Genomic DNA, 71,845 nt, shown 5'->3' on the forward strand with positions numbered 1-71,845 from the left:
AACAAGGCAGGTGTGTGTATTTGTGCTTCTTCCACATGCTGAAAGTGCTTCTAACAGTCACCCTCCCTCCCCAATAATCTTTACAACAACCCTCTAAAATATGCCCGATGAAGATAATGGTTGCCTAAGGCAGGGAACCTGGTTTTGTTGTTTTTGAGGGTTTCATTCCATCAGCCGTAATCTGTTGGGAGGCCACATGGCCAGGCAAAGCTCTTGTACACCGCAGGGCTGTCCAGCTCCAACGACCCAAGATCCTCCCATTCCTCCTCTGGATCTGTCCGTCCCTCCCATGACATCTCCACAGGACTCATGGCAGCTAGGAGACATGTTCTATGGAAGACAGGACATTGGGCAAGAATAGCACACTCGCCTTTAACAATTGTTTATGACAAAGCGTGTTCTCCTTCATGGAGAGCACGTGTTGCAGTGGGGGCTAACAAGACACCCCACTGAAAAGAGGGGGGAAAGAGGTTGGCCACCATTATAATTGCATTCTTCTTGTTGCTGGGGAGATTAACATGTTGCCATTTTGTGATTGACATCCATAGCCTTTAAATGCCCTGTGTGCAGCGTTGAGCTTCTTCTTTTTGCTGCGTGCATCAGATCACCCACCCACCCTCCCTAATTTCAGGGCTGTTTGCTTGACATTGCTATGCCTGTCATGGGGTCGTCTGCTTTTGGGGCAGGGGCCCGGTAGGAATTTTGTCCATTTGGCTGATTGGCTGGTGCCATTTGGTTTTTGCCTACTGCATAGCAAATCGTCACAGCTTGTAAGGTTGTGGTTAGGCATTGGTTTTATGAATTGGTTGGTGGAGGGGTATGGACTGGCTATGCCTGCCCCTCCAAAATGTTGCTGCTGCAAGGGTTTTCCATTAAAGGAATCCAGGAGCTCGCCATGCTTTTGTCCGAACCCCTGTCAAGTGGCTAGGGCCACGCAAGTGCCCCTGGGAGCATTTGGGGAGAGGTGAGGGCATGGTACCCAGCTCCATCTCTCTCCCAAAATGTTTTCCCTTCCTGACCTCGCGGGCGTGCAAATGTCAGTCTATCCCCGTGCGGGGTCAGATGGTCGCAACCAATGCCTAAGCAACCACATATTGTATTTTAATAAAATTGTAGCCAAAATTATGCCAAAAAACCTTAAACAAAAACCATGTGTCAATTGTGTTTTATTTGGGGGGTGCTTTGGGAACCTCGACATGCAAGATTGTTTTACAAAATGTGGATTTAGGCAATGATCTATGTCACCCATTCACCATTTCCTAGAACTTTCTTGCTGGGCATTCAAATTGCTGGTAGATGCACAGTTACATAGTTGTTGTTTTTAATTTAACTTCATTTTTAGTTCGATGGGTATACACATCTTTTAAAAAGAAAGAAAGAAAAATCACAACAGATCCCACAGCAGCTCTTGGTATTTGGCCAGGTGTGGGAAAACTTTGGCCCTCAAAATATTTCTGAACCACAGTTCCCATCAGCCCCAGCAACGTATGAAGAGCCAAACATTCCCTAGATGGTGGCAGGTGAATTAACTACTTGTAAATTATGCTTAAAGTTACCAGGGATTGGCAGGAGAACTGTCAGTGCAACCAGTGCTATTTTTCTAGAAAAGGAGGTGCCAGAACTCACCGTGAACACCTCCCTCGTTCTCTTAGAATGGTGCCCGCCTGAGAGATGCCAGAACTGAGTTCTGGTGAGTTCCAGCTGGGGAAAAAACCCTGGGTGCAACTTACATTTATTTCATTAGACATTAATAATGTTTTTATGTGGAATTTTTATTGCATTTCTATATCTGATTTTTATTTGTACTGTTTTCTCTTTTTTAATGTTTAAGAGTACATTTGGTTTTCCTGTTAATTATGCTGCCTTAGACGTGGTTCATTATTGTCTCAGATTCTTATTTGTAAAGTTTTAGTTTAATATTCTGTAATCTTCTCTTTGCTTATTGGAAATGCAAAGGGGTATAGAAATTATTTAAATTGCATTACAATAAATGGATAGTTAGTCCTTTTATAGGGAGAAAAGGAGATTCCAGCAACTACTGGTTAAATAGGCAAGTGGCAGAAGACATTGTTTATACCCATCCATGTCCTAACTGCATTGTGGCATTGGCTGGCATGCAGGTGCCAGTGTGTGTAACCACTTCCCTTACTCATAGGAAGGAAAACAATGTGCCCTTCTGAACTCTGAGCTGCAGCTGTCTAGACAATGACTAAGGGAGGAATACGTTCGCTTTTGCAAAGCTTTGAAGGGTGTAAAGAGCGAAGGGGTAGAGGAATTTTTGGAATGGTACGAAGTGCATTAAAATTAAGGGCAAGATGAAAATGTTGTCCTCTGGGAATGCTAGACTGAGATCTGAGATGAGAAAGAATTTGCCAGCAGTGACATTTTGATTAGACTGAGAAATCCCCATGACTTATTCACAGTGGGTTCCAGGTAATCTTGTGGTTCCTTGCAAATTTATCAGGGGTTCCTAGATTAAATGTTTAGGGACAGGAGACAAATGCCCCTAAAATACAATATGCACATCAGTGACTGGTGTTCCTCTTTGACACACAGTTGATGTGTTTTAGGGCAGACACAGTTTGTGAAGGCTTGTAGTGAAGCTCCTAGCGGCAGTGCTGTTTGAAAAACTATGATTTGCATTAGATTAGGAAGGGTTCCCAACTCCCACTTGTTTAATAATAACAGCAACATGGCTTTCCTCACATATTAGGCTGTTGAAATGAAAAAAACTAACCAGGTGTGGACTTCTGTGAGATAGACCTGTGGGCTCAGTTCACTTCTACAACTGAAAACATATTCCTAGGCTCAGACTAAACTTGATGGTTATGTTCTTTCTACCTCTGCTGTTGAAGGCAGTGTGTTTCTGAATACAGTAACAGTTGCTAGAAATTGTAAGAGAGGAGAGTCCTGTTGCACTCATGATCATAGAATTATAGAGTTGGAGGGGACCATAAGAGTCATCTAGTCCAACCCCCTTCAATACAGGAATCTTTTGCCCAGCGTGGGGCTTGAAGCCACAGCTGAGATGCTTTACCAATTGAGCTTCCCACAGGCATGTTTGGCCACTGTGAGCACTGGATGCTTGGACCATATGGGCTACTGGCCTGATCCAGCAGACTCTTCTTATGCATATGATTGTGCTCAGAGGCATCTTGTTCTTTTCCATTCCATATCTGTAATTTGCCATTTGCATCTGCCTCTGGTTTGTTGGGTCTTGAGGTTCTAATAAAGAAATTGATTTGGACCTGAGAAGTCTGCCCACCTGTGATTTAAGTCTTAATCAGCAGCTTTCGCCTTGTTCCCGGGACTGTGAATTGCAGTTCTGAGGATTTCACCTTCCTCCACCGAAGTTATTTATAGACAAAAGGTTTGCAGAGCCACTGGTCTAGATTGCAGTAAGCCTAGGAATAACCATGGTTTGCTGGCTTTCATCACCTTGTGAGCAGTGGTTGGTACAAAGTGAGGATATTTTACTCTGGTGTAACGAAGACTATACATTCCCTGAGAGGGAGCTGCATTAGTCTGTTACAGCAAAAACTAAAAGACTACAGGACTGTTTGAAAAACTATAAATGTATGATCTCAATTTATGTTAGGGTAAATACCTTGGATAATAAAGCAGTTTGCTGCCTACAGTAAGCACAATCTCAGTGCCACATCCATAAAACAGAACAATGATCCTAGTTCCTAGAGACACTGCAATTTTAACAGTGACTGCAAAGCACATAAAGGTCCAGTTCATGGGTAACTCCAAACCAGTGGCGTAGCGTGGGGGGTGCAGGGGGGGCCAGCCGCACCGGGTGCAACATCTGGGGGTTAGGGTTAGGGGGCGCAAATCCACAGGTTAGGGGGCGCAAATTACTTGCCTTGCCCTGGGTGCTGACAACCCACGCTACACCACTGCTCCAAACCAAACCATGGCTAAGTGTGAATGTGCAAGCTTTAGGGTACTCACAGAAAATATTGTGGCCACTTCACTTCTCCCCAGTCATCCTGCCACTGCGCTATTTGGAACTAAGTAATGGTTTGCCTTAGCATTAGGTTTATCTGCTTCAAACAAACCACAAGCGGTTAGGCAAGAACAAGCCACATGCTGCAGCAATGGTTTGTTCTTAGCTTACTTCTTTTGGTTTGTCTGGGGGAGACCATTCATGAGCCCAGGTATGGATGTAACATGAAACTCAACCATAGTCTAGCTCTGCATAGGGTGGCAATAGGACAAGCACAGGGGAGCGAAGATAAGTGGCTGTGATCTTTATTGTGAGTGCCCACACACTACTCACACTTAGCCATGGTTTGGCTTGTTGTGAACTGAGCTTCTACATGCTTCGAAACCACTATTAACACTATGTAGTCCTTACAAAGTAGGAAGATCATTGTTATTACTTCCGTTTTATGGACGTGGCACTGAGAGTGTGCGTTTAACAACAGAGTTTGAGATTTACCTTTCCTGTCTACTAATAACAAGGCTGAGACGCTGCCCGCTGGGCTGTACCAGTTTTAACAAGATGCCAGGCCCTGAACACTCAAGAGCAAATTGCCATTCCACCCACCACGATAGGATGTTGTTGCCTTTGCTCATGAAACCTTTGGGGCACACAGCAAACAGTGAGTCATCCCAGTTACAAGCGGAGTGACTCATCTTGTCTGAGCAAAGCTTGTCTACATTCAGCTGTGTGATGTACCTGTTTTAAATAGGGCAATGCTTAAGTTCTCATAATGCATCTAGAATTTGAGTTTTATATAACATTACTAGCCATAACCATGTCTTACATGAGATCACTAACCATATCTGTCTGGTACAATATTATCTGGCATTTCTGCTCTCGGAATGTTGTTGGGCAATCCCTGCATTTTGAACATGTGATTACTTTGGGGGAATGGGTGAGAATAAATACAGGCAATTTTATTATGTCTGGATTTATGACCTCTAAAAAGTGTTTCTTTCTTCCAGGTTGTAGAGTCGGCCTTTTGGAAACTCCTCTCCCCACCCCTGTCAAATTCCCGCCACCCTGCTTTTAGCTGCTTTAAAACAAGAGACACAAAACCGCAGAATTTTTGAATTTAAGGTTTTTTTAAAACAACTTTAAATACAGTACTGAGTATAAATTAATTTTTACATAAAATGGGTGTGGAGAGAGAGACCTTGCCCTCCTTACAAATGAAAAAGATGCAGGAAAACAAATGGTCTTTTAAAGACAACGAGAAGTAAGATTGAATAGCAAGAAGTGTTCTTTAATGTCAGAGAGCAAGCTTTGGGTGTAAGGCGGGTAGGCAGGCAGGAAATCTCTGTTGTTTCCATCAGCCTTAAAAAAAAAATCCTGCTACTGGCCTCCTCCATGAAACTAGATTGAGAGACCACAGCCGTTACTGTAACCTTACTTCTTTTATTCGCCAGTAGTGCCTGACCATACTGCCAACTGATCGTTTGCCAGTTTTGCAAGGTTTGATCAGCCCATAGTCTTGGTTTGCAAGGAGAAAAGTTGGCCTACCCAATACAACAGATCAGGGAGGGGAAAACCCATGGCCCTCCAGATGGCTTTGAGCTACAGCTCCTATGTTCCCTAACCATTGGCCATGTTGGCTGAACTGGTGGGAACTGGAGTGCCAAACATCGCCTGGAAGGTGGCATAGTGTTTCCCATTCCAGCATTAGGCAGTACAGGAATGTGCCTCTAGCACCTGAATCCAAGTACTCCATACAAATGCAATTCAAGGGGGAAACAGTCCCCCACCCCCTTGGACCCTTTGGATAACAGGATCTGAGGTATGGGGGCAATTGTGTGAGCCACAAGTTTTCCCTCTCCTCCCTCCCCCCACCTCCTACAACTGAAGAGAGTGGAAGTACCAGACCCCGTTTGTCCCATGAGTTTGCAGTCAGTGTGCCTACCTTCCTACCAGTCTCCCAGTTTGTAGCCTTTTCCTCTTGTTCCATACAAATGAAAGGAGCAAAACAGCTTAAGCCAGCCTTGCAGGAAAAGGAGGAAAACCTGGATTTTCAATCCAACCTGGTCATCAGGCAAATGTTGTGCTTCACATGCTTCCTATAAAAGTGACTCCAGGGGCAGGTTATTCCTTCTCTTTCCTTGTGCCAAACATTTGCACAGATACATCTTTTAGGTAGCGTTGTGTGATGTGTCTGTCTCTTTCGAACAAATGCATGTGACTGCCATGCTTCAACTCTTCATCTGGTCTACCTGAGACATGGCAGGAAATCTTTCCAAGAGTTAAGGTCTATCCAAGGTGCCTTTTGCTGGGCTTAATCCAGCACAAAGACCAGAGAAATGGCAGAGGCAGAGAGCAGGGGAGAAGGAGGGACTTACCTTGCAAAATTTTATTCACACTCTATCCCAGCCCTTGCCAACCTGATACCCTCCAGATGGGGCTGATGGGAGTTGTAGTCCAAAACATCTGGAGAGCCCCAGGTTGGCAAAGGCAGCTCTACCCATTTCCCCACTCATTATGTGTGTTTTTTTGCCCTTCTTTTGCAAGAGAATACAGAGAGGTAGCTGGAAAGTAGAAGTTATGAAGTCTTGTCTGTGCAATCCTTCTTTACTCTTTCCTCCAACACTTTAAAGATAAACAGGTGAGTGATCCTTTCTCTGACTCGGGAAAAGTGAACGTCTTTCCTTCTTATTTTACCTCCCCACAGGCCCCTGCAATCGTTCCTGAAGATAGGCCACTCTCTCTCACACACACAAAACCTTCAGCGGTTATTATTCTTTGGTGATCTGGAATGGCTTGTGAACCTTTAAAGAGATAACCGTTCCCAGCTTTGAAGAGACAAAATATAGGACAGCTGAGAAAAACAGAGAAGATTAAAAATAGCCAGTGGTTAAAGAGGGCCAGTTATCTCTGTTCAGCTTCTTTGCCTCCCCCACATACATCGGATGCTACTGACTGACTCCTTGTCCAGGGACTCTGGTTGGACAGCACTGGAAACCGAGGCTGAGGTGCAAAGCACCACTTGGCACACAGGCGCGACTACGCAATGCATCGTGCGATCTTTTATGGCTGTTGCAAGGCTTGGCACAGCTCCGTTTCCATCCGATCAGATGATGTTCACCTGAGGTTATTAAGACGAGTTAGCATCTGCATATTCATTGCTGTATCATAGGAGGGATGGTAATAACACTGCCTTGGAAATAAGGTCGCCCACAAGGGACCTGTGATATGGGCTGGGCTGGTGGTAATCACAGAGTCATACCAATGATCTGCGCAACCCGTTGCTGTTTGACCCCTGATGAGCAGCAGCTCTCCAAAATACCAAGCAAAGGTCTCTTTCTCGGTCTACACTGCTACTTGAGATCGCTTAAACAGAGGTGGCATTGATTGTCATTCGAAGAACATGCTCTAATACGGTTATTATGATTAACCTGCCCACCCCGTCCCATTAAAATATAAAGCCTCTGAAACGGGGACTGCAGGTTGGGTTGGGGCTCCAGTTTATCCAGTGGTGGTAATCCTCCCTTTACTGAATGCAAAGCCATTAAGAAAACCTCATAGCGAGTCATTCAAAAAAAAGGGAGGGGGATTTCAAATTCCAGCTGCAATAGCAGAGTAGCAAAAGGATAAGTCAAGCCCTCCATAATCATGTGCAAAGAAGGCCTCTTTAACCCAAGCAGCTCCCTGGATGGGTGTGGGGAGGACCAGCAGTCCCTTATAGTACAGCTGCTCCGTTCCTGTTCACTGTCCCCACCCCCAGCTGGCAGCAGAAAGCGCCGTTGGACAAATGAATTTTGCTTTCATTGTTTCCATTCCCAGAGCATGGCATGTTTTAGTGGTTTTAAAAAATAAAACATATATATATATATATACACACACACATACACACACACACACACACACATTAAAGATATCTAGTCAGACATCACGATAGAAGTCCTTAGTGCATTTGCTGTCACTGGGTTGCCACTCTGACTGCCTTGACTTGCATCTGTTGTGCTGTAAGCTGCCTGAGCCCAGCTAACAGTCTGGGTGGGAGCAAGGAGGAAGAAAGAGGGGGGGGTGGCCTCCTCCTTCAAAAGGAGACCGAGGCCACAAAGTCTTTGCCCGTTTCCAGTGCGTTTGCTCCAGTAGGCAGTATATTGTCCATCCAAATGGCTGTGTTTTCTTTCTTCCGTTTATTTCCCACCCCGGTTTCTTCCTTTGGGGACAATGCTGAAATGCAATTAGGTGAGAAGTCGAAGGGCAAACTTTGGTGGGAGAACGTCCAGCAAGCAAGGGATCAGGAAGCACCATTGGCCGTCCAAAAGTAGCATTGAGGCGGATGGACGGAGAGAAACTCTGAGGACCCCATGGGGGCAATAGAGCAAATATATTAAATAATAAACCTGGCAGAAAAGCAAACAGAAAAAGCAGGTTAAGAGTCCACCATGTGCTCAGTTCATCCTAGTTATTCTTTATGATGATGTGCTATTCCCTGCCTACAAGAAGGTTCAGGCTGCTACTCTATACAAACATACTTATCATCCAGTTTGCTTACTTTAGTCTCAATCTAAAGTTTTGGTTTCAATAGAATTTAGGGGTTTTGCTTTTTGGAGGGGAAAACTGTGGTGGTAGGAAGAGTAGCTAGGGGCGGTGGATGGAGTGCCATAGAATCATATAACTGTAGAGCTGGAATGGACCCAAGGGCCATATCTAGTCCAACCCCCTGCAATGCCGGAATCTCAGTTAAAGCATCCATGGCAGATGACCATCCAACCTCTGCTTAAAAACGTACAAGGAAAAAGAGTCCACAACCTCCCTAGGGAGACTGTTCTAGGGCACCAAGGGGCATGCTTTTATTACGCTCTATTTAATCTTAGAAAAGCCATTTTTGCTACACTTAAAGCCATTTTTCTGTTCAGTCTTTCTCAACCTGGTGTCCTCCAGATAATTTGCACAACAACTCTCTCCTCAGTCTCAGTCGGCATGGCCAATGGAAACATCTGGAGGGCAGCCGATTCAGGAAGTGGTCTATCCCATCTCAAGAAGTAAGCTGCCAGCCTGACAGACCAGTCCGTTTGTTCCTTGCCTTTGATTAGGTCTTCCCAATCAGCAGAACTATGCGTCTGCTACACCTATTACGCCTTCCTTCCTGGACAGGTGACAGACCACTAAGCCTAATCAAAGCTGTGCACAGTCACAGTGCTCCTTGATAAGACAAATCCCAGTGGAGGAAATATTTATTCCTTGTCTCTTCCTCTCATTCTTTGGCTTCCTAACATGAATGGCAAATTAAGTTTGATTTCCATGTGACTCACAATGGAACAACGTTTTTAATGATTCTGAGCTACATGGGCTTGATGAGCCCAGCCGTCTCCAACTGTTTGACAACGTTCGTTGTAAGAGGCAGATTTGCAAAGCTACTTGGGCACCTTCCATTGGTAAACATGCTGTCTGCTGGATGGCCTCACACTCGGGACTACCACACCGTGTGCCTGATTGAAACTTACGCAGTAAAGTGGGATGGTGAGTAAGCAGCGACAGGCATGGAAGCTGCAAGGAGGAAACTTCCAATGGGGACAGTAGCTGAAGTAGGCTTCCTCATGAGTAAACATTGTAGAAGGAGCTTTGCTACGGGACACGCAGGAAGTTGCCTTATGCTAAGTCAGACCATTGACTCATCTAGCTCACTGTTGTCAAGACTGCCGATTGGCTCTTCAGGGTCTCAGACAGGAGGACACCTGAGATTGAACATAGGATCTTTGGCCTACAAAGATGTGCTCTGTTGCTGTGCCACGGCCTCCTTGTGACAGAGCACAACTAATTTCTGTGTGAAACTGTCGTTTTAATTCTGCTTCCAGCCGATTGCCTGTGCAGGAGCAAAGGGCATCGGTGCAAAAGCACAAGTGGCGTTTTTGCGATACAGGTTCCACAACGTGGCAGCTGTGTTTGTCGCAGTTACCTGACATTTGCACTTTTGCCCGCCGGCATCTTCTATGCTGGGATGATTTCTTTCAGGGCCTTCTTATCGTGCACATGCTTGAACTTCCGATGCTTCCTCTTTTGTGGCGGCAACCGGTGCGCTCGTGCCCTTGCTGGAAGAGAAGCCCGAGTGCTCAGTGGCGGCCCACCTGTTAGGAAAGGAAGGCGCATGAAATACACACTGGCAGGCAGCAGCTCATGGAGATTGCTAATCAAATCCTTCTCTTCCCAAACGCCTTCCCTGACGTTACTTCTGACTCTTCCCCACCCAACCCTCTGCAATCCTCACCTCTATGCTCGCGTGAGTTTGGCCGGCTGAACACTCTGGGTGATACTGCTTCACATCGACATTCCAGGTGGTCTTCCAAGGGCACAATGGCTTTATTAAAGACTGGTTTCTTTCGGACAATTTCAATCTTATTTACCTATTGGAAGAAATTAAAAACAACACAAATCTGTTGTGTGTATATACATAAAATATTAACTTCAGATCAACCAGCACCATTGATGTTTTATATTAATATACATTCTGAAGCCCTTTGCAGCTTTTAGGTGAAATGCGGATAAAGCAAAGTTCTTAATAAGTACAAAAATCACTTGCTGGGGCCTTCAGGATCATTTTTCTGAAACTAACCCAGTAATCATGAAAGTGTGTTGTGAGATGCACCATGATCTAGGAATTGTCAAGCTTGCCATGTCGGATCCTATAATCGGGATAAGTTGGGTCCATAGGTATGGAAGAGACGGAGAGTGCATTCAGCCCAACCTCTTTGAAACAACGATCACCCATCCATCTGTGCCTGCCCACCTGCCACATTGTGTTTCACAAGTGCAGAGCAGGTGCATTTCAAAATGATATCTGCACAGCGAATAGGTCCATGTCACTCCAGATAGCTGTAGCATTGCTGCTGTTTGCTAGGAGCAGAATGGGGCAGGGCGGCAGCAGTGTGCACAAGTGCAGGGGCATTTATACCTGCAGCCGGCAACATGATACTTCCCTGCCCTCGCTGCCCCTCTGCAGCACTCCATCACAGTCCTGGTGCATGGCAGCACCACTGCAGACAGGAAGGTGGCACAGTGGTGGTACCCGTACTTTTTTTTCTAAAAAATAGGTGCCGGTACTCACCATGAAGTTGTTAAAGTAAGTGCCAAACTTTTTAACAACAACAACAAAAGAGGTGCCGGGACTGTGTGCCCTTGAGTGCCCCCTAAAAAACACCCAAGCACTGGTGGCACTCAATTCATGTGCCACAACTGATTATAGGACCAGGGAGTCCAAGTAATAACTGCTGCTTACATCTGGAAGAGATGGTAACTCTGCTGAAGGCAATTGGAAGTTACCACTGAGCATAGAGCTGTTTCCTGCCCGAAGGCTTCACCACGACCAATTTTTCTCTTAATGCACCACTCTGCACACGTCAGGACACATGCTTCTGGCTAGACAAACATTTCCAACCAAACAATGCAAGCACCTCTATTTTCAGAGGAAGCATTTCCAGGTCACATTTTCTCGGCTGCCCTTTGACCTCTTGTTTGCTTTTTCCCCCACGAAAACAACTCCCTCTGCTGCTCTCTTCTCCCTCCCCGTGGCCCCATTTCATTCTCTCTATTTAGTGTGACTTTCTAGAGAAAGGAATTTCCTGGCAAATGGATGGTGTAATATCTTCCAACCCCCGTGCCTTCTTACTATGGAAGACCGCCCCCCCCCCCCGGAATCCTCCCTCGTGCATAGGTCAAACAAGGGGATTTTCATTGTATTTTTAAATGATTTTTAAAGTCATTTGTCTGGGAGGAAGTGCAGAGATCACTTATTGGCTGGATATTTAGCAGGATCAGAATGAGAGGTCAGCTGGCAGGTATCCGCTTACAACACATCCAGACAAGAGAATGAGGAGGAGCTGCTGGCTTAATGGAGTATTTGCTGGGAGAGCAACTGCACTGGCATGGTAAAGAAGAACAGGTCAGCATCTTCAGATCTCCCAATGCTACCCTTAAAGGGTAAAGGTAAAGGGACCCCTGACCATTAGGTCCAGTCGTGACCGACTCTGGGGTTGCGGCGCTCATCTCGCTTTTTTACTGGCCAAGGGAGCCGGTGTACAGCTTCTGGGTCATGTGGCCAGCATGACTAAGCTGCTTCTGGCAAACCAGAGCAGTGCACGGAAACGCTGTTTATCTTCCCGCCAGAGTGGTACCTATTTATCTACTTGCACTTTGACGTGCTTTTGAACTGCTAGGTTGGCAGGAGCAGGGACAGAGCAACGGGAGCTCACCCCATCGTGGGGATTCGAACCGCCGACCTTCTGATCGGCAAGTCCTAGGCTCTGTGGTTTAACCCACAGCACCACCTGCGTCCCAGTGCTACCCTTAGCTGTGAGTTTTAAGGTTTTTTTCAATAGTCCTATTAAGTCATTCCCCCTCATGTGTATCAAATGATTAAAAACAAAGGCATGCAGTGCAATTCTACATGTGCTGCTTACTCGGGAGGTAAGTTCCACTTACTAACTCACAAAGTAAGTTCCATTGTGTCAAATGGTGCCTTCTCCCTAGTAAGTGTGCTCTAAGGTGGCAGCCTTAAAATCTATACTCCTGCCTTGATATAAAGGCCGTAGGAAGGAGCTTTTTGCATTATTACAAAGATGCATCATGTTACACATTTCCCCGTCTTCGTGGGATGAAAAGTTCGAGGGCCAGTGCTACTGGATTTAATTTCCTTTAGCACTGGAGACTCACTTTAGTAAGAAAGAAATATGCAAGCAGAGCATAATGAAAGTACGAAGACAACACTTTCAGCAGGCTGTTGCTTCCCCATATAAATTTCACTCCCCGCCCCCGCCTCCCAAAGCAGGCCTTTTTCTTTGCCTACCTGGATGTGGCGCTCACGGACCCGCGTGGCGCGGCACTGCATGTTTCGGGTATTGCAGCAGCCTGTGCACCGCTGCACTTCCACGCATGGCGGCCACACCAGGAAGTTGGCGTTGGTGGGATCCACCATGGTCCGGGAGATTTCAAAGACTTCTGTCCTTGTCTTGCACTCTGCAATTACCGCTGGCTCCACAGGTTCTCCTCCAACTGGAAAGATCCAAGAAGAAAAGCTATCGGCTTAATCAACAAGGACTGTATTCTTCCCTATTCCATTCAACTGTCTGTCCAGTTTTAATGGGTATCTCATATTACCCACATCATCATCTGCGGAATCAAGAGCACTGTTGCATTGACATATTGGCCTTGTGTGAGATGGCAGGGCTATAGACAGACGAAACTACAAATTCATGTTTATGGAGAAAAGTGTGGGGAAACGGGGGGTAATTTCTCACACATCCTTAGAAGCTACTAGGAGCCTTGGTAAGTCTCTTGCAATTGTCAAAGAGTGGAGGTTATTTCAGGCAACACAGAGCTGCGTCGTTCTTCAAGCCCCTGATATTTGCCCCTCTGCACTGAACACCTGGATCGCTCAGTTGGTTAGAGCATGGTGCTAATAACACCAAGGTTGCAAGGTCAATCCCCATATGGGACAGCTGCATATTCCTGCACTGCAGGGGGTTAGACTAGATAATCCTTGGGGCCCTTTTCAGCTCTACAATTCTATGAAAACTCCTTAAAAACACAATCACCAATACCCTGTTTCTGTTTCATTCCAGCTGCAGAACTTAAGGTTTTTCCATTGCAGAATCTGAGTGTTGAGCTTTCTTTTATGGAATTAGAATCCAACTCAGTTGCACTCAGAACAGACCCATTGAAATTACTGGACCTAAGTTCATAATGCCCATTATTTATTATATTTCTTTCCTGCACTGCCTCCCAAAGCAGTTCAGAGCAACAAACAGTGTGTCTGCTCTGAGTGTGATGAATGCTGGACACCACCCCATATCTCTCCACTAAATTCCCAAGGTCAGAGAAACAGGGTGGTAGTCAACTAAGTTTTACTCGGAGTAGACACATGGAAATGAATGGGCCTAACCCGGCCATGTCCATCTGTCAGGACTGCCTCTAGGTCCCAGCTCACAGAGGACCAACGCCCGGTTGATGTAATGTACAAAAGTCTTTATTGAAGTTTAGTTTCCATTTCAAACCCCAGAGCGCGCAGCCCTACGTCTTGACTCTAGATCGGCGAAGTCCCCTCTGAGTCACTATCCCTTCCGCACCAGTTCAAGATCCTGGCCCGGCTCCACCTCCTGCGCTGTTCCTTCCTCCTCTGGGTCCTTCTGCCCCCTGGGGTTTCCTCCTTCCTGGACTCTTCTGATGCTGACCCCCCTGAGTCTTGCCCTTCCTTCCGGCGGGCTTTAGGACCTGGCTCCCTATCCGGGCTCCCTGCTGTGCCGCTCGCCTGTACATTTGAACTTGGCGCGCGCGCCCAGCCGGTAACCTTCCTCCTGACCGTTTCCCCGCTCTCCGATGTGGGCGTGGTCAAACCTGACTCATCTCCTCTCGCTGGTGGTGAGAACACTGGTCCCGATTCCTGGGACTCCCCCTCCCTACTGCGCTCTGGTGGGGAAGCTGGTCCTGATTTCCAACTGCTGCTCAGGGAGTCCCCGCTGGCCCCTTCCTCCTGGGGTTTTCCCCCTGGAGCCCCCCTTGCCCTGGCCATCGGCGCTCCCTTCTGTGAATCTTCCGATTCGCTGGAGAGGCTCGTGGAATGACTCTGGCCACTGTCACTGCCTCCACCCCACTCGGATTCCTCCTCCTCGCTCTCCATTTGCTCCCCCTCCTGTGTCTCTGCTCCTGAACCCCTGACACCATCAATTTCAATGGGTCTATTCTGAGTAAAGCTCTGTTGGCCCTCACCCACAACTTTAGGAGTTGGCCTCAAGCATGTAGCCTTACGTCTCTGGAAATGCAACACCAAATGAATACTATCGTGTGTAAAAGGTATCTGTTTTATCTAACCACATTTGTAACCCTGTCCTTCTTCACAACAACCCTGTGAAGTAGGTGAGGCAGAAAGGGACTGAAAAGGGACTGGGACTCAACTTTTCCAGCTCTTAGTGCAACACAATCTACTACACCAAGCTGGCTTTGATGGGATGGCACCTAAAGTTATAAGAAAGCACACAAAGCTGTCATATTACCTGAAGAGAAAGACACAGTGATACACATCTGGTTCATGGTCTCTACAGTGCCAGCCTTGTGCTTAAATTCCCTCACATAGATTAGATATGTCATGCCTGCAACTTACCTAGACTTCGTCTCCCTCGGAGAAAAGAAACAGGATTTTGACCAGGATGTATTCTGGTAGTATTCAGGTATGAAGTGGAGTTATCTTCTTCTGCAAAAGAAAACACACACACATAAACTGTAATTGACAGTAATGCAGTGGAAAGGTTATATTATCAAAGTATGTACATGGAGATAAACATAATTTAAAAGGAGGAGACAGGAGAGACGCTAGTTCAGGTAAATTACTACTGTGTCTCCTTAGGGTAATCATTAGGAAGGTCAATGAGGGTTAATTGCAATGAGTGTAGTTCTGGGAGTGTGTAGGATAGTTCATATGCTTTCCAGTAAAACCTCCATAAACTGCAGCCTCTCTCCCAACCAACCAAATGTATATAAATTGGTTTATTTTCCAGGGACTTGCTCAGTCTCCATGCTTTATTCTGTATATTTGCCAATCACACACAGAGAGAAAGAGCGTGAAAGTGCAAGGAGCAACGATAAATCTTAGAAAGGCAATAGAAATATAAAGGAGCTTGATCAGGGGCCACAAGGAAGATGCACAGTCATGCCAAGCAAGGAATATCTACCTCTTCCATAATGAGATCTTTTTATAAACATAACCCTGCAAATGTACCTCGCAATTGTCAGAAAGACAAGAAACATAGCTTTAAAAATAAAATAAAAGTAAAGGCAAAACTAGCTGTTGGATACCTCAGTTGGTAGAGCACTAGACCCTTAATCTCAGAGTTGTGGGGTTCAGAGTTGTGGGCAAAAGAACGCAGGGGGTTGGGCTGGATCACCATTATAGTGCCTTCCAACTCTGCAATTCTGTGATTCTGTGATTCTATTAGGAATCCACATTCTGTACCAGATGCCAACTTTCACAAAATTGGGATTGTGGCAAATAAACGGCTTTAAGAGTATGCATATCTCAGCAGCATACCCTTGAATGGTTGAAATGGAAAATGCTACACATTTCATGTGAGCATGGCGTAATTCACAGAGCAGCAGTGAGCAAGCCCCAAGCCACTTCCATGGAATTAAGTAACAAGCAGTGTGCCAAAGACGTTAACTTTAAAATATATTTCTCTACATTCCAGGAAACATGTTTTTAAAAATATTTGGAGATGTTATCGGCTAGCAGAATTTTAATGTTACACCATATCAACCTCCCAAATTACTAAGATCTTTTCCTCCAGCATTCCAAAATACCATGCATGCTACTTGTTTTGTAAATTGTTCTACAGCAATTCCCCCAGTCTTTCTCTGCCTGGGAGAAAAGACTTTTGCGCAAAATGGAGAATGGAGAGTAGCTGGAGAGCAACCTGCAGACTGAATCGCAATAAAGACCAGTCAAAGATTGCAGCCTCTAAATAAGGCAGCACCTATTGTGCCATCACAGGTGGCACAGGAGCAACACAGAAACTTCAACAAACCTATACATATAGTGGAAAAACCATATTCCGCACCTACTGTACAGGTGCAGCCGGGACTATGCAAAGTATAGCACAACCCAGAATTGGGTTGACTGGCAGCAACTCTCAAACTCTTAACAAAAAAAATTCCTTCCAGTAGCACCTTAAAGACCAACTAAGTTAGTTCTTGGTATGAGCTTTTGTGTGCATGCACACTTCTTCAGATACCTGGTATCTGAAGAAGTGTGCACGCACACGAAAGCTCATACCAAGAACTAACTTAGTTGGTCTTTAAGGTGCTACTGGAAGGATTTTTTTTGTTTTGACTATGGCAGACCAACACGGCTACCTATCTGTATCTCAAACTCTTAGGCACTGGTGCAGATCTTTTACATCATCTGCTATTTTATTCTTTTGAGTGGAGGGGCTAGGAACTGAACCCGGGATCCTTTGCATGCTAAGCATGTGCTCCACAAATGAGGTATGCAGTTCCTCCCATCTCACTGGCTCACAGGGTAAGAAAACCAAATGTTAGTTTTTTTATCAAAAAAATATTCACAAAATATAGAACTGAAGAATAAAAGAAAAAAGGAAAGAAACAGAAGAATAAAAGGGGGGAGGATAGATACATTACATCCATCCATAATTCTATTCCATCAATTTCCTGTCCATCCTTCCATGACTCCCTAAAGTTTCCCATTCCTGCTGCATATTTTTCCTAACTATTTAAACATTCAAATTCGTCTCATTATAAACTATAACCGCTGAGTTTACTCCAAACTGACTAAAGTTCTAACATTTTCACAATTTTTTTAAGGTAGTCTACAAATGGCTTCCGTTCCTCTTTAAAACTTTTCTACTCCTGTTCGCTAATATTGGTGGGTTAAACTTGCTAATTCTGGATATTCCATTCATTTCATCTGCTGCTCCTTCTTTGTAGGTACTAATCTCTTTGTGCGTATAGGATTCTCGTTGCTGTGTTGGTATACATGAATAAACGTACTAGTTTACTTGGTACCTCGGACCTCATTATTCCTAACACAAGCAAATGTTAAATTTTAGGCACTGAGGGTAGCCTGCAAGAGATGGAAAGGCCTGTCAGCTTTCAATTCAGTTCCCTATGAGCACACCCATGTGTTTTCCCATAGGAAATGCTGGATAGAGCAATTCCCGTCACACCTCCTAGACTTTCCCTGGAGCTACCAGTCCCTCTAGAGTCTAAAACAATGGCAATTTTTGATGATAGATCCTGCTCAGCTGCAGGTCTTTCCTTGTTTGAACTACTCACTTTGTAAGGGGAAGCAGGACAGGTGCCAATATTATGGGATTCATGAGGATTGTGAGGCTCAGGGAACTGATGGCCTGTGTTTGTCTATGGAACACAGAATGAAAACAAGCTTTCCACACACACACACACACACACACACACACACACACTCACACACACCACCAGCAGACATCTTTATGGCCAAACGAATCACAGCCACAAATTTCCTACATGGGATTCAACATCAGTATCCCAGGGGATGGCGTGAAGGGGCGTGAGATTAACCACCTTGCGGAAGCTAAGCAGGTCAGGGTCTGGTGAGTGCTTGAATGAGAAACCTCCTGGGAACAACATGCATACGGCTTTGGGTTATGTGACGTAAGAAAGGCAGGGGATATAAATAAAACAAATATTTCTCTCCCTCTTTCGCAACACTAGAACTTGAGGACAGCCAATGAAATTAAATGTTGGGAGATGCAGGACAGACAAAAGAAAGTACTTTCACACAGCACATCCTTAAACTATGGAACTTGCTCCCTCAAGAAATTTGGATGACTTTAAAAGAGGGTTATAGGGACGTGGGTGGCGCTGTGGGTTAAACCACAGAGCCTAGGGCTTGCCGGTCAGAAGGACGGCAGTTCGAATCCCCGCGACAGGGTGAGCTCCCATTGCTCAGTCCCTGCTCCTGTCAACCTAGCAGTTTGAAAGCTCATCAAAGTGCAAGTAGATAAATAGGTACCGCTCTGGCGGGAAGGTAAACGGCGTTTCCGTGCGCTGCTCTGGTTCACCAGAAGCGGCTTAGTCATGCAGGCCACATGACCCGGAAGCTGTACGCCGGCTCCCTTGGCCAATAAAGCGAGATGAGCGCCACAACCCCAGAGTCGGCCACAAATGGACCTAATGGTCAGGGGTCCCTTTAAAAGAGGGTTGGACAAATGCATGAAGGAGACAAAAGCATAGGTTCTACTGCACTGTCAGAGGCAATGTGAATCACAAGTGGGGCAAGTGCTGATGTGCTTTCGGGCTTCCCACAGGCAACACCCCACTTCCCAAGGGAATGTGAAAGATTAGTCACTGGAACAAAACTGTATCTCTTATTCATGCGTTAGGGCCTGCTAGGCTCTTCCCTGACCCTCTTTCATCCCCCGTTCTCTGGAATTTTATCAGGCTAGGGTGGGGGTTGCATTTGCGCAAAGGTTAAACAGACAAGGAAAAAATAGCCGCGCTGTTGACTTGAAACAAATCTTCTATTGAAAAACAGAGTTCTCCCCTCGACCCCACGCCCCCTTTCCCCCAAGGGTACCCTTCGCCTCAATATATGGGCAGTGCAGCTACTACTGATGGAGAGAGCACGCCCAAGCCTTGGAAAAGCCAGTGCTGCTAATTTTGGAAGCCATGCTATTGTACGGCTTTGTGGAATCCAAAGGGGGGGGGGAGACTAGCCGCTTTTCTCTAAGGGAAACAATAGCAGAGCACAGCTGGTGCCCTCCCTCTGCCTTTCCCTCCTCCACTCTCGGGCATTTTTGAAAGGGAGCGGGAATGCTTTTGAGAGCGCGCCAGTGGTCCGACTGGCATAGGAAACAAAAGCAGGAAATTCTGTTCCCCCGTAGATAGTGTCTCGGCAAAGATTACAAAGCTACAAACAGCCAAACACAAGAGAGAAGGCCGGGGGCTGGGAGGGGGGCAGGTGGTGGGCAGGGAGGACAGGCGGGAGCAAAAAGGCTATAGGAGAATGGAATTCACTCTGAAGAAAACGTTTATAAATACATTCCAGGGCCAACACGGTGGCCATGACGTGTGCTCACATTCCTGCACGTGCCAAAAACCTCCTCGGTCCAGCCGCTGCTGGGTGACCTCAGTCATGTGGGCAGGTATCCCCAGAGCCCCACCACAAGGCCAGGAAAAAAAAATCCATTATCCAGGCACCATGATAAAGCAGCAAATCTGCTACCCTCCAGCTGCCTTATGTTGCTCATTTCTTCCTTTCCACAGGGGAGAAAAGAGCAGGATTCTATAAATGAGACAGGGCAGCTCTAACTGCACTATGAATCATGGAAGGCTATAGGTTTTTCTAGTGCAGAAACTGATGCAGTTCCCAGACTCCTGGAGTCCTTTGCCCTAATCTAAAAGAAACACAGTGTGGGGTTTGTTTGTTTGTGTGTGTGTGTGTGTGTGTGTGTGTGTTGTTGTTGTTTTTAAGTGCTAATAATAATTCTGGAGGGAAAGGAGAAATCTTGTTAAAAATAAAAACAGAGCTATTCCTTAGCTAGCTGAGCCTTGAGGGTATTTCTTAATGTTCCTTTGCACCTCCTGTATCCACTTCACGCCTGCCACACCCTTGCAGTCACATCCCAGCTTGCGTGTGAGTCCAGGTTTAAACTACGGTAGCCCTTAAATGCATTTTGATCTAAGAGCGGTGCCTACTTATGCAGAATTGAAAGTAATCATAATGCATGTGGAGCTATACTAACCACGTCTACTCAGACTTAGCAGAATTCAATGGGACTTGCTCCCAGATAAGTGAGGTTAAGACAACAAACTTATTCAGAAGTGAATGCCTCCGAGTTCAGTAGGGCTCTCCCCTCCACATAAGAGTGCTTAGAACTGCAGCCTTCTCTGCCTGTATGCCAGATAGCACTTCATTAATCCTAGCACTTACCTTTTGTGGAAGCCCAGCTTTATAATTCACAGATTACTGATTAGAAAAGTGAGGCAGGTCACATCCGCACCATGCATATAAAACACATGGCTTCCCCCAAAGAATCACGGGAACTGTAGTTTGTTGGGGTGCTGGGAATTGCAGCTGTGCGAGGGGTACACTACAGTTCCCAGGGTTCTTTGGGGGAAGCCACCTGCTTTAAATGTGTGGTATGGATATGATCGTGATTAGGAGCAGTTGCTGGAAACTGAAGGAGTGGGTGAGGGCTCTTGCACTTGGCTCTTGTTTGTGGGCTTCCCATAGGTTGGCCACTGTGAGAACAGGTTGCTAGACTAGATGGGTCAGTGACCTGATTTCCTAAGGCTCTTCTAGCAAGTCCACAGCTGAGGCTAATTTTAAATTTAAGGTTTCTTGGCTCACAGCTCATTCTCTTGGCTGCTCTCCTACAGCAGCTATGAAGGCATGGAAGAGGAAGAGACAGGCAATGAAAAGAAAGAAAGAAAGAAAGAAAGAAAGAAAGAAAGAAAGAAAGAAAGAGGGAGCATGCCGGGTGGAGGTGGCATCTGTGTGGCATTTGTTCAAAAGAGCCACATAGCAACAGCTATATTTGTTAAGTCTGCATGAGCCATATTTTATTCAATAGGTTACATGTTAAACTGTGTTTCAAAATGTTTATCTCTAAGAGAGGTATGTTTTATTACACTTGCCGCCCTATTAAACGTTTCCTTCATCTAGATTTGCCTTTGGCAATTCCTAGTGAATCCTGTTGAGCTAAAGTTTCTCAGAAAACAGAAGGAGGGGGGAGGAAGAGAAGAGTTCAGCAGCTAGGAGCCAGGACTCCTCTGCTGTTACATGCCACAATATTTCCATGTATACAGTCATCATGCAAAGTAAGTTCCCAGAGGATTTTTCTTTCTTTCTTTCCTTTTTTATTTTTTGCAACTGTGCTAATCCTTTAGCAAAGGGCAGCTTCAAACATTACATAATTTACAGGTACGCTGCATTGGCACCATGCATATGTGAGAGCTTCATGCATTTTTACTGCCAAGTGCACATGTGGGAGGGAGCTGTGATGGGTCCCCACTCCCCACCTCTCATACACTGGGAGTACCTTGGGCAGGTAGCCATCTCACATGATGCATTGTACATGAGGTATAATGGGCTGAAAAGGGCATATATCCTGAGAGCCAGTGTGGTGTAGTGGTTAAGAGCGGCAGTCACATAATCTGGGGAACCGGGTTCGTGTCTCCGCTCCTCCACATGCAGCTGCTGGGTGACCTTGGGCCAGTCACACTTCTCTGAAGTCTCTCAGCCCCACTCACCTCACAGAGTGTTTGTTGTGGGGGAGGAAGGGAAAGGAGGTTGTTAGCCGCTTTGAGACTCCTGAAGGGGAGTGAAAAGCGGGATATCAAATCCAAACTCTTCTCTCTTCTTCTTCTATAGCGCCCTAGGTCCGGTTCCACCTCCTGCTCAGACTTGTCTGCCAGCAGTGGAGCTGTCTCCTCTTCTGCTTTCCATGTAGATTGTGCTGTAACTAGCACAATCTTCCTAGAGTTCCCAGGCTTCTTGCAGGACTTCCAGCTGGTAGAATTACATTCCTGCCACTATGGCAAGGGGGCTGCAGCTCATCCTCACTTGTGGCTCTGAACTGGAGGAATGCATGGCTGTATGAAAGGGCCACACATGTATTCCTGTTTGATTTCTTTCACCGCTTGAGATGATGGACAAGCAGGATGAGGAAGCAGTGTCTGGATCAGTTGCATGGAAAGTAAGACTATGATCCCAGACATTTATTTGCCCATAAACTCAACCTTTCCCATTTTTGGCCCATGAACCCAACCTTAGGGGAAGGGCCAGTGGTAGAGAACATGCCTTGCATGCAGAAGCTCCCATATTCAATCCCCAGCAATTCCAAATAGGAGATCCTCCTGCCTGAAACCCTGGGAGCCACTGCCAATCAGTGTATACAATGCTGAGCTAGATGGACTAACGACCTGAGTCATAAGCCAGCTTCCTATGTCCCCCATTTTTGTTGTTTCCATCATGCACATTACCTAGTTGATCCACTGGGCATAAATCAGATGCCCAGGACAGAGATGTAAGCAGGGTACATGACTGTCCTGTGGATAAGTTGCCACACCCTCATTTTGTGAGCTGTGTGGAAAGGGATTCAGCAACCCAGATGGAGTTAGCAGTCTTAAATTAAGGTAGTGTAAATGACGTACACACTGGAAAAAAATTGTGAGCAGGAATTGGGAAGATGCATGGGATAGTCTTGTCCTCCCGTTCACCAACACATTTTGCAGTCTATTCACCCTCACACATTTGGTGGGAATGGAAGGGGCTCGGACTGTGGCCACAACAGATGTGAGCAGGATGGCTTGATCTGAATGCCCTTATTTGTATACAAAACAATATTCTACAACACAACGTATTTTTTATCTGGAGTGAGTGCCCGCAGTGGCACCTTGTTGGGTGATATATACATTTGTTCTTGTCTTACTGTTGCTTTTGACTGGGGTTTAAGGAAGAGAAGCATTCAGTGTTGAGGAGATTTACCTACGGAGTCTATCCGAAGGACCTGCTGAAGGTCTCTGATGGAGCGCAATGAGCTGTCACTCAGCAATTCATATATCTCTTCAGGGATGGGGTCTCCCTGCCAAAGAATAAAGAGAAAGAGAGAGAATAACTGTTAGGGTACTATAGGTGCCATGCGCTAGTTTTGTACCAGCTACTTCACATGTATCACATGTATCACAGAGAGAGGGACGACGAGACAAAATGTGCACAAGATTGTTCTAAACGGTGGAATCAGAAACCTCAGAGGGTCCAGCATCCATGAAAAAAATCCCTCTCTTTCTACAGTGTGATACTTGATGGCTTGTACAATCACATGCCAATGAATTCTGAGCAGTCTGTTAACAGGCAAATCATCTGGAAAAGCTTTTTGCAGTGCCATCCTATGCATGTACATGAAAGTCCACTTGTGTTCAGGGGAGCTTACTCTCTTGTAAGTAAGGTCCATTTTCCAGCCTTAATGTACACCTGTTCTAGTGTCTTTCAAAGGAAAAACCTTATTACGCCCCACTTGCTATCAAGTTAACTGTTTGAAGATGTTCTCCAGGTGCTTTTTTTCAACCCTTGCTGATTTTATAGTGTTGACCCAATATATGGAGGCTATGAGAACTGTTAAAACTTAAAGCGCAGAAACGGATGTTGACTTTTCTTTGACAGCTTGATTTCTTCTTTTTGCTTCAAACAAACCACGAGTTTATAAACAAGGTTTGCTCTTGGTTTGCCACTCATTGTTTGCCTGGAAGGAACAAAACACATGCCCAGGTTTGTAACACCAAATGAAACCATAGCTCAATGTAGCACAGGAGGAGTGCGGTCACCACAATCTTTGACCTTGAAACTTGCATTTTGTTTTTTCATGCTAAGCCATAGTTTGGTTTAGCATTAGATATGAACTGAGTGATTATTCTCACATGCAACAGCCTATAGGTGTTTCTACATATTGGATCTCCATATAGAACAGATATGTTCTGTAGAACAAATGTTATGTGTTGGGCAGACACCAATCAGCATATGGGTCACATTCACAACTTGAGATAGTTCACATAGCACAAAACAGAAATCCCCATGAGGCCAACATGAGATATGCTAATTTTGTACTTTGTGTATTCAGTAACTTTGAGGCATCAGGCAAGAAGGAGATTAAGTGGGGGATGGACACGGGCAATTGATCTGGGTTTTCAAGGAGAGATTACCTACATTGATCCAATATTCAGTTACAATTGCGCCAAGTGTTTGCCAAGATGTTGTTACACACACATAAGCACACAAAAATCTCCAGGGCAGACTTTTGGAATCCATGAGTTGAAACACAAGTAAAGTTATGATGAATGGGGGGCAATTCACCCCCTTCCCCCCAATATTTGTGTGTACATGTAGCCTCATCAAATACACTGGACACAATTCACCATGAGGTTCTCCTGCACAAGCTCAAACTGAAATGAACAGGAGCTATGCAAGAACATGAAAGTGCTTTTCTCTGGGTCCCATTAATTTCAGTTAGGGCTTGTACTGGTAGATTGTGGCCATTGTGAAATAAAACACTCTGAGTTGTATCTGATTTAAGCCATATTCAGAGTGGACCCATTGAAATGAATAGATTTTTGTTATGACTAGCTTATTCCAGTGTTTCTGCTCTGAGTATCATTCAGTCAGATACAACCCTCTCTATCCATAGAAACTTTCCTTATTTAGAGCCAGACCATTAATCGCTCAGGTCTGTACATTGACTGGCAGCAGCTATCCAAAGTTTCAGACAGGTGTCTTTTTGGGAATTGATCCCAAGACCTTTTGCATGAGATGCCTGTGCTTTTCCATTGAACTGCACTCTTTTCTTTTCGCTATCAAAGTAACAGTTTTTCATTACAATATGCAGTAAATTAATTGCAAACCTTTATTAAATGATAGGGTCATCCAGGCTCCCCCTCCCCGCTTTTCAATATATAATCCCCCTAAAGTTAAAAGCCCAACTCTGGCTGCCTAATATTTCATCAGCTCTAGTTAAAGCCTAACTGCAGAAACAATAAGGAAAAATACTGCTCCATAAATGTTTCTTCATGGCTCATTGTGCTCCCTATTGTCTTTTGTGACGGGGCGGGGGGGGGGGATTGTGCTACAACTGTTGAACTGGGATGTGAATTGCAAGGATTTGTTGCTGCAGCCTGGAGGGACATGTCATGTGGATTAAACAGATTTTGCACAGTACTTTGCGGTTCAAAATTGAACTCCACAGAATCATGAAATACAACAATTGTATGGTGTTTATTTGGATACAACCATATTCCCAGCCCAAGACTACTTTCCCATGGCTTGCCTGTATGATCAGGGATAGATACATATAACAGGTCTGGAAGAGAACAGAAATCAGGTATATCAGGCATGATCCTTCACAGACCTGTTCCAACTTCACAGAGACCAGAAGTATTCCAAATAACAAGCCTGGATCAACAAACACTTGTTTGCATGTGCAAAGTACCTCAGGGTCTTTCACAAACATAGAACTTTACACTTTTCTATGCTACACAAGTGTGCACACACACACACACACACACACACACACACAACTTCTGACCGCATTCAAGTCAAGGTTGGATTGCCAAGCATTTGAGACTGCATATCCTTTTATGTACCAGAGTTATGCAGACTGCACTATTTTGCAGCTTTAAGGTGCAACAGAAGTATGTTAAGGGCTTCACATTAGCTGGAAGGGGGTGGGGTTCCCTCTTTTCAGTGGGATCAGGTCAACAGTGACAGCAGACTCTCCAGAAAAGGGAACTTTTTTAAAAAGCAATGAGTACTATTGAGATACTATCAAGACCAGTGTGGTGTAGCAGTTCGAAAGCAGACTAGTGCAAGTAGATAAATAGATACTGTTGCAGCGGGAAGGTAAAGCTGCCTGTGGACAAACACCAGCTCCCTCGGCCTGAAAAGCGAGATGAGCATCGCACCCCATAGTCGCCTTTGACTGGACTTAACCGTCCAAGGGTCATTTACCTTTTATTTACCTAGCAGAGTGTTGAACTAGGGCCTGGGAGATCAGGGATCAAATCCTCACACAACCATGAAAAATGACACCACACACACAACAACAACAACAACAACAAGTATATGGCAGGCTGACACACAAGGTTATGGCGGACGACCATCGCCTGAACAACTTAGGAGATATTTTGACCCTAGGACTAGGAAGCTTTGTAATGATGAGGAGATAATGAACATGTATATATTTTTTGGATTATGCTAGTAAGTCAGACAATTTGCAGCAGATTTGTGGGTTTGTTTGTGTTATCTATATCTGCAAGAGGGTCATGGCAATGAAGAGCCAGCCCTCACCTACAAGCAAGGTAAACCATCATGGCTTCCCACAAAAGAACCCAGGGAGTAAGGTACTGAGAATTTTCTGTAGGAAATCTCTGGTCCTGCAGAAAAGCCCACAGTTCCTAAGATTCCCCAGGGGAAAGAGAATAACTGTTAAGCCAGTTGGCAGTGGGGCAGATATGTCCAGAGAACACACATCTCCCTCCGGAATCAGTAGCTGGGGGAAATAGCATGAGTGATATCATGGTGAAATATTGCATATCCTGCTCTCAACACCCCAAGAACTGTATTGGTGTGCTTAACCAGGGAAAACAGATAAACAGAAACATGTAGAAAGTGTTGCACCTGCCAGGAAAAGCAGTTGTGACTTAATAGAGCAATTACTTGGATGACTCTGGCACTTCCTGATACTTAATACATGGAATATAGAACTTTATTTTAAACCCAGGAACCTCCGAGACATGAGCAAATGCTGAAGGGCTGCTGAGAAGTGCAATATGCTCCTGTGAGAACAGGGGAGGAAGGAAAATTGGATGGATGTTTATGGATCAAAGCTCTACTGGAGGAATTGCAAAAGAAGATCATGAGAGGCCAACATGCAAAAGAACTGATTACATGAATTAGAGCTCCACTCCCTGTTCAGAGAGGTGGGTTTAGGTGCCAAGTTTTTCTTGTCAGAGATGTTATCAGTAGGACCAAAGCATGTCAACACACCCAGCTTGTAAAATACATTATCCTCTGTCTCACAGAGGGGCTTGGGCCACAAAGACTCTTTATTCTCTCTTTGGATCAGTTCTGAAGGCTGAAGCTCTATGAACACTTGTTTAGCAAAAAGTACCATTGAGCTCAGGTGTACTCTCCCAGTAAACATGATTAGGATTGGGCTGCAAGGGTGTGCGTCTGCACAGAAGGGCTCCATGTGTGAATTAAGGTGCTTCTTTTACTGCTTTCTACACTTATCAACAGGAAACTGGTTTATTTCAAACTGTCCCAGTAAGCTGATGTCACAGAGCCCAGTTTAGAAGAGGCGCTGTGGGCAGGCAATTATACATACAGGTTCCAGACAAGCAGACATTCATAAGCCTGATAAGGAAAGGTGCCCAGTGCAAACAATGAACAATCCACTCATGCACATGAGTCTGTGAATTAGCTGGGAGAAAGGTGGAATGGCAACAAGGAGGCAGAGCCTGCCCATGAGCCAATCAGGATAGCTAGTTACCTTTCTTCTCTGCTTTTGGAAAGGTATATGCCCAGAACAGGTTAATGATCTCCTTTTAACTGCTCTGCTGATCAAAGAAGACTCTTGCCTGGCTGGCTATCAAGTGTCTCAGGGCTGGCCTTGCATTGCTGCAAGGCTGCAAATTCCTAGCCCAGTGATTTTTATATCTCTTTGTCTGCCTTGCCTTCCCTTCTTACGGTTTCCCCAGTGGACAGTATGTACTGGCAGGCACAGCCTTATTATGGTCGCTAGTCACAAGGCAGCAGCCACACAGCCAGTACAAGAGCACACACACACACTTTTTCAACAGCAGCTCATGGACTTTGCTTGTGAGGGCTGGGCTGGGCGGAAGACAATGCCAGGAACCAGATGCGGAGCGTGTGTTCTACAACCCAAGGCAGTCCCTGCAATAAACTTCTTGATCTGAGCATTTGAGCCAGGGATGAAGTCTTGAAAGAGGGTTTCTGTTCTGCTGCCCTGCTTAGAGCATCAGGCAGTGCTGGTCCAAGCCATTCTGCTGTCTGAAGCAAAGCCCACATGCCCCCAAGCCATGCTGAAGGCAACACTTTGAAAAGTCTTACTGCACCATTTGGACACCAGTTCCCGCCTTCATCTATCTCTCCTTTCTCCCTCTCCCTTCCACCACAGTGCTTGGCCTCCCTAAGCCACCCCCTAACAACACTCCAAATTCAGACTTTAAAATAGTATAAAGTCTGCATTGGAGGTGTTGTCAGCGGGTGGCTCAGGGAGGCTGAGCACTGGGTCTTTTGGATCTGGACCCCAGCTCTTCTGCCTCTACCCTTCCCTTAAAAAACAACAACCATGGGCCTGCCTAGAATTATGCTGCCTAAACTTTCACCGGCCCACATCTTCTATTCACTGCTCCCTCCCAAAGCATATATGTTTCCCTTGAAGCCTGCCAGAGACACTGGCCAGCACTGATGCCTGCCATTCTGCTTTCCCATTGCAAGCACCATTCATCAGCCTCCTTAAATTCAGCAACCATGTGCCTGCTGCTGCCTGCATCACCTCACATAGCACAAGAGAACAGTGGCACAGGAAGTTTTAGGAGTGCATCTCAAGTGTTTTTCCTGGTCTTACCTGGAGCTGTTTGGGATTGAACCTTAGACCTTCTGCATGCAAAACAAATGCTGTACCACTGAGCTGCCTCTGCAACCCTTGACAATGGTGCTTACCAGAAGTAGATCACTTCACCCTCCTTCATGGCAAGACCGGCCCTTACAGCAGGACAGACTCTTAGTATTGATCTTTATCCAGGCCAATCCCAAAGTTTTAAATGTCTGCCAATCACAGGGGGCACATTGCATATTCCCTTCTGTTTCTCAAGAGGACCCTGGAGCCATGCACTAATGGACTGCTTAGCAGCTAAGTTCCAAATTTGGACTCTTTTCCTTCCCTCTTTGTTGCCAACTAATCTGTGCAATTCAGTCCTATCTAAAATCATAATCAGAGATTATCTTGGTTTCCCAAGTTCTAAAAGAGTCACATAGTTTTGGATTATTTCAACCACTTCTGTTCTACAACATCTACTGGCCTTTTAGCCTTAAGAGTAGTTCCCCCCCCCCACAAGGTGACTAGTACCCAAGGCCACCCAAAATATTTTGGCACTCAAGGCAAAAAATCTTCCAAGCATCTCCCTTCCTGGCAGTAAAATACAACAATAATACATTAAATTTGCTGCCTTTTCATGACATCCGAAATCAGCTGCCCAAGGCAGCTGCTTCATTCCGTCAAATAGTAGGGCCAGCACAGAATCACTTTCCCCCCCATCCTTGACATTTTTAGTGTCATGGACCATATATAATGAAGTCTGTGAAGGTAGGAATGGAACAGGCAGCCAGTTTAGTACCCTGCAGGCATGATATAATAGACTGTGATCAAGGGAAGGCTTAGGAGCCACACCTTTTTGCCAAATCCATATGAATGTGGGAGTGCTGCAAAGTCCTGGGAAGTTCCCATGAAAAAAGGCAGGCATGAGCTATGCAGCTCTACAACGTTCCCCATAGCAGCCCCATTACAGCTCAGTAGTTCCTCGTGGTTATTCTGAGGTTCTGGCCGGAAATATATTTCATCCTGACATCATGGCCCCAAGGAAACAAAGATTGTGAAACTGGAGTCTGAGGGTGGTAGCAGAAGGAAGAACTTCTCAAGGCTCAGAGAGGAACACCCAAGTGCATTTCTGCATTCTGTTTTATTTGAAAAGTCATTCTGAGTATCTAGAGTGTCAGGCCAGTGTCATGGAAGATGAGATTGAAAAGGACGCCTTCTGGTTTGCAAACTGCAGGGAAAAGCTCTAACACCTTCCCTTGCTCCCAGTTTGTTTCTTTTGTTCCATGAAATAAGAGCAATTCAAGGAACTTCTCCTGGCCCACCTCATTAAGGAACTGAAAGAGAGACAAAAGCCATACATGCCCTCTTGGCATTGGCTCCTCTCCTTCCTTAAGGCAGTTTAATTCACCTGTAAACAGATCCAAGCTCCCAACTTTGCAGTTCAACCTGTCCCTTGAGCTACTATATCTTCCTGCTATATTTTGGAAAGGAGTGGATTCTGTTTAAGCCACAACATTTCCTTTCCTCATAGGAAACAAAATGATAGCGTGAAGTGAGTGGGAGGGGGAACCCTAAACTGACAACCTGGAAAATGTGATCCAGGCAATGCCAGGTTGATACCCTCACTTTTGCCAACCTGGCAGCCCACCCACAAGGTCCCAGCCGAGCTTTTGGAAACCTGTGCCTTACAAGTGATTAACTGCTGCAGCTCTGTGCTATACCAGGGTGGGGTGCATTCTGCACACCTGGAGGACTGGAAGAGCAAAGCAGCTTTTTAACTTTTTTTGAAGATGTTATTTCTCAAAATTGTGCTTGGGGTGGTGGTGGGGAAGCACCGTGACATTCCTCAGCATGGAGTAACATCAACGAGTCCCAGCAGAACCTAGCAAGAGATACACAAGATGACTTAACCCCCAAAGGCCATGGCTTCCGCATTTGGGGAAAATGCCTTTTAACCCTTCTGTTGCCACACCCAGCAATGGGTGGTCACCTCTGCGAACCTGGCAAACTATCTCCCTTTCATATGTCAGTGAAATCCTCTCTCTGAAGAAGTCTGTTCTTCATGAATAGAGAAATGCCATTGTAAAACAAGAATTCTTTCGTTTGGATTTTCTTTCTCTCTTGGTTCACCTTTGACATTTTAACCCTCGGTCCTCACCAACCAAGATGACCAGAGGACCTTTACTCCCAGCTATCCTTCATACAATGGCAGGTCTTCAGATAAATGCAAACTGGAGGGAATTCCCCCATAAGCATGATGCACTTTTGGTGAGTCCTAGAAACGTCATTCTCTCCTAGTCCCACACATCAGCTGATGGAGAGGAAGACAGAGGAAGACACACGTACACTCTGCTTTGCTGTTACGGGTGCCGCCTCATCTGAGCAACCTTCACACACTCGTAATTGCTCTGGTACTTTGTCTGCTCCTCTAGCATACAGGGATTTCCTAGCAGGCAGGTGCTGTCCTCTGCAAGGGGATACATGTCTTGTCAGGGGATGGAATTTCTGCAACCTAATCCCAGATCCAAGTGACAATGCGTATGTGCGAGCATGTGCCTGTACGTGCCGAGGGATGAGTACGCCAAGTAGGATTGGGCCAAATGGGCACGGGGACACGTTTCCTTTCAATCCTAGATTACATGATCCATCAAGGAAAGACAAATGTTTACTGCTTTGGGAAGAAATACAACCGGCTGCGTCTATACAACCGCAGTGCAGCCCACATCTCCAACCGCTTCCCTTTATGGCCTGGATAACAATGGGACAGCTAGGGGAAGGGAAGGAAGGCTTCACACCCACTCACTCCCTTTCCATCACTCTAATGAAGAAGGAGGATTTGTATCAGTTTGGTGGGAGTTTTAAAGAGAGGGGCTTTCCCACATCCACTACCTCACTTGACTCTATCCCAACAGACTCCTACTGAGGAGTCACTGGGTAAATTCTAAAGATTTTTGCATCCCCTCCTATCTTTGCAGGATTGTCAGTTGCTGTTTGTGCCATAGATGCAAAAACAGGGTGTGTTCTTAGGATTTATTGAGCCCAGTGCAAGGGAGTGGAGGAAAACATCCAAAACTGAACAACACTGAGCTGGCACAGACCTAGTCCCAGTACACCAGGGGTGGGGAACCTCGGGTCTGGGGTCAACTGCAGCCCTCCAGGCCTTGCTATTTGACCACACCTTTCACTAGCCTTTCGCTGCATCTTCCTCCAGTTCTTTTGCTTGGCTGGAATGAGTCTTTGAACTGTAATCATGCCCCTTGCTTGCCTGGATGAGGAGTTATACATGCAGATACCTAGGCAGAGGGCCTTCTCAGTAGTGGCACCCAACCCGGGCAATGCCCTCACATCAAATGCAAACAGATAAACAACTACACAACTCTCCAAAGTCATTTCTATATGGGGAAGTTTTTAATGTTCAACATTTTACTGTGTTTTTATTATGTTCGAAGCTGCCCAGAGTGGCTGGGGCAGCCCAGGCAGATGGACAGGCTAATAATAATAATAATTTGTTGCCACAGCCACCCACTGACATGCATCTCCAAGAAGGTTGCCCATGAGAAAATGTGGCCTTCAGGCTGAAAAATGTTCTCTACCCCACTATCCCCTGCAGAGCACTGAGTCAAATAAAAAAGTAGGGAATGTGGGTGGCTAAAGTGTCACAAAAATAATTGGCTGATGAGTGAATGGATGGGAATTGGGCTACATTGGGAAAGAAGAGGTGCCGTGTTGGGGCTCTACAACCAATGTGCTGCCCCAGGATAGCTTGCAAAAGAAGTGTGGTTGATTGCAGGGCATGCAGAGAAGCTGAAATAATGTAAAGTTGTTCTGTGATAGTAACGCTCCAGATGAGGACAGCAAGGGAACGGGGCCTGCAGCATGCACTTGGTTCTGTGCAACTTCACTTCATGGACTTCTCCAAGTAAGTCTATGATGTAGCAACCCAACTTTATCTTGTAGATGGAGCTAACCTGGTGCCCTACATATTTTGTTGGACTCCTGTTCTCATAATCCCTAGAGAGCATGGCAAAGGTCAGGGATAATGGGAGTCATTGTCCAACAACTTAGAGGACACCAAGTTGCAGAAGGCTGCCATTTGTTTAATTTAGAGGACAGCTTTTGAGTCATTCAGATATGGTGGTGGTCAAACCAATCCTAGTTCATGTATATATAAATTGTGCATTTGGAAATAATGTGAAACAGATCTGAACATATTTGAGCTCTTGTCACATGATTGAAGCAACTGTGCCTATCTCTGCTCCAAGAAGCTGACTTGTGTACAAATTGTTTTATTAAATTTATATCCCACATCTTCCTCTAAAGGAGACCACAATTTGTGCGTGTGAGCAAATGTGTTCTCCCTGAAGATTACCTGCAGGCATGTCTATGGGTTGCTCAGAGATCCATGTCTCGCCTTAATTTAGATGAACCCTTGAAGTGAGTGTGCATTACACTATGCAAGCTTACAGTGTCAATGGTGTACTGATGATGTCTCAAAGACATATTCTGCTCCATAGCAGACCCCATTCTGTTGGTGTATTCATTGCTATACCATGTTTCAATGACAACTGTATGCTCCTCAGGGGCAGAGACTGTGCCTTTACTTGCCTTCATTAACCATCCTGCATACTTTTGGATGCTTAAAAACAATATATTCATGGTGTTCGCTTGCAGGTGCTTTGTCAGTTCATACATGTTTGCTTGAATAGGACCGGAATAGCCATGAAGCTTAATGAATGGTTCACACAGTGATTGTAAACAATAGTAGTATATGTATTGGCATAAAAAGGGGAGGCAACATTTGAAAGGTTTATTCTTCCCATTACTCTTTAGCCACAGTGGGACAAATTATCTCTTGCCATTAACTAACCTGGACATTTTTACTTAGATACCAACCTATAAAGCAAATAAATGAATAGCACTTATTATGTTTGTATTCAGATACAGAACTCTTTGGAATACATGCAATGGGAACTGGCCTCAGCTCACATTTTTTAAAGGAGAATTTATATCCACCATAGTTCACTGATAATGCAACATGTACATGTCATGCACTTTGATATCTATAACCTGAGATGAAAGTAGACTGCAAGAAATAGCCTGGTTTACAACAGACTATCCCCAAGCCAGAGAAGCAGATCTCTGCATGGTTTGAGAAAAAAGTATAAAGGCAACTCTCCATTTACGCAGGAGTTACGTTCCAAGGCACTGCACGTTTAAGTGAAATTGGTATATTTGAAACACCACTGGGGAAAACCTGCAAGCACCCTCTAAACTTCTAGAAACCCTTGAAAACCCCTTTAAAAAACCAATAGCACTTATCAGACACCAAATTTCACCACAATCGCTCCCTCCAAACCTCCTTGCTGAAACACCAACTCTCCCCAGCTCTCAACAATTGGTGCAAGGGCTCCTGGGGTGGGATTGCTAGGTGCTGTTTTCGTGCCCTTTTGGGACTCTTTTAGGGCAATTTTTAAAGTCACTTCCAGGTTCGGGTGCATAAATTGGTTGTTGCCTGTACTATAGAATTGTCTAAATTACATCATCTCTTCATCGGTAGGATACAAAGGAAAGCTAACATTCTAACGAAGAAAATAAGGTAGCTTAAAACCCAATCCTATTCCATGGAACCCAATGGAGCTCTTCCTTTTTAAGTGTGGTCAGAATTGCAATTTTGGTGTAGTATATTATATCATTTTAAAAAATGTAATTACAACAAAATAAAATATACTGCACTAAACAAATGTTTATGATGGGTGTACAAAGAGATGCTGTAGGTTGGGGCTGTAAACTTGAAGCCACTCTTATTGCAGGGATACTTCCCTGGAGTTACAGGTATAACTATACCAGTGCAATAATGCTGAAGCACTGTGTAGGTGTGTGAAGATTGACTTATTAATATACCATCCTTCCTCACTGGAGTTCAAGCTAGGATACATGGAGTTCACCCTTACTGCTACTTTGTGACGAGGATAAATACCGACTAGCCCAAGGTCACTTAAAAGAACATCATGGCTCAACAGGGACTTAACTTAGACCTTCTCAAATTTGAGCTCAAACCTTCTCAAATCCAAACCCAACTCTCTCCAGTACTGGCCTCCATTTATTTTTGCAGATGCACCACAGGCAAAACCATCTTGCCAGGTAGAACCTTTTCCTACCCCTGCACTTTCAAGCTGAGAAAAGCTTCACCAGTTGAATTTCTTCCATGACACTGTTGGAGTGCTGGAGCTTCTTTGGTGGGGTAGGGAAAGAACTAAAAACCACCCAGATCGGCCTGAAAAGCAAAAATGAACACACCCACAAGCAGCAGGAGAGCAAGGAGAGGCAGGCTCACCCCTACTATTCCACAGAGGACTCTACCTTTTCGGTGTCATGAAAAGGAAGGAAATACCGGTAGTTAGTTATTATTGCTTGCTTGCTTTATCCTAAGAAATGCTGTTGGGGCATTTCCCCTTCTTGAGTATAATACGGGTGCCTATTTGTGTCCCTTTGCTGTGCCACCTCAGGCAATTGCCGGGCAAGCCTAACCACTTCCACACGTAAACCCCCCAGAAAATGCTAACTGCAATGTCACAAGGAGATGTCAAAATAGAAAAGTCAGATATTATTCGCAACTTATAAGATGCAAACCAAAATGTATAAAACCGTGCACCTCCAAAGGTCAATACTGCGCTCCTGTGAGGTCTGTGCAAAAGCCCCACTGGCCTCAGGGAACAAAACGCCTTCGAGCCGAGGACAGCGGGAGAGCAAGGAGCGTGCAGGACACACGGGCCGCCCCGGCTACCGTTGCCTTGCCAAGACCTCCCCGTGCAGGGAAAGCCCTTCCCCTCCCGCGGGGTGTTGCTTTGGGTCGGGAAAGCGAAAAGGAGCCTGGCGTAGCCCTCCTCAGACAAAGGTGAGCTGCCGGCGGGCGCTGCGCCCGGGGAGGGGGGGGCGGGCGGGGCGGGCGCGCGCGCGCTCCTGATCCCCCTTCTTCCCGCGACCCCCTCGGGGCGGGATTGGCAGGCCCGGACGGGGGGGGGGGAGCGCGTGACGCGCCTCCTCCTCCTCCCTCCCTCCCTCCCTCCCTCCCTCGCGCGCTCTCCCAGAGAGAACAAAAGGAGAATTCTTCGCGCAGGTTTGTGGGCACAACAACCTGAGGCTTGGCTGCTTCCCAAGCCTTGGCTCCCAAACGCCACACTCCTCCCCACCCCCTCCAGAGGAGCAGGCACTTAATGTTATTTACTTAAAATATAAAATGAGCGGCGCTGATAAGCCAAGCCCATCTGGGGTTGGGAAGCTGAGGCTGCAGCCCTGAAACGAAGAGGCGCGCCGTGGTGGCTTAGGGGGGAAGGCAACTCTGCCCATGCTCAGAGCTGCTTTTGTTTTCTGGTGTTTTTTTTCCGGAAGCTCTCAGGCGCTGCTTTCCTCAGCTGGTGAGCCTTGGCACAAATTAAGCCCTGGTATGACCCCCCTAACCCTTTTGACCCCCCCTTTCCTGCTTCCTATTTGGAAAGGGCGGCGTGGAACCGCGTCGAGTTTGCTGATGCTTGCCTGTGCCATGCTCCGGCTTCCTCTGCAAATAACATGACTGCAGGATTAAGACGCCCCCCTGCTCCGAGTTCCTGCTGTTTTTCTTCTCCGGCTCCAGATCGAAGCAGTCCTGCCTCCCGGCAAGCGATGCATTCCCCTAACAACCTGCTGCGTGTTTCCAGACCCCTCTGGATATATTACTCTGCACATGCTCGCTAAAACAAGGACCTTAAGTTACCTCGGTAGGTTGACTAACGAGCGCATGCTTGAGATCACAACAGCCTTGTTCCCTGCATTAATTAACCTGGAATATTTTACCGCGCCGGGTTCTTTTTTATTCACAACCGGAAACCTCACTTTGCCATTTATCCCGGAGGGTGAAACTGTTGAGAAAATCGAAGCCCTTTTCTCTCTTGAGCTGTCCGGGTTGTGAGAGATAACTAACCAGTGCTAAATGAGCCATACACCACCTCAAGGTGGTGGCCCTCAAAACAAAGGACTTGGGGTCCCACCTGGCGTAAAGCTGGTGTTTGTTCTGCATTGTCCAATGCATGGAATGTAGATCTGGTAGGCGTCTCTTCAAAGTGAAAATGAAATAAAGCAGCATTGGCCCTTTAAGAACCACTCCCTAGCTCAAGTCTCTGCATTCCCTCTCTTTCCTCTTGGGCATTTCTTTGGAACTGATACAGGATCCCTCCTGCGGCAGTTTCCAACTTGGAACAGCTGGAAAACCGTGCCCTCCGCTAGTAAACCCCAGTTGGAATTCAGCTGCCAGCCAAAACTGCAATAGCCAACTCCCTTTCGTCTGACCTCTTATCCTGGGAGAGAGAGAAATTCTCTGCGCTTTCCAATTCAGTCTGACTCCCCCAGGCAGTATGATAATATTCTGCAGACTCCTATAAACTACCAGAGACTTTCCCACCCTCATTGCAGCAGCAGGTACCTGGGCAGAATTCCCAGGTAGAAATGCCTGATTTCATCAAAGGCCTATCTCACTGATCCTCTGGGGCAATCTGATATGGCTTCTTTGTGGAAGAGCTGCTTTACCTTTGAGGAGCCTGTAAAAATCCCTAAGATGCCAATTCATGAGCCACCAAGGCAGAGGGGCTGGTACAGTGCACTGCAAATAAGAACTCTTTCTCCCTAAAACTATTGGAGGGACTATCAAAACATTGGAACAATGATAAGTATAGATGTGTGTTATCTTACATGGTATTATCAGTGTTGGGACATAGAATGAACGGGATAATCTGAAGATTTGGTCTGCATAACCAGGGCTCTACAAAACCTAAACACCAGAAGGAAGGCAGGGAAGAGCAAGTTACTTTTTCAAGCAGGTTGCTCAAGTAATTAAAAGTTTGCATGGAATGAAACCCACAAGCCTCCTTCAGTAATACACTTTGTGTTTGGCTACTGATTAGATTAAGGCTGCAATTTAATTCACATCTGCTGAGGCATATATCACAATGAATTTGTGGGAACTCTCAGGTAAACAGGCATAGGATTGTGCTGCAATGCTGTAATCCTAAACATTGGTTTCAACAATGTATTTCTTAGCAAATAGGATGTCTTCCAATGAGGCTTTCTTTCAAGTAAAAGGAAGTTAGTTTCCTTGATCTTGGGGGGGGGGGGACCCCTCCATGCATTAAACACTTTTGTACACATACATTGCTGATAATCACCTATGCAAAGTGTTCTCCCTCATTTGCTTTCACACACTTATCACAAGTCTGAAGTTCACCAGGTAGGTGTTCCTTTCTCATTTCTTAAGGAAATACAATAAATTACTCACCTCGCTGCTGAAGAGTGGCAGGTAGCAGAAACACACGAAGAGCACTCCGAAATTCATGCCGACTCCAATTCCCAGAAGTTCCAGACACATTGAAGGAGAGGTGGGTTATTTTTTAAGAAAGGAAAAGAAATAAGGTTCCTAGAGTTCAGGCACAGAGGTGAGAAAGGGATACAGTCTGTGGTATCATACACAGGGGGTCCTGCGCTTTCTCATTTCTCCTGTTCTCCAAAAAAATAACATGCACTCTTACTTAGGTAAGATATCTCTGAAGGGCTCTGAGGAAAAAAATAATTACTGGTTACCTTTCTGCCTCCTCCTTAGGGGAGAGAAAGCATAGGTATGAACGTAGAAGGAATAAAATGGGGGAAATGTCCCCATCAAAACTTGCGCTTCCAGAGTTGGTCTCTTGCATACCCCATAACTTTTCTACGAGAAGTCTCTCAACATTTTCCTTGATTTGGCAGTCCGCATGAAATCAGGGTCTTTTTTTAAGGGCAAAAGTGTCTGCTGGCAAAAGCAAAATTATTTGCAGTATTCCTTCAAAATCTTCTAAGCTTCGAAAGGTTAAAAACTTCCCTCATTCTTTCTTGTTTGACTTCTTGAAACAGTTCCCGCTCCCTTCGGTTTGAATCGCTTCTTCGCTGTTAAATTTCTGCTGGAGGCTTCTTTCCAAAGAGCACTGGTAGCTTTGGTCTGGTGAGAGTTTGAGGCTTGAGTTGTTATGTTTGCAGACAGGTGAAGAAATAGCTCTGGAGAAGCAGCCTCTCTGTGTGTGTTAAGTCTTGCTAAGTCTCCAGACTGGAATTGCTGCTGCTGATCTCTTGTATTCTTGTTGCAGCAAGAAAGAAAAAGGTAAGCTCTGGTGGGAGGAGAGACAGCACCAGGGAGAGAGCTAGTATGAATCTGGATTTTAGCCTGTGAGAAAATAAGGTGCTAGCAGTTCAGTTGTTCCTTCTTTTATAAGAGAAGAGCAAGAAAGGGGTGGAGACGGGTCTTGCAGGAACTCCTCTCTTGGCTGTGAATCAAAGAGAGAGGGGTGTGGAAATTCAGCACTCCAGATTTTTAAAAGATCTTCAATAACAAACACAGCAAATGTAGAACACCGTTGTTTTCAAAGAGGTGAATCTGACCTGGGAAAATTGTGATTAAGAGAGGGTGGGTAGCTCTCATCAGAACATGGTTGTGTTAAATGCTCTTGGCACCTAGTATTCTCTCTTGAAGCTGCTACTTTTTTTTTTTTAAAAAAAGACAAGATTAATTTGTGTTCTTTCAGCCCTGCCACCTCAGTGGTTCTGAAGGAAGAGAGAATTTTTAATATCTTTGATCTGCATACTAATGGAGAAGAGAGCCAAAGAAATCTTTAAAAGTTGTTACAACAAGATCCCTGCAAAGGTTGGCACTTGGCATTATTTTCAGTGCTGGAAGGCAGTTTGTTGCATAGTAATTTCCACAATGTAATAAACATCCAAGCTTTGGAAAGTTGAGCCAGCAGATATTTGCTGAGGGAAGTAGGGGCAATTAGTTAATAGGTGAGAGCAAGACAGAGTCATCATTTTCTTTTGAAATAATAACACCATTTCCCCCACTTAAACCAGGGCATGTTTAACGTTATATTTTCTCTACTCTAGCTGTGCATCCATGTATAGAAAAGTCGTACCAGTCACATCTCTTTAAATCTATACCCCATTTGGCAAAGCTTCAAGACCCTGCTCTGCTAATCCTGTGTCTCAGGCAAATGAAGTTGCCTTTTTACTGAGTCAGACCATTGGTCCATCTAGCTGAGCATTCTGTGCTCTGATAGGCAGTTGCTTCTCAAGCCAAGGTCTTCCCTAGCCCTACTGTTTAGAATCCTTGCCCACAGGAAAGGCTGAAGTGATGGTATTTGTGAGCACACAAGAAAGAGATTATGGGGCAGGTCTGGTCCTTTCCACCAAGAGATGACCCCACAAGGAGGCAGGTTTAGTCGTTGTCTGAGGACTATCCCTGCCTCCGGGTCTGGTCCTGACCGGATGAATACTGGAATCAGCAAGGGATACCCACATGACCTGAAAGTGTTGCTGTGCAATGCCAGGTCAATGATTCATAAGACCACTGCCATCCATGACTTGATCATGGATGGGGGACTTGACCTGGCATGTGTAACAGAGACTTGGTTGGATGAAGCAGATGGGCCTGTCCTTGCCGCTGCTTGTCCACCAGGTTTCTCTTACGCACAGCAACCCAGGTCATGTGGGCGGGGAGGGGGGGTTGCAGTGATTTTTAGGAAGTCATTAGTTTGCACCAGGCGTCCTATTGGGAAGACCCAGTTTTCTGAGTGCATGTTCTGGAAGTTGGGCAATAGGGGCAGTACAGGATTCCTTTTGGTGTACCGACCTCCCCGCTGCACCAACGATTCCCTGCCCGAGCTGCTTCAGGTCGTGGCGGATGTTCTCCTGGAGACACCTAGCTTGGTTGTCCTAGGGGATTTTAACATCCATGCCGACACGACCTTACAAGGGGCCGCTCGGGACTTCGTGGAAAGCATGGCCTCCATGGGGCTGTCCCTGAATAAGTCTGGCCCAACCCATAGCCGCGGACATGCCTTGGACCTGGTGTTTACCTCTACGGATGTTGGTGATCTGACACTAAGTAAAAGTGAAACGAAAGAAGTGCCATGGTCAGACCACTTCCTGGTGCAACTGGACTTCTCTGCGACCCATCCCCTCTGCAGGGAGGTGGGACTGATTCGGATGGTCCGCCCCCGCCACTTAATGGATCCAAATGGTTTCCATAGAGTGGTAGGGGATGCTTTATCCCATGTTGATGGCCTTTCAGCCGATTCCCTGGTGGCCCGCTGGAATGTGGAGTTAACCAGGGCTATTGACTGTTTGGCTCCGAAGCGCCCTCTCCGATTGCATGGAGCCCGGAGAGCCCCGTGGTTTTCCACAGATCTGAGGGCAATGAAACAATCGTTGAGACGGCTAGAGCGCCGGTGGCGGATAACTCATTCCGAATCTGACCGGACACAGGTTAGAGCTCAACGTCGAGCCTACCAAGTGGCGATAGCGACGGCAAATAAGACTTTCTTCACCGCCACTATTGCATCTGCAGAAAACAGCAGCAGGAGACTCTTTCAGGTGGTTCACAATTTAGCGGAACCACCTGTAACATCGGGGCCCAGTACAGGCCACATGTTCTCCTGCAATGATTTTGCAAAGTTTTTTGCAGATAAAATCACTCAGATTCGGGAAGAAGTAGACTCCACCATGGGAGCAGGGCCGGGGCGGGAGAGTGCTAGAGTCCTGTCTGGTCAAGTTGTGTGGGATCAATTCCAATCTGTTACCTCCGAGGATGTGGACAGGCTGCTTGGACGAGTGAAGCCAACCACCTGTCTCCTGGATCCTTGCCCATCCTGGCTTATAAAAGCTAGCCGGGAAGGACTGGGCGATGGGCTTCGTGGGGTGGTGAATGCTTCCCTCTGTGAGGGAGCCTTCCCAGACCCACTGAAAGAGGCGGTTATTAAACCGCTTCTTAAAAAACCATCTTTAGATGCGGCCACGATGGCCAATTATCGCCCAGTCTCAAACCTTCCATTCTTGGGCAAGGTGATTGAGCGAGTGGTTGCTGAACAACTCCAGGCACGCCTGGAAGAAGCAGACCATTTGGATCCCTTCCAGTCGGGATTCAGGCCTCATCATGGGACTGAAACTGCCTTGGTCGCACTGGTTGATGATCTCCGGCGGGCTAGGGACAAAGGTGAGAGCTGTTTCCTAGTTCTGCTGGATCTCTCAGCGGCGTTTGATACCATCGACCATGACATCCTTCTGGACCGTCTTGAGGGGCTGGGAGCTGGGGGCACTGTCCTACAGTGGTTCCGCTCCTTCCTCCTGGGCCGTGTTCAGAAAGTGGTGTGGGGGATGAGTGTTCAGACCCCTGGGCTCTCACTTGTGGGGTGCCCCAGGGTTCTGTCCTCTCCCCCATGCTTTTCAACATTTACATGCAGCCACTGGGAGAGATCATCAGGAGGTTTGGGCTGGGTGTTCATCAGTATGCAGATGATATCCAGCTCTACCTCTCTTTTAAATCAGAACCAGTGAAGGCGGTGAAGGTCCTGTGTGAGTGTCTGGAGGCGGTTGGAGGATGGATGGCGGCTAACAGATTGAGGTTGAATCCTGACAAGACAGAAGTACTGTTTTTGGGGGACAGGAGGCGGGCAGGTGTGGAGGATTCCCTGGTCCTGAATGGGGTAACTGTGCCCCTGAAGGACCAGGTGCGCAGCCTGGGAGTCATTTTGGACTCACAGCTGTCCATGGAGGCACAGGTCAAATCTGTATCCAGGGCAGCTGTTTACCAGCTCCATCTGGTACGTAGGCTGAGACCCTATCTGCCTGCAGACTGTCTCGCCAGAGTGGTACATGCTCTGGTTATCTCCCGCTTGGACTACTGCAATGCGCTCTACGTGGGGCTACCTTTGAAGGTGACCCGGAAACTACAACTAATCCAGAATGCGGCAGCTAGACTGGTGACTGGGAGCGGCCGCCGAGACCATATAACACCGGTCTTGAAAGACCTACATTGGCTCCCAGTACGTTTCCGAGCACAATTCAAAGTGTTGGTGCTGACCTTTAAAGCCCTAAATGGCCTCGGTCCAGTATATCTGAAGGAGCATCTCCTCCCCCATCGTTCTGCCCGGACACTGAGGTCCAGCTCCGAGGGCCTTCTGGCGGTTCCCTCACTGCGAGAGGCCAAGTTACAGGGAACCAGGCAGAGGGCCTTCTCGGTAGTGGCGCCCGCCCTGTGGAATGCCCTCCCATCAGATGTCAAAGCGATAAACAACTACCTGACATTCAGAAGACATCTGAAGGCAGCCCTGTTCAGGGAAGTTTTTAATATGTGACATTTTAGTGTATTTTTCATCTCTGTTGGAAGCCGCCCAGAGTGGCTGGGGAAACCCAGCCAGATGGGCGGGGTACAAATAATAAATTATTATTATTATTATTATTATTATTATTATTATTATTATTATATTACAAGGAAATGCAGCCCCCAACAGGTTGCCTAAAGTGCTCGTCTAGATTTTTCCACCCAGACGTGCCTTTGATTGAACTGGGACCTTCCACATACCAAGTGTAGGTGCCCCATTGAGCTGTGGCCCCACCGCATGTGAGACCTAGAGTGGAGATGGCTATTTTCTGACACCTGTTTGAAAACAGTTGTTTTCAGAGCAGACCTCATCTACACATAACTTCCATGATTACAGTGTAATGCCTACATTAGGTGATCAAGGTAGGAATTCAGAGTGGGAAGGTCAAAGGCTGATTAAGGTCAAGGAGAGTAAGGGCATTGGAGAGACAGACGAAGAATACAGTGGTACCTCGCAAGACGAAATTAATTCGTTCTGCGAGTTTTTTCGTCTTGCGAAGCACGGATTCCCATAGGAATGCATTGAAAATCAAACTTGCAAGACGTTTTTGTCTTGCGAAGCAAGCCCATAGGGAAATTCGTCTTGCGAAGCAACTCAAAAAACGAGAAACTCTTTCGTCTTGCGAGTTTTTCGTCTTACGAGGCATTCGTCTTGCGAGGTACCACTGTATGCAGTGGCGAAATCAGATGTAGATCACCCACAGTCAGAGGCACTAGTCTGAACACTTTCTGCATGTTCAGCCACCCCCGGCTCAGCACACTTGAGCAAATGTAATCACATAGCTTCTGACTGAGCCAGGGGTTTCCTGCAGGTTATTGCCATTTCAGGGGTGGTCTAGTGCACGTCCCATATGTGGAATCTGCACTATGTTGTGCATGCATAGACATAAACACAAACACACAAAGGATCCTGCAGTTGGGGAGGGGCACAGTGACAGTGCTGCAGGGGATCAGTTGGAAGCCGCATGCATCTGTGGTGGTTGCTGCCAGCCACTTCATTTCTCTTTTAAAGCAGAATAATTCCTTGCCCTGCCATTCCCCCCCTTCTGAGGACCACCTCTTGAGTCTTTAACATGCCTTGCCTTGCAGAAGTTTTCTAGGCTTTGCACAAATGGCCCATGAGACTGAGTGATGGGGAACCTATGGTGCTCCAGATGTTTGACCACAACACCCCTCACTCCTGGCCACAAGTTCTCCATTCCTGATGTAAAGCTACCTTGTGGCTCTTTGGGGTGATCCTTTGCCCTGGTGTTGAGTTGTGTACACATTACTGACTTAGAACACAGTGAAGTCATTACCCCTGCCCTCTGTGCTTCAAATCACATTTCCACATCATCATATGTAACAGTACGATTGGATGAGTTTCCAAGTCGCTGTCTGTGCACACCAGTGAGCAGAGGGGGTGTGTTGATGTCTTCAAATGGCTTATGTTTTCAAATTGAATCAAAGCTGGGGGGGGGGCGGATGCAATGCACCAGGAAGCAGTATTTATCAAGACGCTACAGAATTGATGTGGATTGGGGCTCAAGTCTGTGCACATGGCTTCAAAAACCAGCAACTGGAGGGCACTGGGTTCAGAGTAATCAGGAGTGTGTGCACAGCCTTAGTGTTTGAGTGCTTTTTTGCAGAAAAAGTTGGGTGAGATGCTATCTTGACACAGGTGCAGGAGACAAGGGGTCATGATTACACCTCCCCTTGCTTTGAGGAAACCTCACTGTAAGCGTAGGGGTTGCTCCCACATTTCCCTTTGCCTCTTGAGTCATTTCACTGTTATCATTTCTTCACCTCTTTTGGGGTTGATGTAATCAAAGATTCAACAAGGAAGTGTTTTTGCTGGGAGGAAATGGGTTATGTAGTGGTTGCAGGGAGGGTTGGTGGTGGTTTTTTAGTCCAAGAGTGCCTCCTCAGTTCTGTTTTAAATAAAAACACCATAAAGCTATATAGATGTACCAACATCCTTTTAGCCAGAAAAGCCCACATGTACCCTATCCAGACAGCTCACACATGTTAAAGAATGACACAGCTACCTCATTCTCTTTTTCTGTCACAGAGATATAGTCAGACACATGTTGGATTATAGAGCATGCTCTAATTTCAGCTTTATACCTCTGGGATTTAGAAATACTTTACAGTGCAAAAATTAAGCAGAGCACAGACATCTCATGCTAAAGCTGACAGCCTGCCTCTGTATCAGCTGTGACAGGCACTCAACCACCAAGACCAGAATTTCATTACAGTCAGAACATTGAGTCTGCTATCTGTGTGGTGCCCCAAGACCCATCAAGACATCCCCTGAGGCTCTGCCATTGTCTGGCAGACTGGCTTAGCCATTCATTTCCTTAAAGGCTCCATTGTGATTCCACATAATCCAGTACAGCCTCAGGATTCAAAGATTTACATTACCATGCCTAGCTGAACTGGATACATGCATCCCCAGGCCCTCTTTTATATGGATTATCTAACAGAGCCATGGCTCAGCAGTGCAGCATTTGCTGTTGCATGAAGAAGGTCCCAGGTTCAATACCCAGGGAGACCTAGAGAGACTCCTGCCTTAAACCCTGGAGAACTACTGCCAGCCAATGTAGACAAATGCTCATCTCGATGGTCCAATGATGTGACTCAGTGCATGGTCTCTTCCTGTGTTCCTAGTCGTGCTGAAGAACTATGTCACAAGAAAATGCAGAAGTGACAGGAGACAGTGATGGCCACTACCCTAGATGGACTTAAAAGAGGGTTGGCCAAATCCATGGAGGAGAGGGCTATTTATTGCTACTAGCCTTCAAGGCTATGTTCTGCCTCCACAGTTGGAGGCACCAATGCTGCTGAAGACCAGTTGTGGAAAACCACAGGCGGGGAGAGGGCTCTTGTGCCTAAATCTTGCTTGCTGGTTCCTCACTGGACTAGATGGGCTATTGGCCTGATCAGCAGGCTCTTCTTGTGTTCTTAGCTGCTTGGGAAAGGCTAGAGGGGATAAGGGTTGATGAGTGCTTTTTCTTTGAACACATGAAGCCAACTTTCATGGAGTCAGACCACTGGTCCATGCAGCCCAGTGCTGCCTATTCTGACTAGCTGTGGCTCTCCAAGGCCTTGATAAGTCTTAACCCTGCTGTCATTAAGATCCCCCAGCTGGGTTCTTGAAGAGGTACCTAATCCACCAAGTCCTCTTGTGGGATAAGAGCATCCAGCTCTTGATTCTATCATTCTGTCCTGCTCATTGTCACCTTTTGACAAGTTAACCCAGCTTGGGAGAGGAGGATTGCTAGGGAATCGTTAGCTGCAGTCCTTAGCATACTTGTTAGGAAAGAAATCTCAATCGAACTTTCCTAACAAGTTCTGAAGGCCAAACTACACAGATTGCAGCCCTCCAGGCCCCTCTAGACGACCTGTTTGTTCAGCATTCATCCCAATATATTTGCAGAAAGCTTATGTGCAAGTTAGGTTATGTCTGGTCTTTGTTTTTTTAAGATCATCATTATATTTTATTTTCCAAATAAATCATAATCCATAGAATTTACATAAATCATTAATTGCCAAAATAAATGTATCTGAAGCTGGTTATATCCCAAATTCATGTGGCAATGATTTACAAAACATGTATATCTCTCACCAAATTCTGCATTATAGCCAGTTATATTATATCCAGTCTTTATTGAGCATTTGTTCTTATTTGTTTGTAAGTCAAGTTTATGACAATGAACATTCTTCTGTAAGAACACAAGTTCTCACAGTGGCCAACCAAATGCCTGTGGACAGTCTGCAAGCTGGGCATGAGTGCAACAGTACTCTACCCACCTGTGGTTATCAGCAGCCAAAGCCAGTATTCAGAGAGAGATTGCCTCTGACATAGGTGTCCTGATCTGCTTGTCACTTACCATTACAGTGGTATCTGGGTTCTCGAATTTAATCCATTCTGGGAGTCCGTTCGACTCCCGAAACCATTTGAAAACCAAGGCACAACTTCCGATTGGCTACAGGAGCTTCCTGCACTCAATCTGAAGCCATGTTGGACATTCAGCTTCTGAAACACATTTGCAAACCGGAACACTTGCTTCTGGGTTTGCGGCGTTCGGTAGCCGATTTGTTCAACAGCTAAGCCCTTCTGGAACCAAGGTACCACTGTATTCATTCACCCCACACTTTTCAATTCATTTTCCCATTATTTTCCAAAACTCAAAAAGCTTGTGTTTTTTTTTTTTAAAAGTGGCTTTGTTTCACTAGGGGAATGGAGCACCTTAATCCACTTTAAATGTGGAAACTTAAATTTTGAATACATGCTTGAATCCCTCCAGCAAAATACTGATAGTCTGAAGAAGCTTTTGTGTATCTTTTAACACTGGTATAACCGGGTGTCTGGATCTGAAACATACTTTACAGATTAGAGATGAGAAGAAACATTATTAAATTTGAATGCCTTGTTGGAGCAACTATGGTAGGTGTTTTCTTTTTGGAGATTTTAGTAATGCTGTTTGTATTGTATTGTTTTATTACATGTTTACTGGCTGGTTTTCTGTAAGCAGTGTTGATTATATATTTTACAGAAAAGGCATGATAAAATTAAATTACAGTTTTGAGGAATGTAAAAATGAGTGTACACGCCAATTCTTTTTATATGGACTTTGAAAAATAAACCTGTGGACTTTGATGTTTTCATTATAGATTTTATTTTTTATTATTACCATATACTGCTTTGTGCATTCTGAAGGAAAAGTGCTTTTTCCCCTTAAAAAAATCTTTAGGGATATCATTTTGACTCAAGAAACTCACCATTCTATAGTTCAAAATGGGAAAAATAAATACAGTAAATGGACAAAAGTACAATTGTTCACCAATTGTTTAGGGGTATGAGTACCCCTGCATACCCCCAGAAAAATATTGTGTATATTTTAATAATCCACTGTGTGATTCCTTGGACCTTCCATTGAAACCAGTGGGAGCACTGCCTAAAGAGCCTTACCCTTATTAATATGTGCTAATGACGCATGTAGCTGAAAGTCAAGGCAATATGCCTTTCACATGTATGTACAATTGGTATATTTTGTTCATTTGGTAAATTTCTGGGCCAAATCAGTTATCATAGTGGCTACCTTACTTGTACTGTAAACGGTGCTAATAACCCTACCATTTTAGACTAGGCCCGCTTTGATTGGACCTAACCATCCAGGGGTCATTTACCTATACCTTTACTGTTCCTTTAGGCTGCAGCTCCATGTGCACTTGCCATTAAGTAAACCCTGTTGAATTTAGTGGGACTTACTAGGCATGCATAGCTTTGTGCTGTTGGATAATCGATTGTTGGCATCTGTCTGTCTTGAGAGACAATGGAGTGCGCTTCTGGGAGTAAAACCAAACCACTGTGTTAGCAGCACTGAAGTGACCTCTCTGGGTCACAAGCCTGGGCAGTGTGTGGCATGGAGGTCCTGGGCTGCTCGGACAACAAAGACCCTCTTTCGGCCTCACTGATGTGGTCCAAAAGAGCCACAGGTGAGAACTAAGTGCATGCTGGGGACCAAAGGTGGACAAACTACCCCCAAAGAATCATGATGTGTCCCCCCCACCAGAGGTACTACCCCTCCCCTAACACCCCATACACCCTTGGATCATCTAGGCATGTTTTTTTCCAACTATCATTAGTTCATAATTGGCCATCTCCTTATCCTGGGGTTAGGGAACTTGTAACCCTCCATACTTGGTTGAACTACAACTCCCATCATCCCTGGCCAATGGTCATGCTAACTAGAGCTGTTGGGGGCTGAAGTCCAACAATACATGGAGGCCCTCAGGCTCCCACACCAGTCTTATCCCTAAGGAAAAAGTATGTTCTGTGGTGGGACGTCCTCTGAAGTTCCTTTTATGTATGTATCACATGGAGCATGTGTAGAGTCCAGGACAAATTTAAAAGTGGCACTTGTGACCAGTGGCGTAGCGTGGGGGGTGCAGGGGGGGCGGCCGCACCGGGCGCAACATCTGGGGGTTAGGGTTAGGGGGCGCAAATCCACGGGTTAGGGGGCGCAAATGACTTGCCTTGCCCCGGGTGCTGACAACCCACGCTACGCCACTGCTTGTGACACAAGAATATAGGAAATCTCAGGTTACGTTTTTGAGCCCTTGGCACACTGTCTTCTCCAAATCCGGTTTAATTACGTGGGAGCTGAGATGGGAAGAAGGTTATTTATTTACACGTGGATGATGCTGAGAGGAATTTTTAGAAGCATGGCTGTAGAGAAGCTAATTCTTTCTGATTTTTCAGACAATGAGGAAAAGGATGTTTGGAAACAAGACTATCCACCTATAGCACTGGATGAGGCCAGAAGTAAATAATATTCAAAGGCTTTTAAGGATTTCAGTAACTATTTATTTAACATGGGAAGGGAACGGATTGTCTTTCCCTGAGAAATCTTTAGAAGGCTTCCAGGCCAGATTTGGACAAGTTGGAGGGAGGGAGGCAGGCAGCCAGATAATGTATAGTAGTGGCTCTCTTGGAGGGTACCTTGTGGAGTGCCACAGAGCTGGGCTTTGGATGGGAAGACCAAGTTCAAATCCTTGCTCAGCTGCCATCTCATTGGGTGTCCTTAGACAGGTCAGTGCCTTTCACTATCTCCTATTTTGCAGGGTTATTGAGACCAAAACATCAGCTTGAGTTGTTCTTAAGTAAGTGTGCAAATGACATGGATAGACACTATGCAAGGAGGTTCCCAGACCTCCCTACTCACATACATTCTCCTCACTGAACCAGGAGAAATGGCGCCAACTACTGGACACTCGCCTGGTTCTCCCCCATCATCATTCTCCAACTAAGGTTGGTTTTCATTAACACCTTAAAATGTTCTTGCATGCTTGTTTTGATCTACTTTTTTCCAAACTAAAAGTGAATACTTCAAGCTGCTTGAACTTGTGTGCAGAGCATGTTTGCTGCCAGAACAGAACATTTATTTAGTGTGTGTGTTTTTAATGGTGCTGAGAGCCAGTGTGGTGTAGTGGTTAAGAGCGGTGGACTCGTAATCTGGTGAACCGGGTTCGTGTCCCCGCTCCTCCACATGCAGCTGCTGGGTGACTTTGGGCTAGTCACACTTCTCTGAAGTCTCTCAGCCTCACTCACCTCACAGTGTTTGTTGTGGGGGAGGAAGGGAAAGGAGAATGTTAGCCGCTTTGAGACTCCTTAGGGTAGTGATAAAGCGGGATATCAAATCCAAAATGTTCTCCTCCTCCTCAGTAATCCTTACAATGGGGGTAGGGAACCTGGCGCTCTCTAGATGCTGTTGGACTATGACCCCATCTCTCCAGGCCATTGGCCCTGTTGACTGGGGCTACTGGGAGCTGGGGTCCAACAACGTATGGAGGGCTACAACCCTGTATTGCAGATTGAGAGATGAGGCGGAGAAAGAGGGACTTGCTTGTGAATGAATGGTTGTTTTGAGTACCTTGCTATAAAGCCAGTTCTTATGAATGCAGTCCTACTGCATCTCTTCTCACAGTGGCCAACCAGATGCCCATGGGAAACCTGCAAGCAGGACATGAGCACAACAGCACACTGCCTAGCTGGGATTCCCAGCAGCTGGGATTCAGAGACATACCGGCTCTGAAGGTGGAGGTAGAACATAGCCATTGTGTGGCTTGTTGATATCCTTATCCTCCTTGAATTTCTCTTCTCTTTTAAAGCCATCCATTTTAAAGCCTAATCCTCTTTTTGAAGCTAATGGCACCATAAGCTGCAGTGGCTTCCGCTGCCTTTCAATTAGGAGAGAACCACAGCTCCTCTGCCAGAAAGTAAAATTTAAGAAATCCATAGAAGTTGGCTTGCATGCTTTGTTTGAGCTACTTGATGTCTCATAAGGCATCAAGGGAGGGACTGGAGGTCAGAGGTTTGAACACTGTGTGAAACAGGATGCTAGACTAGGTTATGGTTACCAGATGTGCCCATTTTCCGGGGACAGTCCCTGGATTTACAAATCTGTCCCCGGACAAATTCCGTCCCTAGGAATGTCACCGGATTTCATTTAATGTCCCCGGATTTATATTTTAAGTGTTGTAGATTTATTAGTAGGGAATGAATGTTGTGTGATTGGTTCAACAGCATAAGAGACATCATATAGGGACTTCTGGCGAGGCAAAATGGCGGGCGCCATGGCAGTGAGCAGCTCCTGAAGCCAGCCAGAGCCAACTGCGCTACCAGGCTGGCTCTGGGCTGCTGAGACTGCCGCCCCCACTGCCGAGGGGGAACCGGGGATGCCTGGAGCGTCAACTGGGGGAAGCACTGACAACCCCCCCCCCCGTGATCTAAATCGAGCTGGTAGCAAGAGTGTCCGGCCACCCAGCCGACTGCCCAGCAGCTCTCCAGGGCCAGGAAAACCCCGGGAGCCAACGCAGGGAGAAGGAGGAGAAGGAACAGAGAGAAAGAGGAAGGAGAAAAAAGAGGGGAGCCCTGACCTTGCCACGCCGCTGCCGCCGCTGAAGAAAAGAGGTAGGAAAGCACTGGGAGGGCAAGGACATGAGGCTGAGCCCAGGCCCAACCTGAGCCTACTCCATGGCAGGCCGGGCCCAGAGGAAAGCCACACAACAGAGAAGACCACAGAAGAGAAGATATTACTTCTTAATATTTTTTAAAAATAGCTTTTTTCTCTCTTTTTTAAAAAAGTGTCCCCGGATTCTTTGAAAAAAATCTGGTAACCTTAGACTAGGTAGGCCTTTGATTTAATCTAGGTGGGTTCTTCCAGTGGCTTTGGGAGCAAGTGCTATGGTTCCACATCTATGGCTCATAGAGTGCCATTATAGCAGAGTGGCTAAGAGACTGATCTACAAAATCAGGAAGATCCTGTGCTTTGAATCTCCCCTCTGTAATAAACTCATTATGTGGCTGTATAGGCAAGCCAATCTCTTGCAGCTTCAGCCCCCACCTCCCTTTGCAACATATGAAGAATTGCAGGATTGTTGCAAGAAATATACCCAAATGATGTATGGCAAACCATTTTTCGTGGAAATGATTGCTCCATTAGCCTAGGCCAGGGTGACCATGTTTGGGAAATTGTAGCCCAAAGGCAGCATTTTAGGCATAAAGCAGGGGCGTGTTGACATAGTGGATTAGAGAATTAAAGGGTGCTTTGCATTTGAATAGACTATGCTGAATTCTAGGAACTGGAAGCATAAAAAAAGACTTTTGAGCTCAGTCTTTACAGGTATCAAAGGATTATAAAGCTACTGAGCAAGATGCCACCTAGGTGGAGATTTGCTGCAGAAGAACATGGGAAGAGCCCTGGCCAATGACCTATCTAGCCCAGCTTCCTGTTATCAGTGGCTGACCAGATGCCTATGGAAAGCCCAAAAGCAGGACCTGAGTGCATGACATGCCACCAGCAGAGTTGGCACACCTCCGAACTCTGCATTAATTGACCTAGAAATACCATTCTCTGGTTGCATACAGTCACTAAAGTGGATGAGAATCCCTGCTTTGTCATTGGAATGCATTGGAAGTAATGAAACGGTACACTCTTTAGCAGCTTTGATTACTAGACCCCTTGGATGGCTGAAGAGTTCTCTAAGGAGACCTGATCCATGATGGGTCAACTTGGCTCTTCTGCCTTACCATGCAGTCTTATGAATAGCTACTCAGAGGTAAGCCCTATTAAGTCTAATGAGACTTCCAGATAGGTGTGTATAGCATTGCAACCTGAGGACATAATATTCAAGTTATTCCAGCTGAGGTAGGGATGGGACATCAGGTTAGGTGGCAGCCCTGCGACTCCCGCAGAACTGCCACCAGCACAACAGATAAAGCCTGTAGGTTTGCCTATCACTCTGGCAGAATGATCAAAACAGGTTATGTTGACCCCAACCTGCAAAGCCAGACTCCAAAATTAAATCAGGTAGGAATTTTTTAAAGTTTCTTAAAAAAAAACAACCCACTTCTAAATATTATAGGAAAATAAAGTACAACTTTACAATCCAAAGCAAATATAGAAATGTGGTCAAAATAGATAAAATTACAAAGATGATGCAACAAAAAAATTGACTTGTTATTTGAATCAAAGCCTGACCAAAATAATTATATGACAAGAGACAACAAAATGTGTTGAAGACCAAATGCATTTCAACCCAGTTGGTCGTCTTCAGTGGTCGGAAGATCATTATGGAGGTGACAGAGTGGGGGCATTGTTTTGTGATGCCATGGCATGCAGGGGGTGTGTCCCCTTGCCCTGATGGCGGGCTTTGGTGGTGTTTCAAGGTGGGGATGTCTGCTCTTTCTGTGCCCTTGGGGGGGGGGGGTTAGTGGTGCGTTCCCCCCTTCTTTTCCAAGCTGAGTATGCATAGGAGATGGTGGTCATTCAACGGGCAAAACAGTAACGTATTTCCCCACCCCCCTTCGACAAAACTGGAACGCAGGATTGCTTCGTAAGTCTCCTTCCTAAGTGAAAGCATAGGGGAAATTAAGGCTGTCACTGGAGGGGTGTGGGGTGAGCTGATGTGCGCTGATGCCTGTGTATTTTTATGAGCTGGGAATTAAAAACCCTTCCCCTGTACGAAGACACACATGCACATCATTCCATTCATTTCTCTCTCTCTCTGGCTTCAGGACATTATGGAACTCTTTTCCTGAACCAGGAGAAGCATTTGATGATGGGTACACCCCCCTTCTCCCCCCCCTCCATCACCTCTTTCCTGTTCTGATGGGGGGGGGATGTCCTGTTTTCCTTTTTTATTTTTCTGAAGTACCAATAGCACTGGAAAAGGAATATCTCCCCCTACTCTCTTCCATGCTACAACCAATATAACAATATATGTGTCTATTTATGAGATATAACACATCACACCCTGTTCTTTGGGGATAATAAACATATTTCCTCCCCCCCCCCTAATTTGAGGAGGGTGGGAAACACCTTCAGCTCCCCCCCCTTTCCACCCACCACCCAACCCCATCTCTTATAACCCGCCCGTTTCCCCCAACTCACCATTCTCCTGTCCTTCACCTCTTCACGCAGCAGCCGCTGAGGAAAGGAAGCCTGCTGAACAAGAGTAAAAATAGACCCGGCAGTTACTCAGCGCCTGAGAACATGATGACATGACTCATGAGGTAAAATAAAGAGATGTGAAAATCAAAAGCCCGTTGCATTCCCACCACCATCCATCCATCCTTGCACGAAGTGAACCCCACTTCACTCCAGGCATGTCTTGCATCTCGGATCTAAGGAAGGGGGGAAATAAATTGCTCTTGAATTTTGGAAATCGCCAAGCACTGAGGTAAATTCTTGGGTAAAAGGGAACTAACCGGCTGCCTCCCCCCAAGCTGATTTTTGACCAGGCACCAGTTTGCATACGACATCTGATGGGGTCACTTTCCAGGGTTCTTCTCTGCCCCCCCCCCACTTTTTAGGGGGTTCTTCGGGGTTTTCACCACTGGCTGGCAAGGGAGGGCTGTGCATTTGCTGGGCCTCACTTAGCCAGCATTGCGTTCTGTGTTTCTGTTCTGCAGGGGGCACAGGGATGTCAGAAGAAGAAGAAGAAGAGGAGGAGGGGGAGGAGGAGGAGGAGTTTGGATTTTATATCCCGCTTTATCACTACCCGAAGGAGTCTCAAAGCAGCTAACAATCTCCTTTCCCTTCCTCCCCCACAACAAACACTCTGTGAGGTGAGTGGGGCTTCAGACTTCAGAGAAGTGTGACTAGCCCAAGGTCACCCAGCAGCTGCATGTGGAGGAGCGGAGACGCGAACCCGGTTCACCAGATTATGAGTCTATCGCTCTTAACCACTACACCACACTGGCAACATGTACGGCCTCTGGTCCATGAAGGCTTTGCATTGCCTTCATGTGCACTTCTGCAGGCTGAAGCACTCTCAGTTTGCACATCCCATGCCACACCACTTGTGGCTCATGCTGTAACAAGCCTTTTAGTGCTTCAAGTGTCGCAACATGATTGATCTTGCTCCTTTCACTTTTAGCTCTCGCCACGTACTGGGGGTCAGCGTTGAATCATTTAGGGCCAGTTTTATACATCATCACTGCTGCCATTAAACCAAGGTAGTTTCAAAAATATCAGCAGGGGGACTGGCATCAGGTGAGCCATTCATCTACATCAGACTGGGTGATTTTCAGCATCTCATTATGAGCAAACATTGGGCCACGGGGGAAATCACCTGACGAGTCATTGCACATCAACAGCTTGCCACATGGAGCAGTTTCATGTGATTTTCATATGGTGGTCATAATGTGTAAGGTAAAAGGTAAAGGTAAAGGACCCATGGATGGTTAAGTCCAGTCAAAGGCGACTATGGGGTGCAGTGCTCATCTCGCTTTTCAGGCTGAGGGAGCCGGCGTTTGCCACAGACAGCTTTCTGGGTCCTGTGGCCACCATGACTAAACTGCTTGTGGTGCAACAGGACACCATGACGGAAACCAGATCGCATGGAAACACTGTTTCCCACAGCAGCGGTACCTATTTATCTGCTTGCACTGGTGTGCTTTCAAACTGCTAGGTTGGCAGGAGCTGGGGCAGAGCAACAGGAGCTCACCCCGTTGTGGGGATTTGAACTGCCAATCTTCTGATCAACAAGCCCAAGAGGCTCAGTGGTGAAGACCACAGTGCCATCCGCATCCCACATAATGTGTAAACCTGTGGTAAGAGGGAGGCCTGGGCAGGGGGTGGGGTCTCAGGCAGGAAAGGAAGAGCCCAGTTCGAGAGTGTTTGAACCAAGCTACACAGAATGGTGTGGTGCAGCTCTTGCTGAACTTTACCAGTATGGAATCAGTTGGGGATTGTTTGAATGCTTCCCCATATTTTAAAACTGGGAGGGAAGCACGCTTTCTGCAACATAACAAATCAGTGTGATAGAAGAGCAAAATCTGGTGCTCACCCACCAAGAAAGATGGTTTGCAAGTTTGTATGGGTCAGGCCAGAGGCAGATTCAGCACTTTCTACCATTGCAGTAATTCCACCTCTGTTTCCTTTAGTGAGAAGTCTGGTAAGAACTGCACTGGGCATTCTCCAGTGTGGGTATAATAGCTGCATATAAGCTGGAGGGTGGGATATGCTGAAATTATGCTTGGCCATATACTCTGTATTGGCGAGCCATGTCGTTTACCACCCTGGCATTAAAGTCCTCATACTTTGATAAGGTCATTTTGGGAGAGTGGCTCTGCATGCAGTTAGCCCAATATTGTCACTGCTCTGTATAATAGCATAGGGCAGGGGGTAGGAGTGGAGAATGGCTATTGGCTTCTTAGGATTTAGTCCTGCCTACGAATCCTGAAGCTGGAATGATACCCACAAATCCCTCTGCACCAGCTTATTGAGTGCTACACAGGTGCAGACCATGCTCATGCAATACACACCGCTCTCCCACAATCCCTACTCCAACCATGCACCTGAAATCTATATGGGCAAACAGAGACTGGAGTCAGGCAAGCTGTCACAATGACTTGTACCCATTGAGAGCCATGTGGCTCCAGCTATGAAGTGGGCCTCTCTCTGGAAGCAGGGCAGCCTCTTCATCAACCTGGTGCCCTCCAGCTATTTTAGACTACAATTTCCTGGCTGGGGCTGATGGGAATTGCAGTCTAAAACAGCTGGACAGCACTAGGCTGATGAAGGCTGTGCGATGATTATTTTACATGGTTGAATGAGCCGTCATAGGCTGCATCTCCTGGAGCAAAATATTAAATGAATAAATAAACATCCAATTAAGAATTTGTCTAGTGGTGATGAGTATAGTGCCTACAAATCGGTCCACGTGATAACATTTTTGCTGTGAGATATTGCACCCGGGTGGCACTGTGGGTTGAACCACAGGGCCTAGGGCTTGCCGATCACAGGGCCTAGGGCTTGCCGTTGGCGGTTCTAATCCCCGTGATGGGGTGAGCTCCTGTTGTTCGGTCCCTGCTTCTGCCAACCTAGCAGTTCAAAAGCACGTCAAAGTGCAAGTAGATAAATAGGTACCACTCTGGTGGGAAGGTAAACGGCATTTCCGTGCGCTGCTCTGGTTCGCCAGAAGAAGCGGCTTATTCATGCTGGCCACATGACCCGGAAGCTGTCTGCAGACAAACACCCACTTCCTCGGCCAGTAAAGTGAGATGAGCACTGCAACTCCAGAGTCATCCGTGACTGGACCTAATGGCCAGGGGTCCCTTTACCTTTACCTATTGCCTGTGGAAAACCCCAGTGACTGGGACTTTTCTTTTATTTGCTTCCAGACATCCTTGCACAATGCCATAACTCCAGCAGCATTTGTCATGCTGTATTCAGCCTACAGCTGATCACCTCTGCTGATGCCCCCGCTGAAAGGTAATAACAATTAACCTTAGCCATATAAATGACAGGAGGTGGTTCTTAATTGATTCCGCACTTGAAAATGGAGAGCAGTGTGTCAGCATCACCATCACCCACGCAACATTTCTCTGCCCCTCCGGCACCCAGACTAGGGCATCTTCTCTAACAAAACAAAACAAAAGCTCCTGCGTCTGAGCAGGTTAACAAGTCCCCCTCTGCCCCCCCCTCAACGGACCCAGACAAAGTGGCATCTCTGAAGACAAAGGGTTTCAATAGCGCTCCTGCCCTCTGCCCTCTCCTAAACAATGTGAAATCAAGGAATATTGTCCTCAGCTGAATAAAAGCCTCTAAATATAGTGCGTCTGATGTGTTCTTGGTTTCCTGCCCGTCATTCCCCTCCCCTCCCCCTCCGCCGGCCCACTTTGCCACTAATCCAACACATTAACACAAAAGAGGGTGCGATCACACTAGGAAGACCACCTCCTCCCCACATGATGAGGCAGAGGGGATTTCCAGTGTTTTGTGCCTCTTGTTTGCAAGCTAGAGGTGGGCTGGCTTGGAGGGGGTGGGTAAATGTCAGGAGGCACCAGTGCTGCATGTGGGGTAGGTTGCTGTCAAACAAACAGAGAGCCTTTCACTCCAGCTTCCGCCTGCTCCCACTTCTAATTCTGGACCATGCGCATGACCCTGCCAGTGCACACTAGCCTCTAATATCACAGTCCTGGGTTGCTGCTCCGGTCTGTGAAGCTATGTTTGCCCCTGTGCATTTCTACACATTGGCTTTTCGCATGATGCAAGTGCGTCAGACTTGCATGACCGATGCATTGAACTGCTCCCACAACATTGTTTCCTCCCAGGGCCAAAGCAGGGTCTTCTGTGTGTGGTATCAGATGGTGGACCACCTTTGCCGTGATGAAGGGGATGGTGCAACTCCTCTATGAGGAAATGTGGCGGCATTAAGGACCTTTTAGTGGCGCTGTGGGTTAAACCACAGAGCCTAGGGCTTGCTGATCAGAAGGTCAGTGGTACGAATCCCCGTGATGGGGTGAGCTCTCATTGCTCGGTCCCTGCTCCTGCCAACCTAGCAGTTCAAAAGTGCGTCAAAGTGCAAGTAGATAAATAGGTACCGCTCCAGCGGGAAGGTAAACGGTGTTTCCGAGCGCTGCTCTGGTCCACCAGAAGCGGCTTAGTCATGCTGGCCACATGACCCGGAAGCTGTACGCCGGCTCCCTCAGCCGATAAAGCGAGATGAGCGCTGCAACCCCAGAGTTGATCACGACTGGTCCTAATGGTTCGGGGTCCCTTTACCTTAGTATAGAGAAAGGGCAAGTCAAAGGGGACATGACAGAAATGTGCAAAACAATGCATGTTATGGGGAAAGCAGGTGGAGAGAGGTTTGTCTCCCTCCCTTATAGTATTTGAACTCTGGGATGTAATTTACTATCTGGTCTCATTTTGGCATCATTCTTCTTGCTGCAAATTGTGAAATCCACTCAGACCTTCCTCTTGAAGGATTGAAATAAGAGTTCTTTAATTAGGGACACTTCTCCAGGTTCATATTTCCTCCTTGGCTATGAAAATAAATTACAGGTCAATTAAAGAACCTGTCAATTAAAGGACCTGCGATCTCTATAAGCAAATCCCCAAGTGAAGATACCTTGTGTGAAGCTATGCAATGGCTGGGAGTTTCTCACCAGCCCAGGTTCCTCCCTGAAAAGTAAAAAAAGCAAGTCCACTAACTCAGAGATTTGTCAAAGGGCAACTGAGACCACTTTTAACTGAGACCACCACATTCCTTCTTCCTCTTCCCTTCTATTTCATTTTAAATGTTGTGGCCAAGTAAGTTTTCCTATGCCTTCTCGTGTCCTTTCTTTAATATTCTTTATTTTAATTCAATTGATTCCATATTTTGGGGGGCCAATTATCTGGGGGCAGCTTCTGCGGAATGCTGTCTTTATTTGCCGTGGCTGATGTGCCAAAAGTGGCAGAGGCGTGGGGGGGAAACACCGGATCCCCACAAGGAGCGGGGGAGGAAGCAGGAGAACAGCAGCTACAATCTGAATCACAGACAGAGAAGCAAGGAAGGGTGAGGAGAAGTGGGGAGGAGGGTGCTTTCTCTCTCTCTCTCTCTCTGTCTCTCTCAAGTCACAAAAAGTCTTTGTCAGCAGGTAAGAGATGAAGGGTGAACTGTGGAAGCCTCTTGTCCTGTGAGTCACTAATCTCATCCCAGACAGGGAGGGAAGGGGATGCCCAGGAAAGCAGCGATGGGGAATGACTGATGGCACAGTGATGGATAATAAAACAATTGTTTTCTAAAGTGTGGTAGGGTTCCAGGAGGGGAGCCAGCATCGTACCAGAGAAGAACAGGATCCCAAGGCAGGGTGGTATCTTCCACTCATACCAGCAAGCGTTACTTGTCCCCTGGCATGGGACGTCACTGATTCACACTGGATTTGTGGGCGTGGCTGAACCCGTGGTGCTCCATCATCCCAATCATATGGATCAATAATGGCAAGGAAACCTGCTTCACCCCGCTGTGACGTGGTTGGAATGGCCTCACACGCAATGCGGTCATGCCAGTGTTGCTTGTTATGCCATTCTGCGAAGACTCCAAACTCACCATCAGGACAAAGCACACGGAATAAAGCATCCCAATTCATTGCAGAGTCAACACATTCTTGCTGTGCACAATCCCTACCATTAAAGCACATTTAAAGCACTTGACTTCCCCAAGGAATCCTGGGCACCATAGTTCCCTGCCGCAGACTTACAGTTCCCAGCACCGTTAACTACAGTTCCCAGAATTCTTTGCGGCAAGCCATATGCTTAAATGTGTTTTGAATGCATGGTGCCTGGACAGCCATGCATACATAAATATATTTTGCATACAGTTTGCGTGCAGAGTATAGACCTTCTGGAGCACCCCTCTTCCCTACATTTACGTGGTTTGATTGGTCACACCCACACCATACATTTAAAGCACTCTTAATGGCCATGGTTTCCCCCCAAGAGCCCTGGGAACTGTAGTTTGTTAAAGGGCGCTGGGAATTACAGCTCTGTGAGAGGTGCCCTAAGCACTCTCAGCACCTTGAGCAAACTACGGTTCCCCAGGATTCTTTGGGGGAAGCCAAGGCCATTGAAGTGGTCTAAGAGTGCTTTGCATGTGCTGTGTGGGTGTCTGCTCTGTCTTGCCAGCAAAGTGCCTGCTCAGTTTTTTGAGAACTGGAAATGAAAATGCATGAATGCAAAGACCCAGCTATGAACATGTAGTTGAATGAGCTGCTTTCTTGCCATGCTTTCCTACCTCTTAGCAGGATGCTGGGCTGCCTCCACCTCCCAGACCCCAGGCCAAGAAGCCTTTATTTTTAAAATCGCAAACAATGAATGAGCAGCTGTTATGATCCTGGAGGAAAATTATATATACATTTTAATTAGCTGCTTTGAGTCAATTTCCCTTCCCATCATTCATTAGCAAGGGCAGGTGCCAAAATGACCCCCCCCTAACCCCTTATCTATAGGGTGGAGAACCTTATTTATTCCCTGGCACACCTGGCATTTATTTTTGGTATTGACTATTTAGGGTGCCCAAGCCTATCCTCTAAAACAGACCCCACCCCTTTGGCCTTGCTGTGATCCTGCACATCGGTATAAACACATCAGGGATTTGATATGTGTGTGTGTCCGAGGAACACAATCCCAACGCAATACCTGTGACATGTCCTCTTTTGGATGCATGTGCTATTTCTTCAGGCACATCGACACTACAGATTGGAACTGGCTTACTTGTCATTCTCCCCTTGGGAAGATTAACTGAGGTTAATTGGGCGTGGCTACTGATACGTAGGAGAATGTTTGCACCCTCATTGTTATATAATCCCCATGATTCTTTTGGAGGAAGACATGGGAGTTAAAATGGTATAAGAATGATATTGGAAAGATTGTTGCATGTAGATAGGCCACTTGGTTTCCCCCAACTAACAGAGTTAAAAAGAGCTACAGCGGTACCTTGGGTTACAGATGCTTCAGGTTACAGACGCTTCAGGTTACAGACTCCGCTAACCCAGAAATAGTACCTCGGGTTAAGAACTTTGTTTCAGGATGAGAACAGAAATCGCGTGGTGGTAGCGGGAGGCCCCATTAGCTAAAGTAGTGCTTCAGGTTAAGAACAGTTTCAGGTTAAGAATGGACCTCCAGAACGAATTAAGTTCTTAACCTGAGGTACCACTGTAATGACACATGCTGGCCAGGTACAAAAGAAAGTCCAACCTTTAGTAGTTGTCTTTGAAGAGGGAATTTCAGCAAATCCCCTCCTCTACAGAACTATGAAAGGTGCAGCAGCCCAGCCCCCTTTTACACAGGAGAGGCAAGGTGAGACACACCAGGTACTAGGAATGCACAACAACACGGTGTATAGACAGATCTGTAGACTTGAAATGGGATGCTGGGTTGTGACAGACGTCCTTCCATCCACCCCACCTTGGAATCCCACCTTGGAATCCATGATCCTTCAGTTTCCCTGTTGATTAACATAAGAAGATCCTGCTGGATCAGCCAATGGCCCATTCAGCCCAGCATCCTGTTCTCACAGTGGCCAACCAGAGGCCTGTGGGAAACCTACAAGCAGGATCCAAGCACAAGACCCCTCTCCCCTCATGCAGTTTCCCGCAACTGGTATTCAGAAGCATAGCTGTCTCCAACTGTGGAAGCAGAATATAATTATCATGGTTGCACATGCTGGAGTCAGCTTTGCCGAGGATTTGATGCCCTATGGCAGAAGCAACTTTTCAGGTGTTGTGATTGCATGTGGAAAGCTGGCCCATCTGCATTTCAGTGCATGGTGCAGGTGTAATCAACACCTGCTATGTCCATGGTACAGTGGTACCTCGGGTTACAGACGCTTCAAGTTACAGATTCCGCTCACCCAGAAATAGTACCTCAAGTTAAGAACTTTGCTTCAGGATGAGAACAGAAATCGCGTGGCAACAGCGGGAGGCCCCATTAACTAAAGTGGTGCTTCAGGTTAAGAACAGTTTCAGGTTGAGAACGGACCTCCAGAACGAATTAAGTTCTTAACCCGAGGTACCACTGTATTGCTAAATTGCAGGACATGGATAAAGAACTGCTGCTCATACTTTGCTCTGGAGGACTCCAAAGTCAAACCAGCAGTGAATGTTGTCTGGCACACAAGGAGGCCAACAGGCTTGCAAGGGTTTGCTGCCAACTGGCCTGGTTGCTCCTTTGCTTCCATTCTGCAAGAAGCTCCAGGACATGTACCGAACTTAAACAGAGCAGTGTGTCCACCCTGAAACTTCCACAGAGAAAGCTGGATCACATAGACCCATCCTGTTAACCATCATGAGCACAAATAATCATGAATGCACAATTTTTTATATTAAATGATGTCCGGGGGTGTGTGTCCCTCTGAGAGAGGTTATGGGGAGCTGTTGTGGGAAAGGCTGGATCACTGCACTCCATCGTCTGCTAGCGTCACCAAGCTACAATGGAAGGTCAAGTCAGACGCAAAGTTTCGGCTGCTGCCTCAGCTATGGAGCGAGCGAGAATAGGTCTCCCTTATCTCAAGAAAACACTGCCATAGCCAAGGCATGGCGTCTGGCCCCCTGTGCCCCCAGCTTGCCAGCCCTTCCAGCCTTCCTCTCTGCCTGTGCTCTTGGAGGTTCCCTTCTCTTGCCACGTTGCCAAGCCCACTGGAATGTCAGCAATGCCACTGAGATGAAACACTTCCACGTCCCTCAGAGTCTGGCCTCTGCCACTCAGAGACACGGGGAATTTGGCTCTCCAAGGGTCCCCTTAGCAAAAGTTCTTCCACTCCCACCCCTGTGTTGCCATTTGGGACCAGGGTGGAAGGCTAGCTGATGAGGTAATGCAAATGAACGTGCTTTTGCACCCCTGTTGAGCAAGCATGTATACACTGTAGGCATGTTAGGACCTTCCTGTGATTGTCTGGCTCTGCATTCCTGCCAGTGCCCTTGTGAGGATGTTCTTCCTAACTGTGTGTCTGCGTTTGCTGTTATTGTTCATCTTGTTTATTTCAGCTACCTCTTCTCCAGGGGCAGCGGGGAGGGAGAGGTACTCATTAACACTGCATGTTAATATTTTTTTTGAACCTATGCAAGCCTTCAAACCTCCACCCTGTCAGAAACAAACAAAATCCAGGTAAATAAGGGCCAGTCAAGGGAGGGCAGCAGTGATGTGTTTCCCAAAACTCTTCTGTGACTGTGGATAAAAGGTTTTGATTGTAGTTTTCTTAGAACAGGGACTATACCCATTGCTTCTTTGGTAAAGCGCCATGTCTGTTAATGGTACTGTGCTGCTGCTACCAGTAGTAATGGTACTCATCCTATATTTTTCAAGGCTTTGTAATGTTTTGTCAGTACTGCATGCTTATGCCTGCCACTGTCGCCAACCTTACGCATTTAGCTCCACTGGATAGGAGTCTGGTTCTAAACCTGCATGGTCTGCGCATCTGCTCTTATTTTCACATGGTGAGCCTGATGTAAAGTAAAGGTAAAGGGACCCCTGACGGTTAGGTCCAGTCACAGATGACTCTGGGGTTGCGGCATTCATCTCGCTTTACTGGCCGAGGGAGCCGGCATACAGCTTCCAGGTCATGTGGCCAGCATGACTAAGCCGCTTCTGGCGAACCAGAGCTGCGCACGGAAACGCCATTCACCTGCCCGCCGGAGCGGTACCTATTTATCTACTTGCACTTTGACGTGCTTTCAGACTCCTAGGTTGGAAGGAGCAGGGACCAAACAACTAGAGCTCACCCCGTTGCGGGGATTCAAACCACCAACCTTTTGATTGGCAAGCCCTAGGCTCAGTGGTTTAGATCACAGCGCCACCCGCGTCCCTCCTGAGCCTGATGTAGCAGCCCAGAAATTCGTCTAGTTGAGCATCCTGCTTCTCACAGTTGCCATCCACATGCCTCCGGAAAGTGCACAAACCAAATAAGATTCCCAGCAACTGGTCTTCTCCAGTACAATCCTACTATGCATGTCTACTCAGAAATAAGTCTGGATTTAGTCAAAATGGACTTACTCGTTGTTACTTGGATATGAGATTGCAGCCTTACAGTGCAATCCTAAGGCTGGGAGACAGCAAGAGGAAACTAAGGTAGTTTAAGTACCTACCCAACATAGGTTAAAAAGGTAAAGGACCCCTGGACGGTTAAGTCCAGCCAAAGGCGACTATGGGGTGTGGCACTCATCTCGCTTTCAGGCCAAGGGAGCCAGTGTTTGTCCACAGACAGCTTTCCGGGTCATGTGGCCAGCATGACTAAACCGCTTCTGGTGCAACAGAACACTGTGACAGAAACCAGAGCGCGCAGAAATGTCGTTTAACTTCCTGGCGCAGTGGTACCTACTTATCTACTTGCACTAGCGTGCTTTCGAACTGCTAATTGGCAGGTGCTGGGACAGAGCAACGGGAGCTCACCCCGTCGCAGGGATTTGAACCACCGACCTTCTGATCAGCAAGTCAAAGAGGCTCAGTGGTTTAGACCACAGTGCCACCCGCATCCCAGCATATTGCTGGGATCACAACAGCAAAGTGGAAGCAAGATCAGAGGAGTGCCCTTAAACTCCTGCACCCTTTTAACATGTTTTTCCAAAAGACTTTTGGAAACAATGTGAGGGAAATTAATGGGATAGCCTAAGGCCAGCTGCTGAAATAGTTTGAATCACAGAATCATAGAGTTGGAAGGGACCTTGAGGGGCCACTGGTCCAACCCACTTCAATGCAGGAAATCTCTCACTGGTTTGGGGGCTGAGGAGGATACAGATCCTTTAGCTCCATGCGCTTTCCTGATCCGCCCTCAGCATGCGGCTGACATGCCAAATAGCTGATGTCAGTAAAGCCAGGGCCACAGAAATTGCATCAACAGTGTTGACAAATACTGAGGCAGCCTGGGAGACACTGGGTAGCTTTAGGGCACCCTGGATTCCACCATCCCAGAGGTACAGCTCCTGCAGAGAAAGGAGGGTTATGCAACAGGTATCCCTCTAGGCCAGCACAGAGCAATGAAGGGGTGGCAGGGAGAAGAGGAGATAAAGAGATAGGTCATTGACTTCTTAATGGGTGACAGCTTTCCCACATTGCATGCAAAAGGCATTCCCTGCATTCCAGGGCTAGTGACCCCCCAGACTAGCCAAGCTTTTATAGTTCACTGGCATGCTGCAGGGTGGTCTCTCTGTCTGCCTCTGCAGAAGCCCTTGAACACTGGGAAGAAATGCATCTCTCTCCCAATGAGAGCCTTTTGCTTAATTGCTCCTCAAGCTGTAGCTGGCGGGCCACCTGCTGCCAGCAGAGCCTTTTGATGTGGTTACCAGACTCTTAGATTAAGAGGAGTCAGGGCTCAGAAGAGACCAGCAGTGTATGAAGGAACTTTCACCCACCTCCCCTGAGCTCCGGCTGGAAAGGGCAGCGCTGCTTCTCCTGCAGGAAGTGGTGCACTGGAGGCTGGAGTGTGCAATCCTGCAATCCTTTGCATGCTTATAGCACAATTCCATACATCATGCCTATTCAGAAGACCAATGCAACTCCCACTGAGTTCAATGGGGCTCGCTCCTGGATAAGGGTATAGGAATAGGATAAGGGTTTAGGCACAGGAATTTCATGCAGGGTGTGCTTCCTAAAATCTTCTGTTCACAACTTGTGAAGGTGCAGGAGCCCAGTATGTGAAGTGATTTGAACACTTGAACCACACTTTAATACCCAGACCCATCATTTCGTTTCTGAGATATGCATTTTTGGTTCCCATCAGTTTGACGGGACTTTCAAAGAACAGCGCTGCCTTCAAGAACTTACATGGGGGCTGCTTGGCAGCACAATCCTATGCATTTTTACTCAGAAATTAGGCTGCGATCCTAACCTCCACTTACCTGGGAGTATGTCCCATTGAATTCAAGAGGACTTCTGCGTAGTCATGGTTAGGTAACTGTGTAATGCATGTCAGAATGCCAAGACATCCATCCTTGCTATGGCTAACTATCCGTGCGGAGAGCTGCTAAATATTTACTGGATGCGATATGTACTCTTGTGAATCCCTTGGCACAATGAAGCTCAGCCCTGAGATGGCAGACTCCAGAGGAAGAGGAAGAGGCTGGAACAGGTGGGAGCCCCCCACCCCTGATTCTGTCAGCTTCTGTTCTGGATATAGGACTTCTAGCTTCTAGCTCACATCAAAGAAAACTCTAAAAGTCAGTATAGGCCCCACCCATTTTTCATTTGGTACAGAAAAAAGGACCATTCCTTTGTTCCCTTAATGGCCCATCACCCAGGCAATCACCTGGCTCATCTTTGGCTCATCTTTTGTTCCTTAAAAAAACTCTCAACAATTCTGAGGTCTTCCTTTAAGAAGCTCAATAACTTTTGGGGTGTCCTGGTTTTTACTTTTTGAAACCCTAAGTAGATCCAAAACAAAATATCACACTCACACACTTGCTTATACCTTTAGCTGCTGCACAACAGGGAGAAATTTCCCCTGGCGCTGTCTCTTAAAGCATAGGAATAGCAGAACCTGCTTACTTCCTGCCCATTGTGAAGAATTGTAAAATGCACAGGTGTATTCCAGAAAATGAGATGGCAGGCCTGAGGGTTTTTCAAAATAACCATGTTGCTTAACTCCTGCTGCCATTGAATTCCCTTTTCTTTCCTTAACTTCTTAGTGCATCTTTGCCTCCCACCTTTCTTTCATCCTCTGCTGTTTCCAAGCAACTAACACACATGCCCACCCCAAACACAGCAACAGGCAAAGAAGCTGTGTACACTATGGGTAGGCAAACTAAGGCCTGAGGGGGGAGATCCGGCCCAATCACCTTCTAATCCGGCCTGTGGACGGTTCAGGAATCAGCGTGTTTTTACATGAGTAGAATGTGTCCTTTTATTTAAAATGCATGTCTGGGTGATTTGTGAGGCATAGGAATTCGTTCATTTTCCCCAAAAATATAGTCCACCCCCCCAAGGTCTGAGGGACAGTGGACCGGCCCCCTGCTGAAAAAGTTTGCTGACCCCTGGTGTACACCTTGCCAGCTTAAAACACAGCTAGGTCTTTCCCCCTCTCGATTCAGGTCAAAGCTGATGGGGGCGGAAGTGCATCAAAATGCAGTATTTCTTAAGAAACAACAGGATAGGCATTATGTGTACACCATTTCCCAAAACAGCAGTGGGAGCACATTTAATGCAGAGTAAATGAGTGGCTGGTCACCTTAAAGGTTAAGGTACCCCTGACCATTAGGTTCAGTTGTGGATGACTCTGGGGTTGCGGCGCTCATCTTGCTCTATAGGCCAAGGGAGCCGGCGTTTGTCTGCAGACAGCTTCCGGATCATGTGGCCAGCATGACTAAGCTGTTTCTGACGAACCAGAGCAGCGCACGGAAATGCCATTTACCATATTTTTTGCCCCATAGGGCGCACCGGCCCATAGGGCGCACCTAGTTTTTTGGGGGGGAAATCAAGGGGAACATTTTTATTCCCCCCCCCCCACAGCCATCCCCAAGCTAGAAGAGGGAGACGGAGCGCTCCGTCTCCCTCTTCTGCCTTCAGGGACAGCCTCCCTAGCCTCCGTGGGGCAGAAGCTTGCCCCGTTGTCCCCCGAGCTTGTGGGGCTGGCGGTGGGGAGAAGCAAGCTTGCTTCTCCCCACCGCCAGCCTCCAAACCAGGTCGGGGAATAGCGGGATGGCGGCGCTCTGCCTCCCCGCTGTCCCCCGAGCTTGTGGGGCTGCCCGATATTTGCCCAAAGCCCGGGGTGCGCTCCGGAGCGTGCCTCGTGCTTTGGGCTGCAGGCTGCCGCCCGCAAGCCTTGCGAGCCCGGCGGGAACTTCTGCCGGGCTCGCAAGGCATGCGGATAGCTTCCTGAAGCCTGGAGAGCGAGAGGGGTCGGTGCGCACCGACCCCTCTCACTCTCCAGGCTTCAGCGAAAGCCTGCATTCGCCCCATAGGATGCACACACATTTCCTCTTCATTTTTGGAGGGAAAAGTGCATCCTATAGGGCGAAAAATACGGTACCTTCCCTCCGGAGCAGTACCTATTTATCTACTTGCACTTTGACATGCTTTCGAACTGCTAGGTTGGCAGGAGCAGGGACCAAGCAACAGAAGCTCACCCCGTCGCAGAGATTCAAACCGCCGACCTTCTGATCGGCAAGCCCTAGGCTCTGTGGTTTAGACTTACCTGCACGAAATTAGTCTGATGACCATAGATGGGTCCCGAAATTGGTATTCCCCCTACTCTGTCCCATGACTGCTTAGTCCTGCTGAGTCACGGACGGGCAGGGCTCCAAAGAGTGTGTGGCACAGGCAGGGGACCAGAGAAGGGACCCAGGAGAGGAACCAGTGAGTTATGGGATGCCACACCACCCACAAGACAGGAGCCAGGGGAGAAGGGAGAGTCAGGGCAGTCTGAGGCAGAGGAAGAAGGTCCGGTTCAGGTGAGGGATGGGTCAGTAGATTCCCCACCTTTTCCTGCCCCACTGTCTTGTAGGACCAGGAGAGGCATGAAAAGGGAAGAACAGCTATGCCTTATGTGCTGGAGAAGTCTCAGTCTGCGGTCACACCACCCATCAGAGGTGGGTCTATATAAGCCAGAGGAGGGGAGGGCCCCCACTGTTGCTGCAACTGCACCCTAGGGCCCAGACCCATGGACAGCTGCCTAGAGGCTAGAAGCATGTGAACATGTGTATCCGGAGCACCATGGAAGCTGCTGTGAGTGTTTCTCTTGCCCATCAAGAGTTAAATATCAGATGTGTGCCTTCCTCATCCGGGACAGGCTGTGACATGCTGCTTCTTAAGTTCCCATTTTACACATTCATTTTGCTTATTTAAGAGACTGGTTCTCTGCTTTTTGAGGAACTCCTCCATGAAGTGGCAAACAATATTTTGAAATACAAACCCATTCCATAAAGCCTTTTAAAAACATATAGACGGAAACAATAACAACATTGAAATCGTCAGCGTAAAGCAATATTAACTTAACCATTCCCCCGTCGGCTGCCCTCATTCATGATCCCCACCAAAGGTTTTTAAGAAAATGGGGCTTGTGAAGCGAGAAAGCTCTGTTACAGGGGTTGCCAGCCTTTTTGAGTCACTAGGCACATCTGGAATTTTGAGAAAGTGTTTGACAGCTGGAAAATGGCTGCCACGAGGGCAAGGCATATCACAAAAGGGTTGTCGTGATGTCATAGAATAACACAAAATGGCGGCCCTAAGAGGGTGAGACATAATGGCTGCCACTTCTAGAAGAGCAGAACTAGCCACAGGGCCACAAAACGATGCAGGTATACTTTCCATCAATGGGGATAAGTTGCTTATATCATCCATTGCCACACTGAGAAGCCCTCTGCATCTTTACTCTGCTCAGAATGGAAAGGAGGGAGGGTGTCCAGTCCTGGTACTCAATGAAATGTGGGGAGGAGAAGCTGAGCCAGTGCAAAGTGGAACAGAGCAAAGAGAGAAGATATTCAGTGCAACCATTTGTGGGCAGCATGGGAGCCGCTGGTGGGCACACTGGCATCCATGGGCACCACCTTGGCAACCCCTGCTCCATTACATGTGATTGCGAGCCTAATTGTGAGCAGTCCTTATGGTCTGGGTAGGACTCTATGGGTGTAGGTGGAGCCTTAAGCAACCGGACCACAAGCCGTTCAGGGCTTTAATAACCAGCACATTTTGGGTGGGGGGGAGGTTGCCGCTGTCACATTGGTCTCCTATTGACACTCGTCTTAGAAAGGAAACTAAAGACTCACTCAACCATGGGGGCTGAACTCTCCTCCGACCTCTGAAAGTGGTCCCGCTCCACAGAGCAGCTCCAGGGTCACATGTTGTAGGAAGAAGGAAGTCTCCTTGCCCTGTGTCGCAGCCCATGTTGTTATGGATAAACAGCCGACTGGTGCTAAGTTGCTGGGGGAAGGGAGGAAGCAGAACTGAGTGGCGAGACGTCTGTCTGACCCCCAAAAGCCTTTGGCACTCCAGAGGGAGGAGCAGGGGGGGGGGGATTGGGTGCAACTGAAAGGCAAACTGCTGCTTCTCCTTCATCATCCCGCCAACAGCTCCATCCCCCGCTCCAGCTGTGCAAAGTGGAATCTCTTCGTCTTGACATACCCATATCCGAGACCAATGTCTTTGCCTTGGAAGTCACATTTGGCATTCCCGACCAGTTTCAATAGAGGCCATTGTCCTTAGGAAAGGTCACCACCGCCAGACACTTTGCTGCACCCCAGGCTGCAGAGAGAAAGCCCGCCTGAGGACGTAGGAAGGGAACTGGAAATAAATACGTCAAAACAGATCCATTAACTGCAGACGGTGGAGTCCCATGTTGCTGGGTTCTTGTTAGACTCACACTGCACACTGGGCCGGATTTAGGTTTGATGAGGCCAAAAGCTACTGAAGGTAATGGGGCCCTTTATATGTCCAGCTGTCCTTTGTCAACAACAAATTGTTGCTGTTTTTTTGCGTTGAATATATGCTATATGGTAATTTATGGAGCTAATAGGTATCCAAAGCCATTTGCACATAACAAAATATGTATTTTATCAAAGTAATTGTTGAACTGAAATACAATTAAGAAGAAGTATATTAATAGTGAAATTTGGGGGGGGCAAGGGAGTGGGGCCCTAAGCTATAGCTTTTTTAGCTTATACGTAAATCTGGCACTGACTGCACAAGTTCGTGACACACATTTGCCTCTGGCAGGTGGCTGGGGTCCTGCTGGCATTGCATTTTGCAGCAATGTAAACAGAGTTAAACACAAATTATGGTTAGAGATCTTAGGCCCGCTGCAAAAGATTTTGAGCTAGCCACTCCCTAAGAGCACCCCTGCTGGAGCAAAGCACAGAATCTCACCTGGGATTGGCGAGGTCTGTCGACTTGCCTCTGGGATCATACAGCAGTTAAAGAAACTCTCAGAAGATTTAGAATTCCTTCAGCCTTTTTCATCTTCATGACTTAGAAATCTGCCTTCAAAACAGGAGAGCATAGGGAAGGGGGCCTAGCTCACCAGCACAGCATTTAAGAACATAAGGAGAGCCTGCTGGATCAGGAATCCTGTAAGCAGGATTCAAGTGCAAGAGCCCTCTCCTCTGCTGGGGTTTCCAGCAACTGCAGAGGCATGGATCTGATTGTTTTAATTTTAAAAATGAAGTGAAAAAAGGAGAAAGGCAGGGGATTTGGGGGTCACATCTAAAGGGGTGCTGCTCAAGACCTCAGGGACACCCTCAAACACTGCCTCCAAATATTTCTATTAAACAAGAAAGAAGTATTCCTGCAGGTTTACAATCCCTTTCAGAGGTCTGTGTTTTCTCTACTCTGTGCACTCTGTCTCTCCCCCTATTTCCAGTGATCTGTTTCTTCAATTCCTCCACACAAAATGTATTCATAAAAAGCTATGCACAGCAGTTGCCAACATTTTTTCCATCTTATCATAGTCCTCCTGCATTCACCCTCCCCGGTTCCCAGTCTGTATTTTGGGAGGGTAGGCCATGGGGTGATCATCTTACTAAGGCTGCTCTTCAGCATCCGAGTTGCCCTCAACTAACTCTCTTCAATTCTCAAAGTCTGGCTTTTTCCTTCTGAATATTTCGAATGACCCAGGTGACCTTGCTTTTTGCTTTTGGGTCAATGCAGATTTGTGCTGGCTATGGGAGACCACCACCCTTCCAGTCACATCAGTCCAGCGACTGGCATCCCAAAAACCTCCCTGGGTTGAATTCTGTAAATGCTGGAGGCTTCACACAACTGGACTAAAAAAAAATGCCATCACATCTTTCATTAAAAAAATAGCACCAAC

General features: G+C 46.7%; 1 protein-coding gene across 3 annotated transcripts; it reads right to left on the bottom strand.

The window, feature by feature from the left end:
* Window positions 1-5,317: 5,317 nt before the first annotated feature.
* Window positions 5,318-53,841, bottom strand: PDGFB (platelet derived growth factor subunit B). Of its 3 annotated transcripts, none has more exons than XM_083701187.1 (8): window positions 53,734-53,841; window positions 37,892-38,906; window positions 22,965-23,061; window positions 15,084-15,173; window positions 12,774-12,979; window positions 10,200-10,335; window positions 9,891-10,023; window positions 5,318-8,334 (listed from the first exon to the last, which is right to left on the bottom strand). In XM_083701187.1, the coding sequence occupies exons 2-7, from the start codon at window positions 37,979-37,981 to the stop codon at window positions 9,923-9,925; spliced, it is 720 nt and encodes a 239-aa protein (XP_083557313.1). In that variant the 5' UTR covers window positions 37,982-38,906; window positions 53,734-53,841; the 3' UTR covers window positions 5,318-8,334; window positions 9,891-9,922. The 3 variants fall into 3 exon arrangements, with proteins under 3 accessions (XP_083557313.1, XP_083557312.1, XP_083557314.1); XM_083701186.1 differs by having other exon boundaries at window positions 9,891-10,059; XM_083701188.1 differs by lacking the exon at window positions 37,892-38,906 and having other exon boundaries at window positions 9,891-10,059; window positions 53,734-53,799.
* Window positions 53,842-71,845: the final 18,004 nt, after the last annotated feature.

This window comes from Podarcis gaigeae (assembly GCF_964106915.1).
Source record: "Podarcis gaigeae genome assembly, chromosome: 10".
Lineage (NCBI taxonomy): Eukaryota > Metazoa > Chordata > Lepidosauria > Squamata > Lacertidae > Podarcis > Podarcis gaigeae.

Excerpts from the sequence above, each read along its gene's own strand:
- PDGFB (XM_083701186.1), bottom strand. The coding sequence starts at position 37,981 with ATGTGTCTGGAACTTCTGGGAATTGGAGTCGGCATGAATTTCGGAGTG. Across the intron at positions 12,980-15,083 it reads CCGAGGGAGACGAAGTCTAG|TTGGAGGAGAACCTGTGGAG; the intron begins GTAAGTTGCAGG and ends GGATCTTTCCAG. Across the intron at positions 10,336-12,773 it reads TCCGTGAGCGCCACATCCAG|GTAAATAAGATTGAAATTGT; the intron begins GTAGGCAAAGAA and ends TTCTTCCAATAG.